Genomic DNA, 70,371 nt, shown 5'->3' with positions numbered 1-70,371 from the left:
GGTACTATTGTATCACTTGATTTCGTAAAATAGCATTGACAAGAAGCCAGTTTGGATTCTTTGTACCCTCCAACGCAGAAACGACATCGTGATAGGCCCGCATGGTGTGGCCATGTACTGAAGTTAATACGTGCTCTTATAAAATAGCCAAAAAGAATAGGAGCAGTTCCTTATGGTAAAATCATAAGGACTTGATTAGTGTATTACTTACCTTTCCTTGCATTATTGCTTCATCTTTCCTAGCATGACATAAAAGTGTAATCAATTGGAGTGCTTTTAAGTCCAAGTGGCAGCAATTTCATGCCGCATGGTTGCGTGCATGACATAGATATACTTAATATGGGACTGATGTATCATGTATGGCAAGTGCAACTATATATGCAAGCTAGCTAGCAGCCAATGACTCCTTTTATGCAAAACTAGGATGCGCATGTCATGACATACAATTCAATCTATATTCAGAACTATGTCATACAAAAAGACCAAAATAACAATGTTATGTTAGTACTTCAGTCACACTACATTCTTTATAGTAACAAACTGTCTTAACTTGGGAGAACAATGATGAAAAAACCACCTCTGAAAATTGAAATCTCATTTTGTATCTTTGTTATAATTTATTTTGCATCTTATGCAATGAATGCCAGTAGTTTCTAACTGATAGGAATTTAATGCAGCAACCATACGGCATGGGTGCAAGAAAATTCTCAATAGCACAATATAAGATAAAAATATTGACAATTTAGATGCCATTTTGGTTACTTTTACGTCGTCTGATGTAAATAACTATAACCGGTTGTAATGAAGAGTGTGTAAATAAAAGTACAAAAATACACGAGTGCAACACCAGTAACCTCTGTAAGAACCCTAGAAATTAATGTGTCGCATAGGAAACTGAACCATGGCTTTATTGAAACGTTGAATTAGGTTCTATTGCCATGAAATTCAAGTAACCAAATAACTTACATCTGTCTTTTTCTTAATTCTTTATCACCGAATGATCCTTCTGACATTAAAATTTTTGTGTTTCAAAATAGATTTTATTGCCACAAACTTGGGCTGCTGTGGAACTGGTTTTATAGAGATGGGACCATTGTGCAACTTTGCTGTTCCAGTTTGCCCATTTCCCGACAGAGTTATGTTTTGGGATTCCGTCCATCCATCACAGGCAACATACCAAGCTTTTGCCGACCAACTCATAAAAACCGTGATGCCAGAATTTCAGAAGTAAAGTTCGAACAAACCAAGTATAGGTATGCCTCTCCTGGAATAAGGTCTTCTTTTTTTCTTTACATGGAGAAAGATGCCCTCAGTCTGTTCCAACCGTGACCAAGATATTTCAGCCAGTTCTCTCAAAAGAAAGATATTTCGGCCGAACAAAAGTAAGAAGAAGTACCAAGAGAAGCAACTAACCGTTCATATTCAACTCTAATTTGACAATGATGCGCATATGGGTCATTTAATCATTGCTTATTATTTCTTTCCGAGGACAATTAGAATGATGGTATAATTAGACATTGGTTTATTATATTGGATATGGTCAACTCGTATTCCAGTCACGCCAAAAATATTTTACTCAATATAGCAATCATATTCCCATATAATTAGACTAATGTGGTGAAACCTTCAAAAGTTAATTACTTTGACTTGGATGGGCATAATCATTTAAGTGTATGCTAGCCTTTGAGATTCAATATACTAAGCCAAAGGTTGACATCACAATCTATGAAGTTTAAGAATAAATAAAAAGGCCAATTGAATTATACGCACTCAAACATGAAGACATACAATAGACTCTTTTGTGCCAGTAAACATATGTTTGAACTTGCATATGCATCATAAACATGCAAGTGCTTGAAATAGCTTGCAAAAAAATAAAAAATAAAAAAGAGAGATATCGACCAATTGAACTGCAGATGGAGCTAGTCTCCTACACATCCATTTAAAGCCATGTGCTGGCTGCTGTATGGGTCATATTTAGATAATAGGAACTAGATCTATTAAAACTTTAAGTTACCTGGCACAAAGATATTTGTATCAGTCTAAAAATTAGGGGACTTCTTGATCCCTTCAATTATTCCTTGCATGTAACTTTTAAGGTAAAACTATTGAGGAAAAGGAAAGGAAAACCCACGCAGAATTCATTTAACTGATTAGAAAAAGGTGTAAGGGGGTCTAAACCTGTTAGGAAACAAGGGTCAGACCTCACTTAATAGCAAAACTCATCAATTCAGTATTTACAAAGATAGCTAAAAGTACAGGTAATCAAGGAAATAGATCTTATTAAGGGCATAATGGCATGTTCAACACCTGGGAAATGCTTTAACATGTTGAGAATATTGAAATTTTGCTAAAAATTTGAAATCTATGCTAGATGTTCCGAATGGAAGACAAATCCTCTCCAAAAAAAAAAAGAAAGGAAAATAAGGATGTCTCGTAACAAAATAAAGATGTCAAACAGTTGATATATCTGCATGCAGTGTTTGCAAACACAGCAGGGATCCGTTTTGACCAAAAAAAAAAACACAGCAGGGATTGAAGTAGGCACAACTCAAAGATACTAACGGTAAATCAATCATTGATATGCATTCATTGTTGTTTCATGAATAAGAATGAATAAGACATGAATTGGATGTGAAAGATTTCTATCATTGGAGCGAGCAACTCAAGGCCTTGGGGACTAACTTAGAGAATGACCCGACCAATGGGGAAGAAAGGAGCTAGACTAAATGGAGACCCTTTTAGTCTTTTAAAAAGTGCTGGGAGGCAAAATAAGCTCTCTTGCAAAATCATGTATTTAGATTACTCAATCATGTAATCAAGTTCTTGACCAATGATTACCCAACTCCCAAGTAGTTAAAGTTGGCAATAGACATGCTTCCGCAACTACCGTATGTGAAAAATAACTAGCTAGGGTCCATTATTCTGGCCACAAACCCAACTAGAGAGTAAAATCTAAACCTTTTTTTTCCATACAAAAGCAAAGGAACAGGCTCTATAGGCCATATATGTCTTATAAAGACATTGAATCTAGAAAACATTATCATTTTTTAATTGCAGAAAATTCCATGCTTAACAAAATACTAGTTCAAATTAAATCATTTATGATTTGAATATGCAATAAAAGAAAAAGCATAATATACATATAAACATTAAAATGTCCTGTAAAGTAATAATTTCTTTTTAAAACGTGAGGAAATGAAATCACTCTTTCTGTAACTCACATAAGTTTCATGGACACGGTAGTTTGTTAGAAATCTAACCTTTACACCTTAATAGGAAGGACACGGTCGAACAAATTTATCGCCACAAGTTTTAATCTTCTATCTCCTTTACCATCCTCCATGCCCATCATTAAAAATATTTTGCCACTTTGGCGAAGAGGGGAAAATATACAATGTTAATGCTGAACTACATCTAGGAATCATTCACTAAAAACAACAAAATATTAAGCTTATTGATAACATAAAAAATGCTAAATAGAATTTCAAGTTTCAAGAATTATCTCGAAAGAGTACAAAAGTGGAACTCTAAGGATGTGGGGGTTGAACCACATGTTTATCCACTCCTAAAATGTACAAAGTCGGGTGTTCAATCACAATGGAAAAACATAAAATTCATGCTTATGGTGCAAGAAAAGAATGAAAGAGAGTTGTTCCTTCACATTTCTCTTTCTAAAACACTAAAATTTTTCTAGAAGAGTCTGGACATGAATGGTGTAAAAAACACATATGAGAGAGAGAGAGAGAAAGAGAGAACTACCGATAGTTTCTTCTTTTCTTCCATCTATTTTCTCTCTCATCTAAATGATCGATAATCTCGGTTGGGCTAGCTCATCATGGGCAGCCCAACCAAGCCCCATAACCAACTCATATAAAACCTATATCCACATGTTCCAAAAACAATGCGATGCAAATGATCAACCAATGCTTTGCTAGAAACGGTTAGGAATTATTATTTTTTTTAAAAAAGCCAAGACATAAATGCATGTCTGGAAAAATGGGAGGCTTAACAGGAAAAGGAACATATGTTGTCTCATGTGTGGTCCCTCGTGCACATGGAAATGTTTGATCAAAGCCTTGGAACAGTACGTACCGCTGGCTATTTTATCAACTCTTAAAGCTTAGCAGGCAAACCCAGGAGACCAAGGAGCAGTAATCCAGTCAATGATGCCTAACCTTTTCAACATTTATAATACATCATTCATTCACATGATAAAAAAGGTCATATCCAAGTTGCAGACTTGCAGTCAAACAAGCATGTGCATCCAGCCATTTTATTCTCCTAACCTTCTATGGGATTCTTGGGTTGGAAATTAGAAAGGTGTCAAGAAAGGCACATAAAATGTTTTTTTTTTTTTTAATGGATGGAACATAAAATGTCCTATAAGGTTCTAATGCCTCATAATGAGGACAAAATAGGAAGTGAAGGAGCAAGTATTGGCCATTACCTTACCCTTTTGACAAGTACCACAGGATCTCACCACATTGCACTCATATGGTCAGATCTAGAGTACTCGTCGCCCTTGCATTTTTCCCCTTACCAACTTCTTCCTCCCACCTGTTATGCTTCGAGGCCTTCTCGACATCCCCAGAACATCTCTCTATCCTTGAAGGAGAAAACAAGGAGAGTGATAAGCTGCTATCCACTTCTTCTTCTTCTTCTTCTTCTTCTTCCCCCCACGTTTGTTTCTTCTCCTGCCTTGGTCCAATGCTGAGTGAGAGATTCAGATCGGGCCCATGATCATCAGCCTTCCATCTCACAGAGCTCTGCCCTTGTGGATTTGTCGCCGGTCGTTCTTGTATTTGGGTTATGAAGTAGGTTTCCCTCTCTTGTGGTCTATAGTGTGTAGTTCCTAATCTATAATCATGGAGCCTGCTTGCTTCGTAGAGTTCATGGCTAGCTCGATGATCCAAAGATGAGCTGTTTGTGTGGAAATCCTGATTGCTCTTTCTGTCACTTCCTCTGAAGAACATCTCGGTTATGGAACCATAAGAACTTGGTCCCACTGTGGAACTCATGGCCCTGCTGAGGACTTGATTGTGCATCCAATTTCTATGGCTAGCCCAAGAAGTGCCATCAAATCTGATAAGATTTGCAAGAAGTTGCGGTTGGGTGGTTAGATAAATTATAAATCAGGATTAATGATCAGGTGTGTGCATGTATTTCAATTGGCTCATGTAGACCTTGAGTTGGGAATAGGCCATTGATGAAAACTATGTAGCATGGGAAGATGGCTAAGATTGTTTATATGCTGCTCCCTTCCTTGCATCGCACTCTTCGGATCCGCTATAACTGCAATTATAAGGGGAAAATATCCAGAAATAGGATAATTGATTTAACAAATCAAATTATAAAATCTTAATCGGGTTCTCCTGAAGATTCATGTTGAGAAGCTAGCATACCTTGGCCTGACTCATCGATCTTCTTGCTCCTGTACATCTGATGTCCATCAAACACCAAGCAACAAAAATTCAGTTTACAGGAAAAGAAATAGTTCCAAAATAAGCTTTAATAGTTCTCTTGTAAGAAGGGTGGATAGAATTACTTGTAGATGACTCTTGACGTGAGCTATGCTTAGGCCCTTAACATTCATCAATTGAAGGACCATCTTCGGTGTTGCTCCTGCACCTCGAAAGGGGGCAAACAAAAGAATTAATGTAAAGAGGGTGAACTGGAACAAGAAAAACTAATTGTTTTCCCCATCTAATATGTTGAAAGATGTCTGATGATCTACTCACGATCTTGGCCGCCGAGTCTCTCGACGGCATGAACAAAACAAAGGTGGAGTTCCGGTGTCCACCGAAGCCTTGGGTTCTTGGATCTGACATACTGCCTTACAGCCCCCGAGCTTGCCTTCCGCTCGCTCTCCTCCACGGTGCTATTGCTCGAGCTCCCTCCATATCTCAAGCTATTCCCGCCATCTTCTTCAACTTCATCAACTTTGGAAAGGCTCTTCCTCGAGCTCTCAGAACTCATACTTCCCATCACCACCACCACCACCACCACCACCTCCCTCTTAGAACTTATAGGCAAAGAAAACAACCATAGAACTACTCTAACCTTCTTGTTCAATTGTCTTCATCTTCCCCAAGAATAAACCTTGATTTGCCTGGAGAAGTTCCGCCGCATCGGCCCTGCTACCTCCTCAAGCATGCCAGATGGATTGAGTTTATCAACCCACTCTCATGTCATCCTCTCTGACTAACATAGGTGGTGGGAAAGAAACAAGATAGAAGCCACAAAAAAACCCTAACCACAGCACTAAAAGACAAGTCTCTCTCTCTCTCTCTCTCTCTCTCTCTCTCTCTCTCTCTCTCAGTGATGAGGTCTACTATATGTATTCATGCATGGAAGCATGCATGGGCATGTGGTGGCATAGGTTTTCCCATATATGCGTATGCATGCGTGGTTTTGGATGGCAGGGAGGGAAACATGCAAGAAAGAGAGGGAGGGGAGGTGGATCAGGGAGCAACAAAGGCAAACAGTTCTAGGGGATGCCCGTCTCCTTGCACCACCATTTCTCTGCCATGTGTCACAAAATAATTGATTCATACAGAAAAATTATTTAAAAGTTTAAATTACCAAGCTAGCATGAGCTTTTTTGTGTACGTTGCTGGCGCTTCAAAACGGTTTCCAACAAAGCGGTGGGTAACTCAGTGTGCGATAGCTCGCGGTACTCCTCGACTTATTTTAGACGCTAGCTGTCGGTGATACTGACCCAAACCTCACACCCCCATCTCACGGAATTGTTCTTCCTTGCCACCAATGATAATGAGGATATGCTTCCTTTTTGGCATATAACCCGTTGTCAGAAGTTAAATTTAGATTTAGATTTTTTTCCTTTTTGGAGGCTGATTTAGATTTAGGTTTAGATTTTATTTTCAGGAACACCGTGGGAGTGCTATGGACCATTTCTTAAATCATTCCTTCTCTAGACTGTGGAGTGCAACCGCAAGGTTGTAGTGTAGATTTTTATATTTCACTTCCAATTGCATGTATAGTCTTAAGTTCGAAGCTTAAGAATTTTGAACAAATCCGGTAAATATGAAATAAATTAAAAAAATAAAAATATTTTTTAAAAAAATTAAATATAAATATTTATAATGCACATGCTTAAGAATTTTTATTTTGTTAATTTCTATTATAATCAAGAAAAAATTTTGAAAACTTGCATAAGAGTTTCGGATTTTTTTTTCTGGTATTAAGAAAATATGCGGAACAAGTTGATCGGTATGAAAGTCACGAATAATTCATCATCTTTTTTGAATAATCCGGCCAAAATTGTGACTATGGTTGCTTTTTTTTACACAAACTATTTTGGGAAGACTTGTGAAATGTAACTAGTCTTCCAACACATGCCAACTCAAGCTTGACCAGAACCAGCCTCATGACCCAAACGGGTCTATGGGATAGATGGAGTCCAAAGTCCAAACCCAACTTTTTTTGTAAAGGGCCAAAGATAGGTTAAGAGAGACTTTATGACTTTGACTTGGCCTTGGAAAGAAGAGGGACAAAGAGAACCTGTGTTAATTAGCATTAGATAGACCTCGTCCGTTTAATTTTTCCTGCAGCTTAGCCGGTGTCATGGGATCCCTTCCATCTTTTTTCTTAGAAGAGCCTACATGAAAAGTTCATTGGATATTAGAATACTAATTATTAGTTGCAATAAAATCAACCAATCAGCAACAAAATCGCACAAGTTGCACCAATCCTCATGCACCACAAGGTAGGAGAACTGCTTTTCGGTGCATAGAAGGAGTGCCTCACGATCGATATTACTCTTTTTAAAATAATATAGAGGGGGAACATGATGTGAGACTCCATCATCATGCCCAAAATATGGTATCCTGATTTGGTGACCAACCCCATATCCTGATGTGAGACTCCAAGCTAGCTAGATTCCACATTCACTTTAAAGAGTAGGAGAACCGGGCCTTGAACCACTCTATGTAGCAGGGAGCGAGCCACTTTGTTGGACTACTAAATGGCTTGTTAAGACCATAATACGGCGTGAATGCATCCAAACTAGAGTTTCTTTAATGAGCTACGTACCTAGTGTGGCTCAGTGGTTCTCACAATTGGCCTGTTTTGGACTAGACCTCATTCAAATATTTTGGCTTAACGAGCCATGCTCGACTTATGATAAACTAGGTCCATACCTGGTGATTGTTCGCTCCTCTGTTTGGGTGGAGACTCAATATTTGAGTCGTTTCTTATTTCTAGTTTAAATAATGTTAACTAGTGATGCTCTCTTTGCCATTTCCATTCTCTCAAGAATTATGAAACTTGATGCATTATTTCACATTTTTTTTCATTTGAATAATTAAACTAGGGTCATAATCTTCAAACAGTCATTTATCACTCCGGGCTGATCAAATAGGGTGACACCATATATGCTGAGATAAATAGCACTACAAAAAAAGGAAGAAATCCCGACGCTTTTTTTTGTCTCTACCGACGCTTATAAGCGTCGGCGAATTCCCAGCCCACGCTTCACAAAGCGTGGGTCAAACGTCGGGCAGGTGGGCGTGGGTCCGGTTTTTGCCGACGCTAAGAGAAAGCGTCGGCAAAAACAGGACTTTCCCGACGCTAATGAAAGCGTCGGGAAAATACTCAACGCCGACGCTTATAAGCGTCGGCGTTAGCAACCTGTTTTTAAAAAAAAAATTAAAAAAGAAAGAGGGGAACCAGGGCATGGCCACCATGGACGACGGCGAAACCCTTCTCGCCAGAGGAAGAGAAGGAAGGGGTCTTGGAGGACATTGTAAGGCTCCGTAGCTTTGAGAACTTGAGGAACTTGGAGGTGAACAGGACGGGACGTCGAAAAATCCCGGTCTACGAGGTAATGAATGCGTCGCTGTTCAGGAAAGGGGAGGTGGGGGATTGCAGGAACCATATGAGTCCCGAGATGGCTCGGAGGATGGATGAAATCACCCAGGAGAAGCTGAAGGGATCTGGTCTCCCCACCCTCGATGGAGCCGTGTGGTGGCTGGGCTGGTTCAGACGGCCATGCTTCGAAGCCCAGGCGATCCGGAGGAGCTGGTCGACGACCGCCTTGGCGGCAGGCGAGGTGGGCTTGAAGGCGGAGTGGCGGAGGTCGAGGTTGTGCTCGGCGACGCGGGCCCGCCGCCTCCTCCTCCTCCTCCTCCTCGATCGTGTTCAGATCGATCCCCATCCTCTCCCTCCCAACACCCCACGCCAAAGGTGCAGTAGATAAAGAAATTAGGGGAGAACGGGTGGGGTCTCCGGTGTGGGATTAAAAGAAGAACGTTGGCGGATGGTGGGGTGGGCGGATGGAGCGGCAGAAAATGGAGGGATCGGGGGAGCGGCTGGGTGAAGAAGGAGGGACCTCCGACGACGCTTTAAAGCGTTGTCGTCTCTAAGATCGAGGCAGCGGCTGGGTAAGGGAGGGATCGGGGGAGTTGGAACCAGGCCTTCGACGACGCTTTAAAGCGTCGTCGTCTCCTCCACTATCTAGCGCTCGCCCAAGGCAAATCGGCGTCGTCTTGGAACCAGGCCTTCTCGCTCTGTTCCTTATCCGTTTCCTAATCCTTCCGCCTCTCACCCTCACCCTCACCCCGGCGCTTTCTCTCTCTCTCTCTCTCTCTCTCTCACGTCAACGAAGGAAAAAGCGGAGGAAGAAGAACGGAGGATGAAGTTTTGCAGAGCATCATTTTGTCTTCCTTTTCCTCGTATAATCTCCCGCAGTCAGTAAGGCGATCCGAAAAGGGAGAGAGAGAAAGGAGGAGGAGGAGAGAAGAGTCGGGGGGATGGCGTGCCTGGTGCCGCAGTTCAAGTGCCCCTCCATTTGGCCTCCGACGACGCTTTAAAGCGTCGTTGTATCTTTTGGCCTTCGACGACGCTTTAAAGCGTCGTCGTCTCTAAATTTCACCCGACCCTTTCAAAAAGCGTCGTCGAGTTTCGACCCCGTTCGAAATTCGCCGACGCTTTTTGATAGCGTCGGCGGGGAAGAGTCGGCAAAAACACAATTTTTTGTAGTGTAGAAGCCTTGCAAGCCCTAATCATTAAAAAAAGGTGGGAATTGAGCAAAACTGGGAAGAGTTTTGATATATGTACAGTTCTAAACCAATGCCGGACTATTTCTGGATACTGCACCAGTATTTTTCAAAAGAAAGGTTGGTGGATACGATGTGAACTGTATCTGAAACACGTATACCACCACTCTGCTGCCGTGGGTAAGAACTGGGCATAGCGAACTTGAACCAAACACCCACCTCCTTTTGCCAACCATCAATTTCAATCGCACCAGTCTCATGTGAAATCCAACTGTTCTTCTTATTAAAAAACAAAAAAAGATTGGGCAGAGCCCAGTCGGTTTCATTAAGATAATGAATCATGAGATTCTTTTCTTTAGCTTTAAGGTCATCTTTCTTCCGCTTCCAGTCCGAATGCATCTATGGCTGCTCATTTAATTAGTTTACACTGTAGGAAGGAAAATAAGATTAAAAGTGTTCATTTAGATTAGCTATGTTTCATGTTTAGTGAGACATATATATATATATATATATATATATATATATATATATATATATATATATATATATATATATATATATCTTCCTATTAAAAAACAAAAAAAGATTGGGCAGAGCCCAATCGGTTTCATTAAGATAATGAATCATGAGATTCTTTTCTTTAGCTTTAAAGTCATCTTTCTTCCGCTTCCAGTCCGAATGCATCTATGGCTGCTCATTTAGTTTATACTGTAGGAAGGAAAATAAGATTAAAAGTGTTCATTTAGATTAGCTATGTTTCATGTTTAGTGAGACATATATATATATACATATATACATATATATATATATATATATATATATATATATATATATATATACATCTATATATATACATATATACATATATATATACATATACATATATATATATATACATATATATATACATATACATATATATATATATATACACATATATATATATATATCTTCCTATTAAAAAACAAAAAAAGATTGGGCAGAGCCCAATCGGTTTCATTAAGATAATGAATCATGAGATTCTTTTCTTTAGCTTTAAAGTCATCTTTCTTCCGCTTCCAGTCCGAATGCATCTATGGCTGCTCATTTAGTTTACACTGTAGGAAGGAAAATAAGATTAAAACTGTTCATTTAGATTAGCTGTGTTTCATGTTTAGTGAGACATATATATATATGAGTCATCCTTTTAGAAATATGTTAATCATAGAATATCGAGCCAATGTGAACTGATCCTTAATTAAATAATCTCTCTCTCTCTCTCTCTCTCTCTCATTGTACGAATGGCTGGTCCGTAATGCTAACAAGGCATTGACTCCATCAACTAATGTTCGTCTTTTCTTATTATTATTTTAGCAACTAATATTCTCCAACGATGCTCCTCTCTAAATCAAATTCTGGTGGAGCCTTCCACCTTGTCATCTTTTAAGAAATCCCTTAAGAATACACTCTCTTTCCAGAACTAAAACCTAATCCGACATTTAAAAACTATCATAATAATATCTCATATCTTATGTTAATGTTACTATGAAGTGGGGTCCCTTGTTTTCTGCTGTGCACTGTTGGTGATAGCAATGTATCACTACATGTGGACAGACTGGTGAGTTTCTCCATCACGTCAGTGCATGCCCACCTGCAAAGAAGCTAAAGATTAATATCTAATCATCAATTGCGTATACTAATTTATATAACAATTATTCTTATTCCTATTACAAGGGTCCCAGACCCACGCCACCCGCACAAAGCCATGGGATGCCACTAGCTGCTACAGAAGTATGCCATGCGGCAACTCCCCCGTCATCACCTCACAGCCTCGAACCTAAGCCACTTGTCTTGGAGTGATCTTTTTCCACTAGGTAACTGGTTCTTCAACGCATTGGTTGTTTAGGGAGTCGGTCACGTTTGTTTCTATGCCTCCTCCACCGGCCCAAGTGGATCCAATTGATGAGAAAGGTCTCAGTTCCAGCAAAATTAGACGAACTGAAGTCTGAGGTGGGAACCACAAACTTCCAGGAGTTGGAATCAATGGCCTTTCGGACCGTCAAAAATAGCGGCTAACCGTACTTGGAAGAAGCTTTTTTTTTCTTTTTTCCATGGCACTCGATTCGGATGCTGTGATGGGGGGTTGTTCCAAGCTGTTGTGCAAAGAAAAGCACAAAGTCGATAGGATGGCACGGATCAAATTGTCAGCATTAGGCCATGGCTTTAGTAGTACTTGACCGTCTTTTCGGTTGGTGTGAGGTGTAGTGAGAGTGTTTGGCCTGATTCCCACTTACTTCAGTTTGAGGGGAAGATTCATGCATGCGCATCCGTCCCTCTAGTTGCAGTATGTTCCCTAAATTGTCTGAGAAGTTTTATCATCCAAGCGAAGTCATTTGATTGAGTTATTCCAAAATAATTGAGCTATGATATGCTTTACTTCATAAATTCATAACTTTATGATATTTAAATATATTTTTGAATGATCTATTGGATCATTGATGCTATGTTTTTGTTGTTTCTTTTTTTTCTTTTTTTTTTAAGAAAAGAATGGGGCATTATACATATAAGAGAGCTTCGGGTTCTATATATATTTTGTTGTCGCCAGTCTTGTGCTTATACAATTTATTTTTCCCCTCAATCATGTTTGATGGTATTTTGATAAGTCTGCAGTGTTTGAGAAGAAACTGCACGCGTGCAACTTGGGGACATGCTATTATTGGGCACGTGTCATGCATGTATATGATAGGCAGCCAGCCTGGACTTCGACATGAACATTCATTGCCATTCCAGCGGTGGCACCAGTGCTTGAGCAAAGCTGAGTTCTATGAGAGCTGAAAAATAGATACGCTTAATTAAACTAAAATCAATTATAACCTCTAAATTGTCTCCTAATTAAGGGGTACACGCGGTAGCCTCCATTTTAGTTCTTTCGGATATATGTTACATGTTGGTAACCATCTATATATATCCAACGTGGTCCAAACCCAACCTACCAATTGCGATCAGATATGTGGCACTAAAAAAAAAAAATTAGTTGGATCAATCTTTCTGAGCTGGAAAAACTAAAAGTTTGTTTTTTACTTGAATTACAGCTTAAGAGTCTAACACCAATGGGACATGACTTTGCGTTTATAAAAAAAAGATTTGATATACCATACAGCACTCAATACAATACTTTCTACTCTCTTTATTATAGCTTTTACTTTCCTCTGATGTTCCACAATTTTTTTGCAGGCTTAAGCATTATAGGATCCCAGGCTGACTCAGCTCCGACAACCTCCAATCTTCTTTGTGTGTGTGCCTGCGCTGATTGGCGTACAAATTATCTCATAGAAGCCCGTGATTATGTGTAGCACTGCTCATTTCTAGCCACATCCTCGAGTCATCTTCATCTCACTTCTTTTGGGAAAAGCCAATTATAGACAATGAATGTACAGCATCAACTAGGTTACCAACCTTTAAAAAATTTAGGGAGGAGAGAGAGAGTGATGAGGTTTAGTGAGAGAGAGAAAGATATCACGAGAAAAGTACATCTGTGTAGCTTCAGCTCAAGGAAACCCAAAAGGCAGTTCTAGTTAGCCTGTATTAAATACGTAAAGGTGCAGGGGTAGGAGAATAAAAAGTATTTCAACGGGAGGGAGGTGGATTTAAAACGCTCCGGTGGTTCAGGCCCTGTGAGAAACTTTAATAACCAGTTTGGTGAGAAAAGATTCACTCGCACACCCAATTAGGAAGGTCAACCCACCAATGTTTCATGCGATAATATATCATTCATGTACCGGATATGATCAACACCATCATGCCTTCATGTCATGGCCTCAACTCCTGTGAATGAGAAAGGACGTTTATGCCCATGCCATGGCCTCACCATCATCTATACATGCATGCATGTCGCCATATATGATCAAAGCTATCATGCCTTCATGTGGCACGTCCATGTTATGACGGATCCTTCAAACTAGTTTATAATTTTCTTTTCTTCTTTTTTTTGTATATAACTTGACACGAAACTACTACAAGCCTTACTAAAATCATGACTTGTAGGCTACTTCTTCTCTCCTAGATATTGATGGTTCAGTGAAAGCGTTGTGTGTGATTTCCCATTATTCGTTATCAGCCATCAGATGTGGAAGGGAAGACAAGTGAGCTTAGCATACATCGTTGAACATCCTCTTCTCTTGTTTATTGCTTTACGAGCATATGGAATTAAAAGGCTATGCCACCTCTGATGTCGAATTGTAGTTCAAATATCTATAAGAAATTATTCATGGAACCATGCACTGGTATGTTAATTTCCTTCAGCAACTACGATTACATGGCAGAACATCCTGCCTTCGCAGCCACCAGCTCGCAGACGTAAGGAAATTAATGGACCAAGATAGGTATGTTTTGCTTCAATGAAGCGAACAGGTATTCTGTTTGTTTCTGAAAAAAAACCATGGTGCCGATTACTGCTATTAATATTCAGTTTAAGCTTTGCATTCTGAGCATTATTGCAGAACAGTTTATCTGACCAGAATAAAATAAAGTTGCAGTAATCAAAGAACACAAAGTGTTAGTTATAAAATAAGATGCAGCAAGAAATAATAAATGCACGAACTAACAAGACTGAGAAGTTAGATAGCAATTAAAGAACCTAAATAGTTAAGCATAAAAATAAGTTGCAGCAAGAATTAATAATTGCAAAAAATAAGACTCGGAAATTAAAATGGAATTGCAGCCTGAGGGAAGAAAAATTGTATTATGCTCACCCTTCAGTCAGGGTAAATTCAGCTTTGAATCATAGTGCTGATTCCTCAACAACGAAGGCAAAATATGAAGCACAGAAAGTTTAAAGCATTGAGAATGGCTGAAGAAAATGAGAATAGCTGAAGAAAATGAGAATAGCCACCTTCGTCCCACCATACTTGGGTAAATTCCCTTTCAACTCATTTGTTTTCTTTATTCCCTCAAGAGGAAATCCGAAAGTTGTCAATAAAACAGTAAGTTTTCTGCACCGAGGAAAAGTGAATCTTTTCATTAAGAAAGCTTCTATCATGGGGAGGAGAAGTTGAACTGTACGCCGGTCTTTCCATGGTCATGCTCAAACTGTTTCAGTATATAGCAGTAGTTTATCTGCAAGTAAAACCCAAAATTCATTTGTTAGGAAACAGAAAATTCATTCTTCTTAGTTTGGTTAAAATCTGGATTGGTATGTTTAGTGGACTAACCTCCATGCGGAACAGTTTCGTGGGAAATATTATGCCGAAACCTGCAGAGCTCCTAAATGACTCCCCAAACTTCCGAAATGAGAAATCCTTGAATTTGTTCTCTGTTAATTTAGCAAGATTCCCAGCATTGATAAATACATGACCATGTATTCCAGATTCTCTGAACAGGCTTAAGGGTAGGTCGAATGAAACATCAGCAAATGCAGTGACAGCAAGGTCGCCTCCCAGGACATCCCTTCCAGGAAAGGCAGAGGAATCATCTATATCAGATTTGCTGGGGATAAACCTTCGTGAGTCAGTTGGGCCTAATCCTCTTGGTCTGAAACCTAACAATGAGGCAGGCCCACTCAAGTTGCAAACGGGAGAAGAATGACCACCCATGTAGAATCGCTCAGGCAATGGTGAGGGCAAGTCCATAAATCCCCTTCCCCATGGCAGAACGACACCTGCTGCAACTCCAACATTGAGAGCAGAATTATAAAATCCCAAAGGAAAGGCACATCGAAGATCGAACTCCTGTTTCAAAGTATGAAGAGAGCAGACAATGTTGAGACACAATTCTGTTTCATTGAGATTAAGTTTATCAACCTAATTCATGAAGAGCTATCATGACATATATAGCATTATTTACTCAATTGATGAATAAAATTTACCATAGAAAATGAAACGTATAATAACATTGGAGCCAGCAGACAGTCCACCCAGACAGGAAATGACTTAAGCCAATGATACCCTACCACCACAGGAGCAGGAAACACTTTCCAAGAGACCAAGACTAGTTCCCCCTTAATGCAACCCTCCACTATGACTCAAAAAGAACATCGCAAAATTTCTTATTAATCTATTCAAACTAGACAGATACTTCATTTCCGTAGTAGGTGTCTTTACATATATTCTTTTACTATATTATCCAATTCCTCCCATCATACGCTATGAGAAGGAGATGCTCATTTCAGCTAAGCCTTTTGAACAGCACCCTCCCCCTCCCCCTACTTTTCCTCCTAACACAAAATAATGCATTGAATATCAGTGCTTTGAACCAAAGGAACACAGGCCAAAACACTCAGGTGGGCTGGACACAGGTTCATGGTTTGGCCACAGGTCAACCATGGGTTAATCAGTGGCCAAATATACTAGTGCTGAAATTCCAAACAACTCTCCACCTCTAATGATTCACATCCCACAGCCTGCCCTCATATTTGCTGTCGAGCCCTTCCTCTGCTGCCACCTGCTGCTGACACAAACATGCCAATCATTCACCATTGCATCCAGCTATTCCTCCAATGCCAACTCGAGCACACCTCTGACTTGAGAAAACCCTACACTTTCCATCACTTCACCATCACTATCCTCCATTTCTGCACCACCTCCAAGTCAATCCTCCATAGCAGTCCCTCCCTCAACCGAGGCCCAATTGTCATCCCTCACCTCTTCCATTCTTGTCCTTTCCCTCACCCTCTACAATGTTGAAGCTCCACCATCAATCATCCTTTGTCCAATGCCCTGGTCACCATCGGAGACATGCTGCAACACCAAAAGCGGAACGAGAGCAAGGTAGACAGGGCTTGATATAGGGTTTTCAGGTTTTGAGATTAGGGACTGGTATGGTTTATCGGCCATCTGACCAGCTAATTTGAACAGCCAACCACCTTGATCGATGGTCTAAACAGTTTTCGCCATTTCCTGGTTATATATGGCCTAAGCCATATTTGGTTGCCGGGAACGGGTTGGCAGGTGACCCAGTATAGCACTATATACTTGTTCATTTATTATCTATATTTTATATTTTAGATATGAATTGGCATTCTGCTCTTTTCTAACTTTGTGACCAGAAATAATCTCATGCTCTATATGTGAAATGAAGCTTTTCTGTGTCCTTGTCCACAATGATGTCTTCAAATTGCTTCATCCACTTCATCATCTCAAATTATTCACTCGAATTATCTTCTACTAAACTTCTACTAATTTCTTCTGTGCTGGAATGTTTTGCACTGCTCTACCAACTCAAGTAGGCTAGGTTTTAAACTTGTTATAAGGTCTTCAAATAGTGCCATAGCCACTCTCTGGTCATGAATTTTCTTGCTTGTCTACCTCAAGTGGAGATGTAAAATGCAGGCTAACATGAAAACATGGTGAACTCTTTTGTCAACATGAATGTCGGATTACCCATGCCATCTTCAGCATTCTATCTCCCCCAACAACTAGAATTTTTACATGTTTTACACTCTTTTTGATGTATATGTTTCCTTCTAACTTTACCAGTACATCATTTGATTTCTTACTTCCTTAACTTTCATATTCTTTTAAGAATACATGTTGTAAATTATCAATATATTCTGAGGAAAAGGAGAACGAAGGATCAAAAAATATAACCAAGGCTAGAAAATGTCAATTTTGATTTTATAATACCCTGCATATGGCAGTTATCAAATACTTTTCTCATTGAGAGAAGATGGAAGACCCACCCACACTATAATTACCCAGGTCCATATTTTTTAGGATGCACCATGCCACTATCTAGGAATCGAACCCACAATCTCTGGATGCTAAGTAGAGGGGTTTGACCACTAGGGCAAGTACTAGTTCCAGAAGTTATGTAATCCTTAACTGCAGGAAAACAAAGTCTGAGGAAAGCACCTATTTAGCTTCGCACATTAGTGTATCAAAGAAGGTAGCGTGACAAAGGTGTAATGCTCATCTCAACTAGAGTTTACACAATTCACATGTCCATGTAAAATAGTAAGTAGATTCCTTGATAAAACCTAGACCACTCTTCATTGATAATAACAAAATCACAATAAGCCACTCAAGAGACTTGGGTACAAGAAAAAAATCAAGAGACATGGAAATTGTGAGCTACAAGATCACTATCATCTAGCTCAGATCCCAACTAGCATGACCATATACAGCAGTGACTTTCAAGAGAATAAACCGCAAATTAAGTACAATTGTTATACATATCTATATGAGCTTTGTGAAACTCAACCATCATAAAAAAGAAACTGTAAGGCAGTAGAATGCAAAGGAATTTCATCCTTGACTGAAGTCCAAAGCTAGTGACTAAAATTGTTTGCAAATTAACAGGTTCCAACCCACGTACACGAAGCACATGCACAATATCTGCAGTAGTATGGTATTGTTTCACAGTTGTAGACATCCAAAATAAAAAGCTAGAACATAATCAACCTCAGAAAATTGCAGTCTATGACCCACAATTAAACACTAGCATACCTTCGTGTGACAAATAAGTTATTTTTACAAGTTCAAACTTTGTCAATAGATTTGTAGAGAATGTAAGGCAATCAAATTTATCCAGGGAACTTCATTTTAAAAATAAAGAAAAGGTAGAGCATTGTACCTGCCGAATAAATCGTAAACTCTTACTATCTGGTCCAAGACCACCAACTTGAGTACTAGAGAGAAAAGCATATCCACGAGTTGGTCTCAAATGTGAATCTCTGCGATCAATCTTATACGTGTATTTTATTGAGGAGAGAAGACTATGCCCTAACAACCTCCTTACTGATTTGGATGCCATGCCAGTTGGATCGGTTAGGGTACGCCATGTAAGATTGTAAGCCAAGTTATGGCGTGTAGTGGAAAGCAGACCAAAAGATAGGCCCAAAAGACGTTCTTTATATGATGAGTACTTCAGCCAATCTTGAGAAAGTAATGAAACTCGAGCGACAAGAGGAGTCGACATTGCTTTGAGTCTGGGCAAGGACAATCCAGCACTTATCTCTGATGCTTGGTCCCAACCATAAGCCCCGGAAGCATCCCAAATATCACCATAGCCAAATAAATTTTTTGACTTAAGTGATCCTTCAAGGGACCAAGATCTGGCCTACAAAAGCATGCTAAAACAATCATGAAACATGTAAAAGGACAACCATTTTAACAACATCAAACATACATCAAGTGAATCTATGCTACAATTCACCACTGAAGTCTCCTGCTCATTAAGTAAATGCCTCCTGCTTCATTAAGTAAATGCAAACCCCAGAGTGAGAGGCACTGTCAACGTGCTAAACAGCATTCAGACAAAGCATATCAAAATTTCCATAAAGATCCTTCATGTAGATACTAGAAAAAATGTGAGAGAAAGATACAAATGACAACCAGTAAAAATGAGTTAACAATTACCGTTTCAGATAATGTGCTATATGGAGTAATTATAACTACCTAAAAGGGAACGTTCATGCATGCATCCATGTGCATGGAAGAGGGAAGTGTATCCAAAAGAAGAGAGTGCATTGGGCATTATCGTCTTCGGAAAGGAACTTGCTACATGCACTCCACAGTCCTCCTTATTAATGTACTCCTTGTGTTTGTCTCTTTTAAGTATTTGTTTTAGATCATAGTGCAACTGTAAAATAAGGATGGATTTATGATCTTTTTAACGCATAAATAGATTAAATTAGTAGATTATCCTCTGGCAGTAGGTGAACCATCATATGATGGTGTCGTTGCGGAGTTATGAAAAGTATTTTATGCAGAAATATATAAGTATTTGGTAGGACTGATGCATATGACCGGGTTTATGGATGACTTTGATTCTATCACATGCAACGCATCTAACTGAAGGCAATATCTATCGGACGATTGTGGTCACATGACTTACCCATTTTTTATTGATGTGAATGATGGGACACAAGATCCTGCAGAAGGTTTTGATCCCATTCGATAATATATGCATGGTGTTTTAATTTATGACGAATGTCATCCTAATCAAGATTTAATAAACAAATTGACATATATCATGAGGCAAACGTAATCTTAAAAAGAACAAGTGCATTTATAATCTTCCAAAAAGGGCAAACTGAAAAAGAAAGAAGTTTTTTTATCCCTTCTAAACTGTAGAAAAGGTGCATGACTCCTTGATGCAAGTTTTGTTGAACAATCAGGAAGTCACGTTGGAGAACCCTCAATATCATATTATGAGAATAAGACATACGCAATGCATATGAGAGACCATCACATGCTGGGACACCAGGCACTTTGGAAGAAATGTCAAGAATTGGAGGTTTTTTGAAACACGCACACACAAACACACATACACAGATAGAGATAGGGGGGTATATATATCACATATATATGCAGAATGTAGCACTCATTCTAATGAATGGAATAGTAAGATTTTCAAACCCTATGTGGCAATGCAAAATAGATAAATTCAGGATTTTATAATCATTTCTCATAGTTCTCAGCCATGATCTCATCTTGACAATACTTGAGCTAAAAGACAAAGCAAAACAGGATCCAGTTCACAATTATAGTTGCTATATTTAAAGTTGACCCTCGGTGAAAATGTTGCCCATGGCTGGTCGTATTTTAGATACAGCAACTTCCTTGGTGTTATTTATAATGGGTGCACCTTGTAAATGGCCATGATGGTTGCTTTCCTCAGCTCACTTGCCCGCATCTAAAGATTGAATATCTGGTTTCCAGTTTTAAAGAAGGAAACTCAGTTGCCCCTGGAGAACACATTCCCCACAGTTGTCATCTTCTGTATACCTAGTTTCACATGTAATGAGTGCATTTCTAAAATGGTGGTAACAAGTATCATGTCTGAATGCTGAATCATGTCAGTTTCCGACAGATGATCATTTTTCTGCATTACATGGCAGCAAATATCCTTGACTGTCATATCTCACAGATGCTCTATTAGAGGAAGGCAGATTTTGGAAAGAATCAATTTCAGAAAAGGTGTCAGCTGAAGAGTATAATTTGTAGTTGAGCATGGAACATGGAGAAAGCCTATGACCAAGTGGCACTTGTGGCTTAACTCAGCATCAAAATGCATTGATTTAAATCCTATTTTTGTTACTTCAAAAACTTTCACAGAATTATGTGTGTGTATATATGTATGCATGCATGAAGGTATAAAAAAAAATATACACAAATATATACATATACATATATACATATATATATATATGTAAGTATATGTATATATGCATATATGTATGCATGCCTGTATATATTTCTTGACATATCCTAGCTGTATTGTGCCCTACCTTTTGTTAAGATTTCCCATATTGGTGTATCCACATCGTGTCGTATCCATGTCCGTGCTTCATAGCAAGCAAATGATGACTTGATCCATAGATATTCATGAGATTTTCTTCCTTTCAACATATACAGCCTCTCTAATCAATCAAGTTAAGTAGCTATTCAGCTTCATGTGACTTGGATGAGATATTCATCAAAGTATGTCTATTCTATATGTTATTTGTGTCACGAAGGTGCCAAAGCTCTAGCCTGAAGTTGATGTGATAAAAGGGGTTGTGGGTTCATATTGGAGTTTGGCTTAAGATATTAGATGATGGATAGTCAATTTTTGCTAAAATGGATTGATATAAACAGACTAGTCTTTTTGCATTTAGAATTTAGAGCTTTCATGGCTAAAGAATCATTAGGCCTACGGCTTCTGGACATTCAAAAATTAGGATAAATCTGAATGATGCTTAAGATTACTTTAGAAGATGACACATGAGTGGGCCCCGAAGTCCAGAGACCTAAGACTAATTTTGGAAACAAGATCCAAAGGAAAAGAACAGAAGAAAGATTTAAAACCAGAACAGAGAATGCTAAATATGAAGAAGACAACTAAATTGTGCCATCACGTCCCATAGACAAGAACGGAGATCTTTGACTAGGGTTGACAGAGTTAATGTCTTTACTGTAGAACCACCCCATGGATAAAAAGAGAGAAATATGCTTAATAGTTTATTCCAAGTTTAAGCCAATATCATCACATCGATCACATGTTTATGCAAAGATTGCAGAAACCAATTATATTCTCAATACCTATCCAATGTTTATTTTTTTATGAACTCTATATATTAGAGAACTATAACTCATTTGGAGATTTCTTAGGATTCCTTATCCACTCAAATCCAAAAAGCCACCAAAAGTGTACTATAAACTCAGATGCCTCTTAACGAAAAAAATAAAGTCTAACTTCAAAAGTTAATTGGCTCGCTAAAAGTTGCATGGCTGATCCAACCCAAATATGAAAACTAAAATTAAACAAATATACCAAGAACTACCTTTAGAATGTTCAGAAGCTGTATGCTGAAATTAGTGGACAACAATGCATGTTTCCTTTAATTTGATAATCAGAACACAGTTTTAACGGTCAAACCAAGAATTCAATTCAGCATTCCCTTTTAATCACCTCCCTACAGTCCATTTTGGTCCATCTACTACTTAAATGCAAAAACCATTCAAACTGGACCATTAAATCTTTGATCCATCTTACGACCTTTAAGTTTAATTTGCTGATCTATACTTGCATCAGTGGAGGTAAGGAAAAATATACAAGTAACTAATTGAGCAATCACTGCTTGTCAACTGGTCACACAATTAGAGGCAGCATCAAACTTGACGTCTCAATTCTCAAATTCTTAGCAGTGGCACTGGTAGCAAAGGATTTCACCCTCTTTCAGACCTAGCCACCTTTCCTTTTAAACTTGTTGAAATTTACAAAGACTGGTTGTCCTCTTTGTAATGCATGAAATACATATCCACACTAAATATACATCATATGACCACAGGCCAGAAGGCCCAGAACTAGGGATTTTATATATGGACTGACTGGTGAAAAACAAGGATATGATAATCTAAGGATGCACAGAAGTACTTAAAAATTGTTTGAACACATTTTCCATTTCAGATGAACTGATCTATAACAGTGGCCAAGATTATCTGACTATGGAGATTACACACAGGCACTACACCAATTAGATTGTGATGCAACGACCGCTGGAAAATCAACCACAACTCTCAAAAGTCAAAATCATTCAGTTGATGAACTACTTTGCAGAATTTAATACTAAAAAACCACACTAGACCCACTAACCAGCTCAAAAGAGCAATACTTCCCAACGGTAAGTTCTACTAAGCTGCCAACTTCAACTACATGTTTGTTGTTTGCATCTTCCAGCATTCCTTCGTAACCATACTACACCATTTCTGATCATTTTCTAACAAAAGCACTAAAAGGAAGGAAAGTTGATGCTTTCTTGGCCCGTGCTGCAAGCAAACCTTAAAAAAACGTCCTTTTACTTGTTCTCGCACATGATTCAAAGGAACCAAGTCAAAGTAGAAGATATTTTGAAACTCCAAATTCATTCTAGGGTTTATCTATAAAAAACAAGCAAAAGTAGCAACAAACTGCACGAACCCCTTCACCATGTCTCAATCCCAAAGCCCATTTCTCACCCTATCTAGAGATGGGATGAAGAAATCAAACCTTTGGTATCCTCAAATATATCCTCAAATAATACACTTTTCATAATTTTCTTTAAAGGAAATCAAACCTTTGGTATCGAATAACTTCGCAATGCTTTCTTCTAGCAAAAGAAACCTCATTTCTCAAACGAACCCGCAACGAATAAAGACAAATGATCATAATCGCAAAGAAACTACTAAATCTACTCCTAATTAGCAACCAAAAATGATCTTGATTCGTACCTCCGGCTTGGTGAAGATGCCAATATCACCAGTGAGTGGTTTGGCCTCCACCACATCGATGATGACATTGGAGGTGCCGGGGAGCTCCGAGGGGCCGGCGTCGAGAGTGATGCTGACCGAATCGAAGACCTCCATCCGGCGGAGCCGCTCGTTGGCGACGCCGGCGGCCTGGAAGAGCTCCTGCATCGTGGACGCCGACCGGAAGGCGTCGAGCACCTCGGCCTCGATCACGGAGTCCTTGGTCTTGGCGTTCCCCTTGATCACCACGTCGTGGACCCGAAGCCTCACGGGGCCGCTCGATAGCCGGTGGAAGAGGCTCTCCACCTTCTCCCTCTCAGACGGAGGGCCGCCGCCGCCCTTCTTCTCACCTTCCTCTTCCTCCTCTTCTTCGTATTCTTCTTCCTCTCCATTCTCGTCATCGTTTTCTCCTTCTCCTCCTCCATTCCCGGTCCCTTGGGGTTCCTTTTCTTCTTTTTTTCCCTCGACGGTAGAGTTTTGATCATTCTCCGAGGGTTCTGCCATGAGAGCAGGGGGAAAACGAGAGGTTTTTATTTGAAGAAATGAAAAATAGGGTGCGGATTTTGGTGCTCTATTCGTGAGATTTATGTACGATAGTTAGGTTGGTGCTTGGATTTCTTTATACCTTCCTTGCTTTGTGGGTCAAGAAGCGGGCCGAGCGGCCCAACCTAGTTGGGATGATCGGTCATTTGAGTTGATCCCTGAAGCCCACCCATTTGAGGCATTATCGTGGGCCATACCAACAAAAATAAGAGAATGGCATGGTCTCGTTTCTATTTTTTTTTTGTTGGTACATCATAATAAGAAAAAACTAGTGTCTTTCATACTGTCCAGCTATCACATTGCAAGCAAAATTTGTCTGAAAACCGGTGGAATAGAGAGCTGATCCTGATAAGAAACTTCATGACTGTCAAATGTTTGGGTTGCAATCCAGTTAGCAGCTTTTTTAGCTTCTCCGTACACATGGAATGCTTGAAAAATGATTGTAGCTGACTTCCAATCAAAGATATCATTCAACCTATGATGCTTTGCAACTATGAATGGCTTTAGCAAGACCGGCCCATGCTGTTAGGAGTTCTACATAGGGAACTAAAACCTTTGATATTCGTTTACCTTCTGCTATAGTTGATTTTCAGAACACCAGGGGGAGGGGGTATCCAATGAACATAAGTAGAATTAGAATAAGATAGTGAAGAAGTAACACCCCGATGCCTCAACTGTGTTATAAAACCAACCTTAGAATAAATATCATCTTAATTGTCTTACCAATTGTTGTGGAGATGAAACAGCGGCCTGAAATAATCAATAATTTCTAGCCTTCCATAACATCCATGCCGCATATACTAGGGTGATATGAATTTTGTTCTCTACCATGGTATCAAACATTATGTCATCCCATACCGGAAAGAGCAAGGGCATAGTCCATTGAGTAATGCTGCCAAAAGATTTCAGTATTGCTAAGCATAGGGATATCAAAAAATATCACCAGGGCATAGGTTACAATATAACTGATCATCCCTTATCATGCCCTAGGTGTGTAATATCTGTTTACAGGTATTCTTTGCCACAATAATTTTCTGCGAAATATTTTGACTGTCATAGGAATAAAAAGCTTACAAATACAGCATAATGAAGAGAGTTTACCTGCAAAAGATATTGTGTGCTGTAGATTATTAAAATCTCTAGCTGAAACATTAGAAATCCTAGATGAATTTGTTGATCAGTCCACCTTCCATATGCTAATGGAATAGCAAGTATTTGAGGCATCATTTCAGCTGAAAATATTGTAGCTAATATGTTATTTTTCCAACTACGGTCAGAGTTTATGAAGTCTCCCAGTTTCTTATCCTACAAATCAACATTCATGTTATTATATGTGTGCCATGAATTAAGAGGAAGTGAAGAACGCCAAGGATCCTGTAAAAGATTGACTGATGTGTCATCTGTTAGATTCCAAATAAAATTGTATTGTATATGGGGTGCATATGCTACTATCCTGGCGCCTAATTGGAGAATATTTTGCCTATGGTAAGTAGTCCATGTGCCTTGGAATTTGTATTTAGATGTTATAATTTGTGCCCACAGTGAATTATCATTAAGTACTAGCTGAGAAACTACTTTGCTTAAGAAAGCTTGCTATCTTGATTGCAAAGTTTGAAATCCCAAACCTCCATATTGTTTGGGGGAGTAAACAATCTCCCATAATAATAAATGAATACCTCTGCAATTTGCTGAATGACCCCAAAGGAATACTCAGGAGCTCTTTCTCCAATTGCCTGCACACAGACGATGGAATATATAGAGAAGATATAGAATAACTAGGAATTGAGGATAGGACTAACTGAAGCAAGGTTGCTGATCCCCCCGCAAAGTAGAGATTCTTCCATTGCTAGCTGCTTATAGCCCCCACTTTATCTAGCAAATATGTGGAATCAACTGGTCTAAGTGCAGATCTAGAAAGTGGAACTCCTAAGTAGTGCCATACCCCCTCCTTTAGTGGTATTTGTAGAAGTTATTGTATCTGTCTCTTGATTGATGATGGAGTAGTAGGACTAAACTTAGGTGATTTTTGAAGATTGACAGCCTGACCTGATAGTGCACAATATATGTCGATTAATACGTTTAAACATATAGTATCCCTTGTTGTTGCTCGAACCACAAGCAAACTATCATCTGTAAGTGATAAAGTTGGGCCTCTTCACCTTGGTTGATTGGCACAAAGTACCTTATGCTTTTCAGCAATTTGTAACAATCTTGATAGCATATCAGAATACATAATAAATAAATAAGGGGATAATGGCAGCCTTGACGCAATCCCATGGTAGGTCTAAACCAAGAAGAAGGTGAACCATTTATGAGAAGAGCAAATGTAGGGTTTATATCACATGCTTTTATCCAAGTAATGAATGTAGGATGGACTTTAAAATGATTAAGAACTGTTTATGCAAAATTCCGATTAATCCTCTTAAAAGCTTTTTCCATATCCTCTTTTATAGTCATTAGGGATTTGGACCTTATGGCATGTTCTAATGAATGTATAATTTCTTGGGCTAGTAAAATAGTTTCAGTGAGTTGTCTGCCCAGGATAAATGCCCTTTGAGTAGAAGAGATTAGAGGGGTAATATTGGTTTGATACGGTTTACTAGAATTTTGGCTATTAATTTGTATATCGTATTACAAAGGCTTATAGGACAGTAATCTTTCACTTGCTTAGAGTTAGACTTTTTGGGTAAGAGGACAATAAAGGTTTCATTCCAGGAGAAAGCCATAGTAGTGCACCTGAAAAAATCCTTGTCAGCTTGGATAACATCTGGTTTAATAATGCACTAGAATTCTCTAAAGAAAAGAGGTGGAAAACCATCTAATCCTAGTGGTTTATCCGGCTGCATTTCTTTTAAAGCTTTCTATATCTCATCCTCTGTTATAGCTACACACATATGATTATTTTTCTATTTTGTTACAGTGGCAGGAATTGGTGGTAATTAGGATGAGATAGGTTCAGTTTATTGCAGCCATCTTTGCTGAAAGTAATGTAGTAAGATGGATCGAATTGTCTATAGTATAAGTTCGAACCTTGTTCATCCTAGGATTCAATTAGTCATTTTCAGGTTGTCTCAAATCAAAAATAATTTATGATGCACATGACAGGTTACGATGCAATGAATCTCAGATCATATATGGATGGCATGCTATGCAATGCACAAGATCTATTGCATCATGGACCATCATGAATCATAGATGGCCTGTGATCTGAAATTAGATATCTCCAGCTTAATTTAACCCTGAATTGAATAGGATTCTCACTCATACTTCTTCTATAGTCTACAAAAAAGGTACTGATGCAATGAAGAAGAGAGAAGATGGGTTGTGAGGTCAAAAGCAAGTGGGCTAAGACATGGATTTTGACATAAAATCTTTCTCTAAGAGACAAACGATTAAAAAAAAAGAACTTTTCTTTCTTCTCTTTCTTAGAAGTATAGGATAAATATAAGCAATGCTCCTAAGAGAGCATTTATTCATCCAAGGTGATTAGCTAATTCCAGGGAGAAAATATACCATCGTGCTATCACTTTATTTAAGTCTTTTAACTTTTATTGCTGCTACTTCAAACTAGCACGATTCACAGCATCTCTTTTATCTCAGTTTAATTATCAGTTAGAATACATAAGCTTAGAACTACTTAAGGATAAACTTCATTTTCACTAGGCAAAGTTTTAATTTCGATTAAAAAAGAACCAGCAAGGTTAACGCTTTGCTCGATCTTTGGAGAGCAGAGCGCTGACATCGGATCCTGAAATCCGAAGTTGGTGTCCATCAGATCTCCCAAAAATCCAATGGCAGCAGAGCTTCCAACTAGATTGCTGACGGATGGCATGCTCAAAGTCACGTATCCACTTATCAAGGGGAGCGTCTCTTTTTCATTAGCTTTTTCCCATATCTTTCAAGGCCTTCACGGGAACCTTGCATGCCTTGACCTCCCAACCACTGTCCTTGGTTCTACTTCAACCGATAACCACTCCACACGCTTCAACTCCCCTAACTTGAATTCGATCAGGTATATATTGCTCATGCTACTCTCTTACACCCATCTCAATTCAATGCCTTCTTCCTCCCCCATGTAGAGCTCTCTAAACCTGCAAGGAGTTCCCATGTTATGGAAACAAGAAACACAAGAGAGAGGCCTCTTGAGCAGCTGGATCTCCACGCACCTCTCAAATCGGCGAGGCGTTCATCCAGTTCAGCAGACACTATCAGTATGAGCTACTCCAATTCAATACGAGTTTATTCCACCGATGCAAGCCAGGGGGTCCCTTTTGTGTGGGAGAGCTCTCCCGGCGTGCCCAAGGAGGCAGGAAGGGCCGGGTTAAGCTCGAACGGAGACAACGGCCCTCTCCCCCCAAAGCCCCCACCTAGCCAATGGCGTCCCTCGGGAGAAGATAGTAATGCCAATGGAAAACACCAGGGTCATGGTCATGATGATGGCAACGATAGCGACGTCGATAATTGCAGTGATGGAACCGAGGATGGAGATGTTTTCTCGGACGCATTGGAGGAGATCTCTCTGTCCGAGTCATTGGCCATCGCACATAGACTGAGCTCCTGCCATATCGAAGCAACGGTCGATCGAGCACCCAGCTTCATCATGAACCGCTTTCTTCCAGCCGCCACTGCATTAGCCAATTCTTCTGCTACCACGACTCGTAAACATTGTTATCGGAGAGCTCCTCCTTCTTGCTCTCATCAATCACAGAGGGAGCCGACCAAGATGCGAACCAGGCACCGGGCGCATGATGCTAGGCTTCAGGTGCCGTATTTTCCGCATGCAGAGGCTCGAACCGACGTACCTTCGAAGGCTTGTGGGTTAATGTTCTTCTTTCCTTGGAGCCTGAAGCCCATGGTTTGCGGGTTCAAGAGCCTAGGCAGATGCCGAACCTCCAGAGCTAATCTTAGTGCTTCCCCCCGGAAAACAATGGAAGGCTTGAGTGATGGACTGAGTTCTGACGTAGAAGATGATGGTGGTGGATGTGACGACAAGCTAAGCATCAAGGCTTGCCATTCTCCAGGATGGGGACTGCCTTTTCTAGACATTAGTAGATTGAGAAAAGGAGGACGGGGTGTTGATAGGGGGAAAGCTAAGGAAATCTGCGTTCCAGAACAATTAGGAAGTAAGTGTGCCAGAAGCCAAAACAGAGCAGGTGGTGGTGGTGGTGCTTCAGAGCGCAAAAGAACGGTTTGGAGCCTTCCTCAGCTCCGATCCCCTACCGAGTCCTGGCTTTCTAATGTCCTGGACTCCAACAGCAGATGATACTTATATATATATATATATATATATATATATATATATATATATATATATATATATAAAATATTATTTTAAGTTCTTGTTAATTTATTGCTGCATTTGATGTTGAGTGTGACTAGGCGACGTTTAATCATGTAACAGTGGAAGAAAATTGTACGAAATTTATTTGCAAATGCAGATTGGAGGACCGTATGACACTAGTAATTACATGTATTTTTTTTCTTTTTCCAGTCGTCCCTTGATTTATGTATGGTTGGCACTCGGGATAAAAAAGGTGACTTTGTTTAGATTTGAGATTGTATGACGGGTGGCTAAACTGCCCGTTAGATGTGTGTGTGTGTGAGAGAGAGAGAGAGATTGATTTTAGATTTTATGGCTTCTGCAATGTAGCATATGTAGCTTGTTGGTGGTGTTTTTCTCTTTAAGCAAATTTGATCACCTTTGGTTGGACACCATGGCATTGCAATTTGCAAGTACTCTGGCAATGGATCCTCCGCCATCTTTAAATTATTAGACTATATGAGATAATAAATCTTACATGGAGACGAAGCTATTGATGTTTTGAACTCTGAAATCAACTTCACCGTAATCACGAGAAGAAGATTCAGATATGCTCCTTGCCGCCCACGGATAGCATCTTAATTCTTCAAATCCAACTCTGAGTGTTTCCAATTGGAAGAACCTCACAGGCACCATCGAATGAGTTGAAGACCAAGTCCAAAGGGTATTTTTTTATAACATGCCTTACCTATCAGAAACAATATCAGAATCAGTTATGAGACTAAAATGGGCTTTTTCTCCGCTCCAATTACATATAATTTAGCTTCATTGCAACTATCACAAGATATATCCCATCATTTTATCACAGGCTCATCTTGAATCGGAGTCCAGGTCAAATTTAAACAACTAAAATAAATCCCGAAGTATATTAGTATAGGCCACACCTGGATAGGCTCAATTGGATAAATTCAACGTATATGCCTAAAGGTTGTAGTTCGTAATATATAGAAAGATCAACCCTTTTTCAAAAAAACAAAATCAATAACATCAGCTGAATTGATCCCAGCAAGATCTTGTTCTCACAAATAATAGGCTGCTTACCTACGTGGCTTTAGAATTTCTACAATGTTTTATGTGATGCATCAACCAGCACTTGGCACGCATCCAATATGCTTGTACTTGTTGTAAATTCCACATTCTCAGTTCCACATTCAATGGATAATTACATTAATCTGTACTTTGTTAATGGTAAAGTTCTGCCCAACATCTTGGCTTTGCCACCCAAAAATTAAGCAACTCAAAAAAAAATAAATTATAGAAAAATATCATGTCGAAAAGATTCATACGGTGTATAATCAGTCATAGCATAGGTATAGAATATTTGGTTGCTAGGTAGAAGCATATGAACGCTAGAATAGCCCCTGATTCAAAAAAATAAATCAAAAGATCGAAATCATCATTAAAAGTCTAAGCCCAGAACCCAGGCCGAGAAACTTAAGAGTTAAGTCCCGAGGAGTCATTTTGGGGCCCACTTCCAGTCTCCAGATCAGCCCACGAGAGCCCTCCATCCACGAATCGATCGAACACACGAGTATCTGCACACATGCGACCACGCGATTCCACAAAAAAACTAGCGTTCCTTTGAGGCAGTCCACACGCGGACACCCTTATAAAGCCAATCCGCAATCTGCGAGTATTCCATCCCGCTCTCCCGACTCATTTAAAAAAACCCTTACAAACACCCCCAAACAAAACGCTACCCATCCGTCATCATCATTCCTCCGCTTTCCGATCGATCCGTAGAGAGACCGATCCAAGCCTCGCCTCGCCTCGCCTCTACTACTATTCCTCGATACTGTTCCTCGATTCGCTGAAGGGAACTCGGAGGAATCGCGAGATTCCGCTGGTCCGAAGCTGAGGTATTTCTCTCCGGTCTCTGATCTGGGGTTTGGTGTTCGATCTAGATCCGATGCGTCTTGTTCGGCTGGATTTTTTTCCCCTTGGATTGATTTGGCCACACTGTAGTAGCCACTAGCTCGGGGAGCGATTAGGAATTACGCTAGGGTTGCTTGGATCTCCTTTAGTCGCGATCTGGTCTATTATTCCGAGTTCTCTTTGTTTGGCTGGTTTAAATGAGTGCTTTTAGTTCTTTTTAGTAGTCGTTTCCTTTTTCCTTCTTGATTTTGCTCCGATTTATGGGTTCTATGGCATTAACCTAATTATGTTTGATCTGAATCTCAGACAATCGTTTTTCTCCTGCGATTTAGTTTTTTTGTGATGTCTGTTAGGGATTGGTTTGATTAATGTATTTTGCCTTGCATTGCTGAATTCTTTAGTTATATATATCGGCATTTATTGTGCTAACGAGATATTTCTTTTAAAGAAAATATGTGTTTTTTAATAAATTATCTTGCATGTCTCATTTATATATTGAACTTTGTTCTGCTCGATATGTGTTCGCATTTTCTTAAGCTTTTCGTATGTAGGAACTACTTGATAGTAAAACTGAAAATTTTGTCATTTTTTGATCTATTCGAATTAATTCAGTAACAAAATGTGTCAGAAACTGGACAGTTAACTTGTAAATCCATCCAAGATGTTTAAGATATAAATTAATCCAAACATTTTTTTTTCAAAATAAATGTTTTTGAAATTTATTTTATAGATAAAAACTTTCCTTTTGCTTTAATGAAACGGACAGTGCATAGTGAAGATTCATTGAAATGCCAACTTCAGTCAGAGCAGTGAAGTTGAAATTTCAAGTACCAAAGAAGTTTGGGTTGATATTTCAAATGTTAACTTCAATGTGAACTTAGGGGTAAAACTACTGATGCAGTATTTCATGCTTGCCTTCTTTTTTCAGGAAAAGGGAGAAGTCTTCTATCATGTGTTAATAAAATTAGCTTAGGAATAAATCCAAATCAATACAATAATGAAAATCTAAAAACATTAGACATTGTGATAGAAAACTTAATGAAAATCTAAAAAGAAATATTTGCAAAAATATTTTATAACAACTGCATAATGTAAGTGTATAAAGTATAAAAAAAATATAACACTTTCTACGAGGTAGTTTTTGACACTCAGCTGACTTTGATTCTTCACTGCTGAAAAACTCTGCCGAGATCACGAGTTGGATTTCTGAGTTGCTGAGTTGGATTGTGAACATTTAAGCTAGCCGTCCACCAACCGATCTGACCATGAAGTTGACTGACCTATCTTTGACTGAGTGATCATGAAGTTGTATTTGCAAGCTTAATAACAGTGGCAGAGGTGAAACTTTAGACCTTCAAGTCTGCTTACTTTTATACTTGTTAATTTCCATTTTCCTGTCTCTAGATATTTCATGTTGCTGTATTTGGGAAAGATAGGGTTCTATCCTCCTGTTGGGATTTAAGTAATGTTGATATGTGGCTGTTTTACACTGACACTGAATTTCTATGTCTTTCAACCACTACTGAAAATACAAAGTCGGTTGTATGATTCCATCTAGCAGTTAGACTGTCATTTGCCAACTACAAATTTAACCTCCTCAAGGAGCACGTCATCCTTAATTTATAGCAATATTCATTAATATTTGTCTGGAATTCCACAACTGATTGTTTTTCCATTTTGATTATTGGGATATTTGCATGTTTTATCTAGTGTCAAAGCAATGGCAATGGAGATCACCCAGATCCTATTATCAGCCCAATCTCCGGATGCTGATGTGAGGACTGTTGCAGAGAAGAACCTTAAGCAGTTTCAGGAGCAGAATCTCCCCATTTTTCTCCTCTCCTTATCTGCTGAGCTATCAAGTGAGAAAAAGCCTCGTGAATCCCGAAGACTTGCTGGCATTATCCTTAAGAATTCTTTGGATGCAAAGGACTTAATTAGGAAAGGAGAGCTGACACAACGGTGGGTAAATATTGATGCTTCAGTAAAAACCCAGATCAAGCAATCTCTATTCCGGACCCTTGGGTCATCTGTATCTGAGGCAGGGCACACCTCATCACAAGTCATTGGAAAGATTGCTTCCATTGAGATCCCTCGAAAGCAATGGCCAGAGCTCATTGGCCACTTGCTATCCAACATGACCCAGCTAGAGACACCGGCCTCATTGAAACAAGCAACCCTCCAGGCACTGGGTTATGTCTGTGAGGAGATATCTTCTCAGGATTTGGAGCAAGACCAAGTAAATGCAGTCCTTACTGCTGTTGTTCAGGGTATGTCTCAGACTGAACAGAGCTCTGAAGTCCGTCTTGCTGCTGTTAGAGCACTATATAATGCTCTTGATTTCGCTCAGCATAACTTTGACAATGAGATGGAGCGGAATTTCATTTTGAAGGTTGTATGTGAGACTGCTGTATCAAAAGAGCCGGAGATTAGGCAGGCGGCATTTGAGTGCCTTGTTTCTATATCTTCTACATACTATGAGGTGCTGGAGCAGTATATGCAGACATTATTCAATCTGACAGCAAATGCTGTGAAGACAGATGAAGAACCTGTTGCCCTTCAAGCTATTGAGTTCTGGAGTTCTGTTTGTGATGAAGAGATTGAGATTCAAGAAGTCTATGGGGGAGCCGATGGTGCAGGCTCGGAGCATCACCATTTTCATTTTATAGAGAAAACACTTCCTTTCCTTGTTCCATTGTTGCTAGAAACTCTTCTGAAGCAGGAGGAGGATCAAGATCAAGATGAAGGTATCTGGAATTTGTCCATGGCTGCTGGGACCTGCTTAGGACTTGTTGCAAGGACTGTTGGAGATGCGATAGTGCCCCTTGTTATGCCCTTCGTGGAGAATAACATAGTAAAACCTGATTGGCGAAGCCGAGAGGCAGCCACCTATGCTTTTGGGTCCATTCTTGAAGGCCCATCGATTGAAAAGCTTTCTCCACTGGTTCATGCTGGTCTAAACTTCTTTCTTAATTCAATGAAAGACCAGAATAGCCATGTGAAGGACACCACTTCATGGGCTTTGGCTAGGATCTTTGAATTCTTGCATTCTCCAAACAGTCCCTATCCAATTGTAACATCTTCAAATCTTCCTCATATCATGTCTGTATTGTTGGAAAGTATCAAAGATGCCCCTAACGTGGCTGAAAAGGTTTGTGGTGCCATTTACTTTCTTGCTCAGGGGTATGAGGATGAGGGGTCAGGGTCAAGTTCCTCTGTCCTTTCACCTTACCTTCCTGACATCATTGCGGCTCTCCTTTTCTCTGCTGATCGCACAGACTCTAACGGTTCCAGGCTTCGGGCTTCTGCATATGAAACCTTGAATGAGATAATAAGGTGCAGCAGTATACCTGAGACTTCAAATATGATTGCCCAGTTACTCCACACAATCATGACCAGACTAGGCCAGACTGTAGAGCTCCAAGTTGTTTCCTCGGGTGACAGGGAGAAGCAAATTGATATTCAAGCTTTGCTCTGTGGTGTCCTCCAAGTATTGATTCAGAAGCTGAGTGCCTCTGATGAGACAAAGTCAATCATTCTGCAGGCTGCTGATCAGATGATGATCCTGTTTCTCCAAGTGTTTGCTTGCCGTAGTTCTACTGTGCATGAAGAAGCAATGCTTGCCATTGGAGCACTAGCTTATGCTACTGGTCCAGAATTTGCTAAATACATGCCAGAGTTCTACAAGTATCTAGAGATGGGATTGCAAAATATTAAGGAGTATCAGGTCTGCTCTATCTCCGTTGGCGTCGTGGGGGACATCTGCCGAGCCTTGGATGACAAGATCCTTCCCTATTGTGATGGTATCATGACTCATCTTCTCAGGAACCTCTCAAATTCCTTGCTCAACCGGTCTGTCAAGCCTCCCATTTTCTCATGTTTGGGGGACATTGCCCTTGCCATCGGTGAGCATTTTGAGAAGTATCTGCCCTATACAATGCCAATGCTGCAAGGAGCTGCTGAACTGTGCTCTCAGATGGATGGTGGCGATGAGGATTTGCTTGATTACGGAAACCAGCTTAGACGCGGCATATTTGATGCTTACTCTGGTGTACTTCAGGGATTTAAAAACTCCAAGGCAGAGCTGATGGTTCCTTATGCAGGCCATCTTTTGCAATTTACAGAGGCAATCTTTAAAGACAAGGATAGGTATATATGCTCTCCTAATACATGTTATTACATGCATTTGTGCCTATCTGTGTTTTTATAAGTTTTATGAATTTTGAGTTTCTTTAATTTGTTTTCAGGGATGAGGGAGTGACTAAAGCTGCGGTTGCTGTCATGGGGGATCTTGCAGACACACTCGGTCCAAACACAAAGATCTTCTTCAGAGATTGTACTTTCCATAAGGATTTCTTAGGAGAGTGTTTTGCATCTGATGATGACCAACTGAAGCAGACAGCAACTTGGACTCAGGGAATGATTGGACGTGTTCTGGTTTCATGAGGTGAAGCCACTTCTTGGAGTGCAATGAAGTTTCCTCTTTACATCATACTGTTTTCTGTGATAGGAAAGCAGTTCAAAGTCTCAAGGTAGGTACAAGTATGTTAGGATGTTGTCATTTTTCATACCCCTTTCTGTTTACCCGGGTCCCTTTGTGCCAATGTGGCAGTGATTTGCCACTTGCAGACAAATGTTAATGGGTTTTGATATGGGAACTTTATTAGCTAATGTATCCACTCGTTCGTGGTCCTTAGTAGCTTGGATATGCGCTGAGATTGTTTACGGATATCATTTGCTGCAGAAGGATGGCCCTTATTTCTCTTTGCCAGTTAACTATGCGACCTTTATTTTTAGTTTTTGCTGATCCTGATGCTCCGCCTGTCAGAATTGTCATCTGATATATGGGTTATTATTAAATTTCTTTTCTTTCAATGGTAGTATTTTCAGAGTTCAAGCCCTTTGGAGCTGATGCTAGCATCTGCAAATTACTAGCCATGCTTCATTAATTCACGGGAATCCTTATGATAGCAAGAATATTAGAATGTTTTTAGCTTTTAGGTGCGGGCACCTGATTTGTGTCCAATTTAACTGTTTTCCAAACGTTAATGAAGTGAAGTTAGTCTAAATTCTCATATCTATTATACTTTCTCCAGGCCCTTTTTGGAAATGATGTGAAAGAAGTTGAGTTTATTCTCCATTGAAACATTCTAGTCACTGCCCTCACTATTTTTGAGATGCTGCAAATACATTTGGATGGAGAGTAGGGATGTTGAGCTAAATCTGAGCGAAGCAGGTACTTTGGATAGGCCTGACTTGATGACCCAGCCTGAACCAATGCCCAATGGGGGCCATGGTTTAGCAGGTTGACATCCTTAATGGAGAGGTTGCAACACAAACAGGTGCTTTAGGTGTGGAGGCTCTCTTTTGGTCCTTCTGCTGAGGCCATCAATCTACATTCCTGGATTGGAGATCAAATGGATGTCATGCATATGTGTCAGAGTGTATGGCATATCGTCCCCATGTAAATGTACTTGCTGTTCTTTGGATCAAATATAAAGAAAATTATTAGGATTGCAATGGCTGAATTAGACATGGAAGTAATTACGAAACCGAGAAGGAAGTGTTTGCCAGATGGTACTGAACAACTGCAGCTTGCAGAACCCTGTGGAATGGCTTCTGCGGAGCTTTCTCAGGCCAATTCTAAATTCTTGGCATATGCAATTACCTCACAATCTATGTGCTTGGATTCCAGTTAGTTGCCATTTTAATGTTGAAGGTTGGTGTGAGAGCATGACGATATCAGAATTGGATTTGTCTCATTTCTTGAAGTTCAGCAAAAAGTTATATTGTAAAGTCTCATTTCTTGTTCAGTGTATTTAATAGTTAGTGGTTTGATTACAGTTTCATAGCTTAATATGGAACTATACATAACCTATCTCTTATTTTGTTTGCACAATTTAATAATTACATTTGGTGTATGAATGGTTAAGGTAGGCATTAGGTGGGGACTTCTTTTATAATATTTGCTTGAAATTTGTAGATGCACATACTCTGTAAATTATAGGCACACCCTTTATGCAATTTATATCAGAGATGCGCGCATTTATGAGTTCCAATGAACATTTTGGCGAGCAGTGGAGACAATAACTTGGATGCCTTACCCTAGTACTAGAACTGTATAATAGGGCATATCTAAAGTACGTGTATAGTGAAAAGTGAAAACCTAGCTCCTGTCCCTTGATGGAAATATCACGATTTTCAGAAGGAACATCTTGGTTCTAATATTCAGGTTAGGGATGTGGGGCTATGAAGCTTAAAGCAAGATGGAAAAATTTCTTGCGTCTCACGCGGCTCGCACATGAGATGGAAGAAGCAGTCTCCTCCCCAATTCCGGTGGAAGGAGGGATTTAGGTCTCCATTCTTTTCTCTTTAAACACCAGATTTTGACTATAAAAATGATCTTTACCCACTCTCTAGTATTCATCTTCGAAGAGCCCTTGAATTAGAGCTGCAATTTCGAGATCTTCCGCAGGCTTTTTTTTTTTATGATCCGGTAACTAAGCCTTACTCTTCCTCTCTTTGCCAGCCTTTTGATCGTCGGCCTCGCCTTGTTTAGCCTCAACCGATCACAGGATTTCAAGGAACAAGACCCTCTTGCTTTTTTTTTTTTATTCTTCCGTGATATGATGCAACACTTATCCTTGAATCCACATTAAGATATGCACGGGACATAGACTGCAAGTCCAAGAACATGGACTGTGTTAGATTATCAAGTGATATGAGGGTAGTTCTATATACACCCCCCCTATTGCTCAGGACACCCCCCAAAAACCAAAAAAAAAAATACCCAAACTAACCTTTAGTGTAATTACCATATTGCCCTTGAAATTTTCTCATACACCCCCCTTCCTCCTCCTCCGTTTCGTTTTGAAAAGAAAAAAAAAAAAACACCCCTCAAACCCCCCTTAAACTCCTCGATCCATTTACATCGTTTAGGCGATCTTTGAAGGAGATTTAAGCCCCATTCGAAGCATGGACAAGCAACTAGTGATTTGGGACGAAGAATCGGCCGCAAAGGTACGTGTTCCACCTTGTTTCGAAATTTTTTTTTTTCCACGGTTCGTGCTCCGTTCGGCACTGGATCGCCGAACAAAAGGCTTCTGTTCGGCTGAACAGTGCCGAACAGAAGCCTTCTGTTCGGCAACCCTCAACCGAACAGATCTGTTCGGCTGCACAGTGCCGAACAGAAGGCTTCTGTCCGGCACTGTTCAGCCGAACAGAAGCCTTTTGTTCGGCGATCCAGTGCCGAACGGAGCACGAACCGTGAAAAAAAAAATTTCGGGAGAAGCCGGCGAGGTGGTTCCGGGAGAAGCCGGCGAGGTGGTCGGAGATCGGGAGAATGCCGGCGACGAGAGGGAGAAGGGGGAACGGGGGGATTTTGGGCGTTGGCGAGGTGTTTTGGAGGGGAAGAGCGGGGTGGGGGGGGGGGGGTTTGGGGGGTGTAGAGAGCAATTTAGGTGAGGGGGTGGGGAGGGTGGGGGGTAATTTAGGAATTTTTAATTTTTTAGGGGTGTCTTTAGCAAATGGGGGGGTGTAGAGAGTATTTAATTTTTTTTTAATTTTTGGGGGGTGTCCTGAGCAATAGGGGGGGTGTATATAGAACCACCCGTGATATGACGAGCATTGGACTTGGCCTTTTTCTCTTATGCCCTCGAGAGTGAACTAAAATTCTCAGATGCACGCATACTTAAAAAGAAAATCCAAAAATCAAATGGGACAGAATTTCTCCTGTTAACAAAGTTCGTTATTTTCATGACTTAAAAAAATATAAGGCAGCCAGATAAAATATAGTACACAGTACATGGCCAGATGATATGCACCTAACAAAATAGTTATCCAGTATCCCAATACACACCTACATGTAAATCGATATGTAGTTTTTAGACCATAATATTCATCAATACACACTATATGACTAGGTGATACATACCTAGCAAAATAATTATTCAGTATTCCAATATATACCTTTGAGTAAATTGATATACTATTTTCAAAACATAGTATTTACCAATAATACTATATGGTCAAATGATACACATCTAGCAAAATAGTCATCCAGCATCCTAATATGCATATCTAGATAAATTAATACATAATTTTCAGAATATGGTGTTCACCAATGTACACTACATGGCCATGTGATATACAGTCATCGGCTTTCAAATACATATTGTAAGCTTCTCTGATACACACCCAGTAGCGACTTGATGCATGCTTTTAAATAAATTAATACGCAGTTTGCAGAACGTACTGTTCACTAATCATAATACATGGTCAAATGATACATACCCATCAAAACAATCATTCAGTATCTCAATTTACACATCTAGGTAAATCGATATGCAGTTTTCAGAACATGGTATTTATTAGTACACACTATATTGTCAGATGATACTGACCTAATAAAATAATCATCTAATATCTTAATACACACTTTTAAATAAATTGATACATAATTTTCAAAATATGGTATTTATCAATGCACAATACATAACTAGTTGATACATACTCCTTCATTTTTTGATACATACTTTAAGTTTTTTTGACCTTGTAAAAGAGAGAGGGATTTAGAGAAGGAAAAAGAGACTTGGGCAGGAAAAGGAAGGCACAGAGGGGAGAGATGGCTTGATGAGAAAGAGGGCGAATGGAGAGGGCTTGATAAGGAAGAAGAGATAATACAGGTAGACAACCTCTCTTCATGCACGTGATTTCTTTTCTTTTGTTATTTTTTTTAAAAAAAAATTAAAGAATTGACGGACTCCATTGGTAGTAAGAGTCCGGTCCTAATGTATGCGATTTCTCTGGTTAGTGCATAAGAGGATTTTTATTCCCTGAGTGGCATGGTGCAGTGCAAATGGCTCATGAGTCATTTGCCGCACTAGGCGATTTCAACTTTCGAAATTATAGAAGCCCGGCCTTAGGCACAAAACCAGTCAAATTATACAAGCCCGGCCTGAAGCCCGCCCGCTTAAAGATTGACTGTGAGTTTAGGCCCGAGGCCCGGCCCAGGATTAGCTCGCTCCTCAGATTGCCACTCCGGGACGCCAAGACTGGGTCTTGTACCCTTGTTTCGGTCCCTCAACCGAGTTACGAAGAACCGGGCGGTTGCCACCAAGGTAGTAGCCTGGTGGTAAGGGGGCGATAATTCCGCCCAAGTTGCCCGGGTTCGAAACGCACGGGCGTCGATTAAATTAGGGGACCGGATGCCCCACGTTCGGCTGGCTTATTGGCGGTTATGCTTTCCTTCCACTTGTACCAAGATGGCACTGGGGTGACGTACCCACACGTGAGGCGGTGAACCCAGTGGGGTGAGCCCACGGGTCGGGGAAGGCACGCGAAACCTGCGACCTGTATCGAACATTTCCTAGTGGAAGGGGGGCTCAGTAATGGGGCTGCTACGCGGGTGGGCTGGTCCCTTCCTCTCCCCTCCTATTTTTTCACCAAAAAAAAAAAAAGAACCGGGCGGTTCTCATTTGAAATTTAAGCGGCCATCTCTCTCTCTCTGCTCGGAATCCATGGCGGCCGATTTCCAGAAGGAGCTTCTCTCTTCGCTGGTCTCCGACATCAAAAACTACAGTGGCTCAGATCCCCTTCGGCCATGGCTTCAGTATGGAAGTAGAAAAGAGGAAAAAAATGGAATTTTTATTCGATTTTTAACCTCTATTTTTTCCCCTTTCTATTGATTCTTTTACTCCACCTTTGATCGCTTTGCCCCGATGTCGAATGCAGCGGCGTTCGGAGGATGAAAGAATCGCTGCCTTCTCATATCCTCAAGGAGAAGCTCCCTCGATTCCTCCAGAAATGCGCCCAGACCTTCGAATCCGACCGGAAATACCGCAACGATTCTCGGTACCTTCGCGTTTGGATCGAACTGGTAATGGAGTATCAAGCTTATGACCGTTGTACGGCGGCAAAAAAAAAAAAGAAAAAAGAAATCTCATTTAGGTCTTCTTTTCTTTGTGCTTTCCAAGATTTGACCTAATGGGCAGTTTCCCACTTTAATTCTTTTCCAAAGTTATTTGGCTTTCTATTTACAGGTTATGTAGTTGTTGATAATGGATTTGGAAGTGGATTGCTTGAATCTTGTTTTCGTGATTTTTTTTGTGTTTGTTATTTTCCTTGAGCTACAATTCATGAAATTAATTTTTTTTTACTATGCTTGATTTAGATGGATTACGTGGATGATGCAAAAGTGATTTTGAGAAGGATGGAGAGGAATCAGATCGGATTGAAGCGATCGATGTTTTATTCGGCCTATGCTCTATACTACGAGAAGCAGAAGAAGTTTGAAGAGGCGGAGAAGATGTACCATTTGGGGGTTCAAAAGTAAGAAATCGTTTCTTTTATTCTTGCTGGACCGCTCCTGATAAAATTATATGCTAATTTTCTATAATTATTAATCTCGTTTAGAAGAGTGAACTCAGATTTTATCTGATATCGTTCCTTTTTGATTAAGGAGGGCAACAGCCCGCCCATAGAAGTTAATATGTACAACAAGATAAGTTAGGAGGAGAAAGAAAGGAAAACAGCTAGTTAGCAGAAGGAAATAATGAGTTTAGAGAGTTCCATAACAGGTGATAGCTTTTCTGGACTCTGGGAGCCAACTGCAGTCCTTGAAGGGATGCAGATCCGCTACAGTGGTAGCCTCAACACAATTTTTTTCCTTCAAGAAATCTCGATTGTTGCATTCCTTCCAAATTGTCCAGCAGATTGCCAATACCAGCTTACCCAAGCAGTTCTTTTTCTATTGCTAATTCTTTTTTTTTTTTTACCTCGGTAGAGTCCGCAGAGGCAGTAATGCAGGCGGGTGTCCTTTGAATTCGATCTTACTTTTTACCTTTTTTCAGATCTGCTTCAAGTTAGGGCACTGAAGGAATAAATGGTTGACTGTTTATTCTCAGCAGTTGCAGAAACTACATCCTCCACTAATGTTCCACCTCTTCTTTGCTAGTACCTCGGCAATGTGTATCATGTCCTACCACATAAAAATTCTAACTTTATCTGGGGCTGTGGTTTTCCAAAGGGAAGAGTGGATAGGAGATCTGATTACTCTCCATATTGAGAAAGGATTAAAAGGAATATCACTGTGAAAGATCGGTTTTTACTAGATCTCCAGAGTGGGACATCTGGTCCAGTACTAGGCCTGATAATGTTTAGAATATTACTAGGTTCCATCCATTCTGAGTTTCAGTCAGAGTTAAAGGTCCCCTCAGATAAATTTTCCATTCATTTTTCCTTCTGTTCCACAGCTCTGATACTGCTTTGAACAACAGCGAAATTATATAATCCTTCCCAGTTAAGGTCAAACAAAAATCTACCTAGTTTTTCCAAAGTGGGTGATTCTCTCATATTGCTCCCAGTGTGCTTTCTTCCTTTAATATCCGTTTCCAAAAGATCATTTATCCTGATAAAATAATTAAATTGAAGGGTATCTTAATGATTCTGTGAATTACCATTCTTGTCTGATAATAGCCTTCTAACATTGAAGTCTCCTCCTTAACACCCAAGGTCCCAGAAAAGAATATCGTATATAACCAAGTTCATTCCAGAAGATAGTTATGAAGGATCTTTGATTTGAGCCATAAACTGCTATGAAGGTCCAAGATTTTTCCGAGATTACTTCAGCGAAGGAAAGTGCGAGAGAATTGATTTTTAAGTAATTAGTATAGATAGGGACCTCGTACTCCATCTTACTGAAGACCTCCAGAAGCTCCAATTGCATCTAGACTTTGACATGAGTCCAATCTTGGGTAACCAATTGAATTAAGGAAGTTTAGGAAGGTGCAGATATTTTGGTTTCTTGTGAAGCCAATAATTCACAGTTTGAACTCATCACAAGGTTTCTTGAAGCTCTCGTTTTGAAGGCTGAGCACTTGAATATTCCACGAAATGATTAACGTAAGGACCAGAGAAGATAAACAGGACCAAATTGAGAACTATTCATGTTGGCATCAGAGAACCCAAATCCTTCATCACATCCCACACTATCGAAGATAATGTTGAAGATTTTTTACAATCTTGACACTGGCTTTCTGAAGCCTTAAGTTGTAGATGCCGAGCCATTCTTGATAGGTCTTAGAGCTTTTCTATCAATAGGGACCAATACATTGTCCAGGCTATAGTCAAAGTAGCTGGTTTAGAGTTACTAAGATATGTTTGCATTGACATCTTGAACTCATCGTACACAGGGATACTTCTAGGAAAGTAAGATTGAATTAGATGAAGCGGAAGGCTTCTTTTGCATGTCGTGTCATCACCAAATTTGTGTTTGAGGCTCACAAGAGTTTCATAGGGCAGCAATAAAACTTGAATTCTGTCTGAATTTCATAGAATAAGAATCACAGATATGAGAGTCTTGACCTTAAAGTGCTGAAGGATATCGCTAGATATTACACCATTCATAGTGTGGAACTCTAGACTAGTTAAAGCAAAAGTTGGAGAACTGGTTGGGATGGAATATGCATGTGCACTGGTAGTCTGAGGAAGCTTTAAGAAGGTGACATTGTTAGCTATCTGTTGAAGGGCTGGGGAAGGGGAAAAGACATAATTTAATCTTAGATGCAATTTGAAATGATAGATATTAACCAAAATGACGATTTAAGAAATGGTTGCTAGGACGATGATCATGCAAGATGCTTAATTATTTGAGACAAGAAGAGAGATCAGTTGCTCAGGTGTAGGTGTTATCAAGTTAGGATTTGGTAAGAATAACCAAACTAGCAACAAGATGGTGGTGGAGATTACTTTGGAATTGCCTTGCCTTAAGCCATAAGTGTTGCTTAATAAATGTAGGTAGAAATTTAAGTGATTATCAAAGGTGCATGTGATTTTGATAAGCAATATACCTTTGTTGAGAAAGAAGGCAGACTGGACACAACAAAGAGATCTTGTAACTAGCAAAATCTATCACAAGTAGCTCAAAGGTGCTCTCTTTTTTAATGTAAGTTGGTTAATCCCCTTGAATATCATGTGTTCCATGGAATATATGATATTTTAGTCTTTTTTTTAAGGGAGTTGGGGTGGGGGTGGGGGGGGGGGGTGCGGTGGATGGACTTAATTAGCATGCTTGAATGAACCTCTCAAACTGGTTAAGAGGCCCGCATTAGTTTATAGATATACCAATGATGAGAAATGTTTCAGATAGGGCAAGAAAAGATGGATGTGGCTTCATATGCTGCGGAGAAATGCATACTTCATTTCAGTTTTATATAGCATGCAATTTTGGTCAATGAAGGCAACAGTTAAAAACAAACAATAGACATTTTTAGCAAATCCAACCATTGAATCAAGTAAAACCATAAGCCACTGGTGGTGATTTTTAGCACTTTGTTGAGCTGTTTGAGTGAGTCTTAATATTGTAGATGGATCTACAAACAACAAGGCCTAGTGATATCCAATCTTTGCTCTCAAGAATCAAATCCAATAGTAGATATGAGGTGTAAGAAAAGGAGGGGACCAATGACACAATGAAAGGGAGACTCCTTATGCTAAAACTAGTCAAAGAGCTAAAGAAATATGAATTTATCATGGAACGAGGCATACTTTATCAATTCTCAGCCTATAGCTCCAATTTTAGATATAGAAACTACATAGGACTTTTATTTTCTTTTCCTGCTTTCCTGACATGTTGCAATTACTTACTATAAATAATCTAATACAGAGTTTTATTGATGTGAGTTCATCACTCAAGACCAACTCAAAATTGAAGTCTTCAGTGGTTGGTTGCTTAAATGTAATTTAGTTGAAAAAATAGCCTGAGATCCAGGGGAGGATTTATCAAGAAACATCCCAAATACATTTTGAGCTCTGGTAGATGAGCCAGTGGTCCCTTGAAATTCTATTTCTGTTGGTCATGATGTTCAGACCCAGAGGCTTTAGAAGAAAGAGTAGAAGGTGCTGCAGAAATAATAATTTAGCAAGGCAAGCCATTGATAATCTGATTTCTGGTTCATCTTGTTAAGCTCTAACTGGGCAATTCTAAGGTTTTGATGATACATGAGGAAACTCATGGGGTTCAATTGTTAGCAAGCTGCGAATATGCAACTGTCTGGCAAACAGTTTGAAAGATTTTAACCATGGATTGTGTAATTTGTGTGTCATTATCATATAAAGTCCATTCAAGATGTCAAACATCTACTTTCTGCCAAGGACTTGTCTAGCTGAAGAAGAATCAAGTGAATAAAGCACTCATGTCATGACATCCAGACATTACCTACAAGCTACTTTTCGATCATCTCCTGCAAGAACTTTAGGTCCTTTAATTGATGTATCAAACATGTACCCCAAAACCAATGATTTGCTTCAGTTTGTAATGTTCATATTGGATGATGAACGCTCACTTATTGGCTTCACTGGCTGGATCTTTTTCCCTTTACAATGTGTTTGGTTTTCACTGTTTTATTGGCTTTTTCAAAAAAGAAATGAAACGTATGGAAAAACTTACCTGAGTTAAACTCCAAAGAAGGAAAACTAAAGAAACACATAAGAGTAGTAAATTGGAGGAGTCAGCCCAGGGGCTGGACTCAGCCGGGTGGTGGGCCGATATCAAGATCAGCCCAAGAAAGTTATTCCTATGGTGTTCGCTTTATTGAGCACCATGTTCATTTATTTTGATAGTTCTATCGGACTGAAGAGTTATATCTATGATACTGTTATATTTTATATTCACTCTGTGATACTGTTAGATTTTATGTTCACACTAAACTATTGAATAGCCTTGCAGAGCCAGTTGGTGAGTTACAGAAATCTTATGAAAAATTTCTTCATCGCTTGATGCTGTACAAGAAACGGAAAGCTAAAGTATTACTCCTTTTGCATCATGGGTTTTAGTTTACTTTTGCTTTTATTAGCTACTTACAAATGTATTGCAGCTGCAGGAAGCTGTCACCAACAAAGGGAGACCAACTTCTAAATATATTCATCAAGGTAGTAATATTAGTGAACAAAAAGGTTCGTGTAATATGCCATGTCAGTCCAGCAATTGTGTCTTCATGAGTTTAAGCATTCCGATTTTACTCGTTTCATGCACTATGAATGTCACTTATAATGGAGAAGTTTGTCACTGAGACTGAGGATTGCTCATTTATAGGGACTGAAGAAATTAGGGATTTGACTCCAAGCAACTATCACATGGTTATTCCAGACAGAACATCTCAGCAGTCTCTTTCCAACACTAACCCTGCAGATCATCACGAATTAGTTGAGAACATTAATCTGATGGAAGGAAGCTCCAATTGTACAGGTTTTACAAATTTTAAAGATGAATTCCCAGTGTCAACAAATGTCAAAAGTATCCCTGAGTACCAAGGAAATACTGCAGATTCGGATCGGCAAACTCCATTTTGTAGTGATGAAACAGTTGTGGTGAAGTTTGTAGATTCGGCTATTGTTGGCAAGTCTTATGCAGAAGATGCCTGTCATCATGGTTTAGTGGATCCCACAATCAACATGAAGGAAGCTATGAATGCCATAAGCAGTATGTTTCGGGAGCCCCTGGAACCAGAGCCAGTTGTTAAGAGATCACATCGAAGTACACCAAAAGTAAACCAGCAAAGCAGTGAATTTGAGGTGTACATTGATGAAAGCTCCGAAGATGGGCCAGACCTATGTCATCAGAACCCAAAACGTGACCAGAATTGTGCTAAGAAACCACCCAACCTGCAGACTCGTAAGCATCACAAACCCTTTAGTTCAGATACATCAAAAAAATCAATGAAGGCAGAGCTACAGAAACCATTCTTTGGAGCATTCAAAATATTGGCTGATGATGATGATGATGATGATGATGAATGTGATGATAAAAATGATGAAGGGAACAATAGGTATTTGGAAGAGTCAGAGCAACCTGCTCTATCTCTAAATGCATCGGTCTTCTTAAATCCAGATCGTCTAAATTTTGGCAGTTGTGATAATCTCAATATGATCAGCTCAGGACTAAAAGAAGACACGGTGATTAGAAGATTTGTTGGATCAACTGTTCTTGGTGAACCTGAAGTAGAAAATGCATGCCACCATGGTCTGGTTGATCCCACTATCAACCTGAAGGAGGCTATGGACGAGATTAACAGCATGTTTGGAAAGCCAATAAATTTTGTCAGGGGTGAGAAACCGAAAAAGAAGCAAGGTAATGTGTCATTAAATCAGAAACCAGCCAATCATGGCTTCTCTATATTGGCAGATGATGATTTAGAAGAGTCAAAAGGAAAAGGTTCGACAAGCATTTCCTCTAACTTTGGTAAGGAGTGTGATTTATTTGAGCCAACCATTTTTACCAAGGAGGCTATGGATGAGATAAATGAAATGTTCGGAAAACCATTGGACTTCTAAGATCATAGATGAAGAACAAGTAATCTTATCCTGTAAAAGATTGCTGTGTGATTGGTGGAGTTGCATCAGTCTTTTTCCCCGCGACAATCTTGTGTGATGAAGATTTCATGATAGTAGTTCCCATATTTGATGAAAACTATAATGGTATTCGAACATCTTGATGTTGTCATGTCTGGTGCATGGCCTTATTGGAGGTCACCCAAGAAACCGATGAAGCATTAGATATTGAAGATCTGAAAGAGAGAAGTGATCATTTAAGTGGCATGCAGACCTCAGTCATTGCAGACGCAAGAAAGATGAATGTCAGACATGTTCAAATTGGCCCCTTTGAAAGGACCATAGACCCAGACTTCTGTTGAAATTTTGATAGTCTTTTTCTCTAATCTGCTGCAAAACAATTTTTTTGAGAAAAGTTGTAAAACTTTTTTACTTAAGCTTGCATTGCATCTTTAGTATGACTGGAATACTAGTGACTTGTTTGGATGGATTTGGAGTTCCTAAGTTCGTTCTTGACTAAATTACTCAAAACTTTCTTTCACTGAAGCAATCGGCATTATATTATCGCATCTCTTTAAAATATTAAAATGAATTAGTCCAGAACTTTTAGATTGATAAAAAGCCATGAGGAGGCCGATTTATTTAAACAAAATGAGCAACAGGCCTAATAAGTTTTTCCCCTTTTCAGAAGCAGGTCACTCATGACCTGATTTTGTCTGACATTCTAAATTTTGACATGCATCATTTGAGTTGTAGAAATTTGTGTTATGTATAGGAATACTATTCGACTCCACAATATCAGAAGTTCAGCATCTAAAAACATTGATGGTATAGCACTCAGGACTTGTTAAGCTTCCTGTGTTGTGCCTCTTCAGAGAGAGATGGGGAAAGATTGCACCTCTCAGAAGATAGGGGAAAGATAGGGAGAGATTGTTCAAGCGAAGGTAGCGTAGAGTCATATGAAGTTGTATATATGCAGCGTTCGGCTCAATTGTGCCTCTGGAGTTCCAAAGTTGGCTGTCCACGAAGACATTAGCCAGTCTTTTTTTGGGTACGAAAAGCCAACTTTATTTTGTTGAACAACATCCTGTCCTTCACCCATTGGATAGTTTGATAGTTTAAACTGGGATTTTTTGGTAGAAGCTCTTCAAGCAAGAGGTTTTCCGAAGACCTTCACCCATTGGTTTCGTTGCTTACTATCTTCAGCTGTAGTAGCTCTCCTTATGAATGGTAAACTAGAAAATTGGATCAAATGTCGCAAAGGTCTTCGACAAGGTGACCCCTTATCTCCTTTCCTGTTTTTCTTGGCTGCTGATGTTTTGGCGAGGCTTCTTAAGCAGGGAGGATCGATAGGGCTAGTTAAAGGAATTAGAGAAATTGATGTCTTTCACAACATTAAAAACCTTGAATTTGCTGATGATACTCTACTGCTCTGTGCCGCAAAAAAGAAAGTATTGTAGCAACGAAAGCCATTCTCCTAGCCTTTGAAGGGGCATCACAGTTGAAAATAAATTTCCATAAAAGCTCCATTGTTGGCCTTAATATGCATGAAGAGAAATCTGATGTAATGGCTACTTTGATGAATTGCAAAAAAGGTGCCCTACCTTTTACTTTTTTGGGCCTGTCACTATTTGATAAGAGACTTACAAGACAAAGTTGGCTTCCATTGTTAGAGAAAATCAATAGGAGATTGGCTACTTGGAAAGAAAGATTTCTCTCGTTGGGGGGTAGGCTTACCCTTATTAATAGTGTGATGTCAGCTCTAGCTTCTTACTATATGTCGGTGTTTAGATTATCAAAATGGGTTCTTAACAGGATTGACCAGATGTGTCGTGCATTCCTTTGGAAAGGAATGGACAAAGTTAGTGGGTTCCATTACTTGGTGAATTAGGATTTCGTGTGTAGGTCTAAGTTACAAGAAGGGCTGGGGATAAAAAATATGGAACAAATGAACCAAGCATTTCTTGCAAAATTGGCCTAGAAGTTCTTGCAGGGCAATGACTCTTCTTGGTGGAAGCTTATTCAAAGAGCTTACTATCAGATAAAGAAATTTGGGATGAGGATTAGAAAAACCCTCATAAGCCTATCCCTTATTTAGAAAGACATCAGCAAATATCTTGAAGCCTTTTGGATCTGTCTATCATTTAAATTGAAAAATGGCACGTACATTTGCTTTTGGGAGGATAGCTGGCTGGGGTCCTTGAAGCTCTTCTCTTTGTTTACTGAGCTCTATGCTAATATAGTAAAACAGGACTGCATAGTTGCCTCGCAGTGGTCGTAGAGAGCACTCTCTTGGAAAGTTAAAGTAAGTGGACGCCTTACAAGACAACAGATAGATCAACTATATACCCTCAAAAAAGCTCTCTCTAATGTAAGACCATCTCGAATTGGCGATGTCCCCATGTGGAAACTCTCACAAAGAGGTTATTTTACAGCAAACTCTTACTACAAATTTTTTAATAATGGTGGCCTTCGTTGTCCTTTTTATAAGAGCCTGTGGAAGGCGGCTTTACCAGAAAAAGTGAGAATTTTTATATGGTTTGCGCTCAGAAATCGATTGCATATAGGAGATATTATTGCTAAGAAAGGATGGCACGCTAGTGATAGATGTGTGCTATATGGAAAAAAAATGAAACGATCTTCCATCTACTAATTAGGCGCCCATTTGTTTGTAGTTTATGGACAGCAATTAAAGTACAACTAAATCCGAGAGGAAGGCCTACCAGCATTAATGATCTATAGACCAAATGGAGAAATGAAAAATTTCAACAACCAATGAGAAAGCTGTGGATCAGTCGATTGCCGTTGTCTGTTGGAAAATATGGAAAGAGCAAAATGTTCAGATTTTTTTTAAAAAAAATCAAGTTCTATCTATTGTGTTTTGCTGAAAATTTTATCAACCTTCTTCAGTTAGAAGCATCTGTGTTCAGAGAAGCTGATTGACCCTCATCTCAAACTTAGGAATAATCTTAGAGAATTGGCGTCGCACGTTGAGAGACGATTTATTTTTTTAGAAAAAGGCTGACTGACATTAGGATACAGAGCTTCTATAGTTGCACATTGAAGATAAAGAGATCCTTCAAAATACTTATCAAATTGTTAAGCTTGTTGAATAGTTTAATAGGTTTACTTATAGGTTACTACCTTTTGTAAAAACTTTTTATTTTATTTTTTTTGTATTTTTTTTATAAATAATTTATGTAAACTTTATTTTTTTAATAAAAATGAGGTGGCTTCACCTCCCTCTTCATCAAATGAAAAAAAAGAACAACATCCTGTCCTTTATTTGCCTGCCATTTTACATCTAGCTCTTATGTCTGGTCCCCACCCATAGAGGCCAGTTCCTATGCACAATTGTGTATGTCTTACATATGCTTAAATGGGTTCAGCTTTTGTTACTTTTTCTTTTTCTCGGCATGGTAAGCCAAAACTTTTTTTTTTTTTTTTTTGCTGAAAAAAAAGGAGAAGGGGGGAGGAAGGGACAAGCCCACCCCCGCGTAGCAGCCCCGACCACTGGGCCCCCACCCCGCCAGGAGAATGTTCGATGCGGGTAGACCGAGTCGTGTGTTGGGCACCCCGACCTATTTTACTCATACCCTCCCCATCCGTGGGCCGGCTCAGTTACCCGACCCGACCCTCCGTGTGAGTACGTCACACCTGGCACCACCCAGGCTACCAGCCGACCAGTAGCGCTTCCAGACCCCGTGTCTAGGCATGGAGCATCCGGTCCCCGAATTTAATCGACGCCCACGCATTTCGAACCTGGAACCACTTGGTTGGAAGCAAACGCTCCGTTCCAACTGGGCTACTACCTTGGTGGTTTAAGCCAAAACTTTTGCGCTCTGCTAGGGACAATACGTATGCAAATATTTGAGGAAATTCCTTTTAAGAGCTTCCTTTTTTGATATACATGAAGGGTTTCCCTTTTACCATCTATTCCTAAATAGCCTTTCATAGCCTTTAAATCTGAAAAGCCTTTCTTTTTGCCCTTTCTCTTCTTCCCCCCTTCCCTTTCTTCCCTTTTTTTTTGATTTTCATTTTTTGGCTTTTCTTCTACCCTTCTTTCTTTACTTTCTTCTTTTCACTTATCCCTTTCTTTCTTTCTTCTTTCCTTTTTCTCTTTTTTTTCCTTTATTTTCTCCTTTTTTTTAATCTTCCTTTTTTCCCTTCCTTCCTATCTTTCCTCTTCCTCTTCTTTCCTTTCTTTTCTTATTTTCTTTATTTACTCTTTCCTCTTCTTCCCATGCCTCATAGATTTGGGAGAATCCCACCCCCGTTCTAGTTGAACGGGAACGGACGGCCAAAACAGCCGGCGTCCCGCCGGAATTATTACGGAGATACAGAGTAGGTGCGAACGTCCCCTGTGGCTGCATTCACCTGCTCCAGAATCTCATGCGGAGAAACATGGTAGATTTCGATGCCATAACTATTCATGCTGATCCTCGAACGACCGTGAGGTTGGGAACGGATAAATCTCCCAAATCCACCAACCATACAAGCAGCAGCGTCAAATCTATGAGGCTGGCGAGATCCCCGCAGAAGTAGGGCTCCAATCTCTCCCAGGCTTGCTCTTGGAACAAGGCAGATATCGTATCTCCTCGCAGGAACACTAGAGTTTGTTACTTCATGCCTGCATCCGTGTGTTCTCTTGTGCTCTCTTCCTTACCATCAATAAAATTAACAAGAAATATATTTCTCCACTGTCTTACAACTGCATGTCGTATGCATTTCGAACATGCACCACGATGATTGATGTGATGCTGGATGAGTTCCTTCCACTATTTTCTGGGAAAGAAGGTGGCGTTTTTTGGATTGTTTTCGGATTCGATGGAGTGGTTGATAAGACATTGCATATAAAATTTTGATGAGTTCCTTCCACGATGATTTATGAGTTCCTTCCACGGATTGGATTGATGTGTTTTCGGATTGGATGAGTTCCTTCCACGATGATTGATGCAAGGAACCTGAACGTATGGATAAGACATTGCATATAAAATTCTGATGGTTTTGGTAGTGTAAGCATGCCGCTCATGAACACAACAACAGAGAGAGGCTTGGTGACGCAGAGACCCAGTTAATTTGTATTCACCTTGGTTGAGCTGATGTTACGACCTATTCCATGACCGTCCACATTCGGATGATGATTTATGTTTGCAATCAACTAAAATAACTGCAAATAAGGAGTTATGCGACAAAGGTGAAACTGATCAAAAACTCCAGTATGAAATGAACGGACAGAAGCTAAACACATACCAATGCTTCATATATTTTTATAATTTCTTCATAGAAGGTCTCCATATATTATACGATTTCTGAGCTTTCTGCATATCTCATAAAGCAGAACAAACCAAAGCTGATTGCTATCTCGACTGTACATCTTTAATCAAATCCAAGGATTATATACAAGCAGCTGATGCCGAGGTATAAAAAACTAAGATGATATAATAAGAAAACAAAAAGGAAATTCTGATTAACTATCATCTACTTCTTCTCTAGCTAGCCTATGAACGTACAACTTCGAGCGCAGCCCACCACAATGGGGATAGTTTTGGAGTTGCTTCATCTGGTGGCATTGCTGTAATTAGTCTCATCCGGCTGGCAACCTCCGCCATTGTTGGTCTCTCCTTCGGCTCTGGATTTATGCAGGACCGTATCACCTCACACAGTGCACCGATATCTTCCTCATGGACTGATCGAAGGGTTGGATCAACCATGTCCTTAAGGGGTCTTTTCCCAGTAAGATAACCTGAAGCCCAGAGCACAAGCAAGCCATCATCCTTGGAGAATGGAAGCCTCCCAGAAATTATTTCCAGCAGTATTATCCCAAACTTATAAACAATGCTTTCTTGATCTGAGCCAACAGATACTGACTCATGTTCTTTTTCCTGATCAGAGAACCCGAGTTCCGAAATCTTGGCCGCATAATCTTCAGTCAGATATATAGATGATGAGTTCAAATTTCTAAGAACTACAGGAGGGTTAAGCTGGTGCATGTACTCTAAACAGTACACTATTCCCATGGCTATCCTCAGACGTGGTGCCCAATCCAGTTGCTCGGCTTCTTTAACTGCAAATACCGCCAAATTTGACACAAATCAGAATCTAAAATCCATGCAATCAGGTAAAATTAACAGAGAAACTGAATTACAGAGAAGCCTTACATTTTGGATAATGGAAGATATTTGGACTATTCAAATTTTTTTCTCTCTAGGAAAAACTTTCGGGCATTTACAGGTTCAGTTAATAAATTTCTCACAAATTCTTGGAACATGCACATTTAAAAGGCTACTTGCCAGGCTGTAATTTGAAATTCCTGGTAATTTTAAAATTTTAACAAGACATCTGCTTATGGTCCCAGTCTCTCAAATAGTTTCCATTCAAAAGACCTGGAAATTTTGTTTCAGTATCTCACAGACAAAAATTGTAGCATTTTGAGTTTCTCATTGCTTCACTTATTTGAATCGTTTCACAAACTTGCTATTTGGACAGTTCACATAAGATGGACTGGCACAATGTATAAGAGGAAATGTTTAACTCTCAGAATGTCTTATGGCCTTATTAAGATATATGAACCACTCTAGAAATGCAGTGTCCTTAATATAAACATATGTTCCTGTTTTAACTATTGATTTTTTTTTTCCTTTTAGATGTTATACTTGCAATATAACATTGCAGAAGGATTGCTAGAGCCATTGTGTTGCCCCTCCAGGCCTGTCCAACATAATGACAGTAGTCACCGACCTGTGTCAGATAGCATGCGATAGTTTGCCCATACAACAAAATAGAGAGGATAGTCAAGTGAGATACTCACTGTGCAAATGCTCAAAAAGCGTTCCATTTGGAGCATATTCGAACACCAACATCCTGGTGAAAGGCTCTTCTTCCTCACAATAGCCAAGAAGGTTCATAAAATTCTTATGGTTTATTTTGGACAGCAATGACATCTGAAAACAAAGCCAAAACTTGATACTTAATCTTTGCATACAAGTAACGAAAATATCTGCAAGGAAATGATAGTAGATTGTTAAATCACCTTCTTTCTGAAGTGAGCTTCATATTGTAACCAATCCTTGGCTGATGTAACCATTGTAGATGTCACTGCTATTTCGATCCCACTGGACAGTTTTCCCTTGTACAATGTGCAATCTGACCAAGAGCCAACGATATTGCTGAAATCTTCACAAGCTATTTCAAGTTCCGAGCGTCTGAGTGAAGGTACGCCTGCATGTGTACTCAAAATCGTGAATGTGGATACAAATTTACAAGAAGTCTTAAAATCCTTCAGAAGGAAAAGCAACCTGTCACAAATGCTTTCTGCAATTGCCCACTTAGACCTGTTCTCCAGGGCATGACAGTGACAACCTTGTTGGCTCGGTAACAAAGCAAGCATACGGCAGATAAAACCAGCAGAAAAGATGCTCCTCCAATTGACCCAAGTATTATCCAAGTCACATGCTTTCCACGGGTTGTTGCTAATTTCAAGGATGAAGGCTGGGTAGGAGAGGAATCTGGAGCAGGGGAAGGAGCTTTATGTGGTGGTGGTGGGGATGGTGGAACTACTGTTGCTCGTGGATATGGTCCCAGTGATCGTGGTTGTCGTGATGCAGTATCTCGTATATGGTCTGTTTTATTAGGCTTTTTATGACTACCATAATCTTCTCGCAGAAGTCTCCGTATGGTTGCATTTTCAACATTCCTATTACAGATTAAATCAAATTTAGGAAGCAAGCAAGGAAAGCCTTTTTTGAGAGCGAGAGGCAGAGGGAGAGGGAGAGAGGGAAGGAGGGAGGGAAGTAAACCCACTGACACAATAATTACTTGGGTCCAGATTTTTGGGGATGTACCACCAAAGAATCCAGCCAAGAATATCTAGTTGCTAAACAGAGGGTCCACTAGGGCAAGCCCCAGTTCACCATTACAAACTGTTTATCACTACTTATCATCATATTACAAAGTTGTATTTCAGTTAAAGACAGTATGCCAAAAATTGTGCTTTGTGTTGATGCCAATGCAATCCTCCCATGCATATCTACCAAAGAGGGAGAGTTATGTGGTTGCACGTCAAAAAAAAAGGTTGACCACTAGCAGAACATGATTAGCGTCATAAACAATAAAAACCAGTAAAGACAAATCATAGAATCCGACTACTTAGTACTATCCACATTCATTGACAAGCATAACTTCCAACCACTTTTGTCCACACCCGCCCTCTATCAGGGACTATCACCAGAGGACAGGCTACTATATATTAGATTCTTCTCACAACATGATGCAACTTAATTTGTTTTATTTTCCCATGGGGTCTTTCTCTCTCCTCTCTCTCTCTCTCTAGCTAAAGTATTCACATAGAGTTGACATGGTTGAGTTGTGTATATAATTTTAATATGATAAAATGCTTAAGGCACCAGTTCAATTTATAACATACCCTTACAGAGCAAGACAAGTTTGTTCTTTCTTTTCTAATCATGCTATGCCCCAATGACTCATTGACCCTTGTCAAAATTGTTAATGATTTTGCAGCTTCACAAACCTTGATATGAATGTTATGTGCACTAGTCAAATACTACATTAAAGAATAAAGAGGGTATTGCCACTTACCTTATTATTATACCAATTGCTGATTTAGAAAATCCCCACCAGATCTTGTCTTTGCCATCAAAATATGTGTCTTTCATTTTCTTAAAGTTCAATTTGAATGGCTGGTTGCTGTATATATAGTCATAAAGGTGTAATTGTCCCAGGTATGTGTGTGTGTATCCCTAATCCTAATCCTAATCCTATAAAAGCTGCAAGTTCTTACAAACTCAAATTTTAGTGCAGATATATCCAATTGATAAAGTGGTGAAATGACCTACCTTGTAACCTGTTTGTGGCTTGATGATAACAGTTCTTCATCAACCTGAATCCCAGAGATAATGTTCAGCTGATGCATTTCAGGCAATGTGTCACCAACAAATTTGTTGTTTCTGAGTACGCTGCAATGTTAACAACAAAATTGGCAATCATATTATTATTGGGAACAAAAAAACTTCAGTAGAAAATCAACTTGCACCATGGTCTCCACTCACAGGATCTGTAACGATGATATGCTTCCAAGCTCAGGTGGAAGTGGTTCACCAAGATCATTGTGTCCCAAGTTCAATATCTCCAGCTTCTGCAATTCACCAATTTCTCTAGGGATGATTCCAGAAAAGGAATTGTTGTATAAATTGCTGCATGAAGGGGGTTAAGTTGGAAAAATACCATAAGAAGTAAGAACATAACCATCATTATCCGGAATCACAAATTATAAAAAGAATCATGCATGATAGCTACATATGAAATATAGATGGGAAATGACCTCATATGGTAACTAGCTAAAAGATTATTGAAAATCAATTTAAACAATATGGGGTGCTAGACATACATATTGCTGTAACCGACCCACACCATATGTTGCTCGCATCCCACCCATTCTGCGGCCTCCACTCAATGCATGACATGGCCCACAAAGAAAGTCAAGATATGTGCAGTACATGGCACATATATTCAGTTTCCATATTAGTCCAAGAATGCTTTATATTTTCATAAGTGAAAACAAATCATGGCCTACATGTTTATGTCCCTATGGTATTCAAAGACTTCTATTATGAATACTAAGAAATAATTTTAAGTGAATAAAAGTTTGTGACCTTCACGAGGAAACCCCAGTAATATTCCATCTCATTTTGTCTATGTTCTATAACGCTGATGCACAGAAGCAGCCAGAAGAACAAAGAATATGGACTTGCATATAATCAAGCCATATTAATAATAATAACAACTAAGGTCGGCCGAACCAGACCGAACAGCCCCGATCAGGGATCGGGTCAGTTTGCCTAATAAAATGGGGACCAATCCCAAACCGTTCGGAACGGTCCGGTTCCGTTCGAACTCGGTGCGGACGGTTCGCAGCGAGTCGGCCCAATTCGGAACCGGGCCCCCTCCCCCTTTCCTTCTCTTCCCAACATTTTTTCTCTGTAACGTTTAGACTCTAATGGCTTCCCCTTCCCCACAATTTGCAAAATCATACCGATTCAGCGGGATTGAAGAAAAATCCAAACCTAAATAAGGTGTGCTTCCTCTTTCTTATCTTATTTTCTCTTATTTTTTTTGGCTCCAAAAAATAGCTTGAAATTTGCAAAATAAGGAGAGATCATGCCAAAATTTTTGATTTGGACTTGATTTTATGATATGTCATAAATCTATAGATGATCTACACAATGACATATAAATTTTTAATTTTTAAATTATATAAAATTTTAAATAAATTAAAAAATAAAAAAAATAAAATTCAAAAAAATTGTAAAATCAGAAGCGTATTCAGGGGCATACAAGCTACTCTGTAACAAAATTTGGTGTCCATTTATTCAAGTTTTGATGCGATCATGCGCATAGCGGCCTATGCTTAAATTTGGAGAGATAAGTAACCTTCGATGCATGCCCGCGAGCCTAAAAAAATATATGTAGCATCTATTGTTGGGTTCCACATGAATCTGAGCTGAAATTAATACGTATCAGGTTCATAGACATATCAGATGACATCGCACGTGTAAAATCCATAGATGTGTCAGATTTCAAGTCGTATATTGGATCCAAAGGCAGCCTATAACCCATACGGATAATGATATGGATATGGTGCGCCCGATTCATTCTTCAGTGGTTACTATCCTATGCAGCTCGAAACATCTTACGGATTGAATTTTGCTGCCGGCTTATTCGGATGGGCCCCTTCACAACCGTTTTATCAACCAGAGGACACCTCTCAGAGCCAGAGCTTCAGCAAAAGATCCGAAAGTGCTTATAACCCAGAGTGCATTCCTTATGGGATGAACATCCAAGACTACAACGCCGTTTGGTTAGAGGGGTGGGTTGATGTGCCTCCTGACTATGCTAATAATCCGGATATTTCATGTTGCTTCTTGTAGCATGCAACATCTCACTAATCATTTTATGTTTTGTAGTACCTTAAAACAACAAGATGCATCATTTAGATTAAACCAAAATAAAAAAATAAAAAAATATTAAATTAGACTTAAAATCATTAAAAAAGTTAAAAAAGATTAACTACCAATTAATTAAACTTAAAAAGCTCAAAAAAAAATTGAGCATGCTAGTCCGAACCGGCACGCCCAAGTGTATCATGTGTCGGTACGGTACCGGTTCGGCGGACTTTGATAACAACCATATCAAAACTACCCTAGTCCCAGCAATTCTGGTGTTACTTTATGATTTGTCTTTAACATTCTTTTCCAACCACGACCATAAACTCCATTGCAGAACTCTATTTGAGAAACTTCCATTTTTTTTATAATCCTTCATATATCTCCTACTAGTTTCAGATCTTCAACCGAATTAACCACCTTAACTTCATGCCTTGCCAGCCTATAGCTAATGAATAATAAAAACATCTCACTATGCATTTGGTCAACGTAACCCTTTTAGTGCTGAATCTATTTTATGCAGGTCCCTCCTAGCTGGGCATGTTTTAAGCATGCGCTACATATGACCAAACAACAGAACTGGTTTTGTATCCCCATCACTGGACCTATTTGCTGCTACTCAGCTCTAGAGAATGGATGCTGGCAAATCTTATAAGTAGTTTATCAAACATAGGTAACTAACTAAGGACATATTCAAAACCAGCAGCTTCTTAAACAAATCCAGCTCATTAAGCTTCTTTAAGTTTGCTAAAAATTTATGCACATTTTTGTTTGAAGAAATGCTACAATGGTCACACCTGAGAAAATTATAGCTGCTCAAAAAAACACATGACCAAATAATTTGGCACTCTGAAATGCTATAAAATCTTGAAAACCAATGCACATTTATTTAATCTATCATCAGCTTAAAGGAAAGTTTGGGACATGCTATGAAATATTATGCAGAAGCGAATCACTTGAATGGCAAATTGGTCCATTTTAATGAAATTTGCTATTTTGTTTATCTAAACCCAAAAGATTATGCATTGTCACGAAGGATATGCCCCATAGCTAACCCTTAACAGTTTAAGTCAATATTTGAAATACAGTTCGGACATTCTCTCAAACTTTGCTTGCATACTAATATTTCTGGGAAACACGAGAAATCATCTGCAGGGTCCGGATGTTACATAAAATGCTTATATTACAAATTGACCATGTCAGAGTACCGAAATTGTTCATTTTCCACAAGCTAAGAAACAAGTACACATTCATAAGGGGGATCAGCAGCAACACCATAACTGCAAGTTAAATCTAAGACAAGTTTGTGCAACCAAAACACTTGATGTCACATTTTGCTTAGAACAAAAATGAAACTAAAAAAGAATGAAAGAAAAGGATGTTAATGGCAAACAAACAACCTGAAGTATAGACTCTAGTAGACCACAAGAACAGGTTAAAGAATATGAACTCTATATGATCAAGAAACAAGCTTCGAAATGCTTACAGCGACTTCATGTGGATAAACTTCCCAAGCACAGGCCCAAGTTTCCCCTTAAGACAAAGATCTTTCAGGTTCCTACAAGAAGATTACAAATTTCAGAAAAAGATAGCTAATATAAACATTTATTCTAACAACTTTTATTTGCACTAGATTCGAAATATGAAAGACAACATGGTGATGAGGAACCAGTGGAAAATAGCTTTTAGTCATTCAGTTCAAAAGCAAAATGCATAATGGAAGAATACAAACATATCCAAGCATGAGAGTCAATTTAAAAATCACTCCAAATGGTTAGCACAGGATACCCGTATCCAGAACATAAAACTATATGCATTTCATAAAGCATGAAATGAAGCCACTACCTGCAACCGCAATATGATATGCAATTTAACTACTGAAACTAAATTTTTGACAATGGAATGCCATAATATCTTAATGAATGAAGGAAAGAAAAAAAGAATAAGAAATGAAACTTAATATAAAGATTACATAAGTAATCTATGAATCTCCTAAGGGTCAATGGGATGCTTGTCTACCATATCCGTGCAATATCTCCACATGCAAGGGAACCTGGTGGATCTAGGAGAAATAGAGAGAGAAGTAGAAGAAATCAGACACCCCATTGATATCAAGATTTACGAACCAGAAAATGCCTTTTAGATGGACTTGATAAGCCACAATCTGGCATAACCTCCACAATTTCTCATCTTCCTTGCACCACCTCATCTCCTCAAAAACTTACAGTTGTGGGAGTTATCAGACACACGTGGTGGCCATGCTTCCTTATTGCCTCTAATGCTAATGCACAATCATATTAAACTGGGGAATAGAAGGCCATTGGTACAAGCCATCCATAACCAAAGGCATTTAGCAAGAAAAGTCTAATGGAGACCTAAGAGGGCCCAAGAAATGTCTCAAAAGCTGAGAGTAAATGTATATTGAGGTAAGCAAACATGTACATCTTTAAACCACAGGAATGTCAATTGAAAATTTATTGATTTACTTTTAGAAATTAACTAAGAGGGCTTTTTAATATATTTTATAGTCAATTTTGTCCTGAGGCCTAGAAACACATAAGTCATCCATAAGTTTCTCATTTCCACATCTTTTCATGTATATGCTGGAAGTGTATCATTAATTGTTTAATTTTTTCTGGTATTCTTCAATTTTCACTAACTCTGGTTCAAATCTACTAAACCTAGGTCTTCTAATTCCCTCATGGTATATTATCCGTGTAAGATATATAAGTGGGACCCTGATTTTTGCCAGAAGCCCATTCATCATAGTTGAGCTATACCAAAGATTGGAAATCCTCCAATCTAGAGTTAGGTGTAGGATATTTAAAAAACCTGCTCTACACTTTCTTTCTTTTTTTTGATATACGAATCATATTTATGTTAGTGACTACAGTGGCTGTGATAAAATGCTTGATGACTATCAGATGTCCTTGCTTCACTAAAGAAATGGCGTCCCATCATTTTCCTTCCACATGGTTTATGGTCATATGTTATATAGTTGATGGTTGTAAATTATACTACATCTTTTTATGTATGTTTTACCACTTCATTTTTCCTCCCTACAGACAAGTTCACAACTTCTGCAAGATAGATCCAATCAAGGTTGGCATCAACAAGAAAATAATACCTACCAAGACAAGGAAGACAATCATCCCATGTGAGTGGGTTATTGCAGGGCTAGTTAGTATAACATCTAATTATCTACTTTGGAAGAAGACAAGAAACAAGTATCTACTAGCTAGAGATTAGTGCAATCCACATCTTCTAAGTTCTGAAGAAGAGTAGCATCACAAGCATAAAACTAACTAACAAAAACAATATGTTGCAAAACTTATATACCACTGACAAAGGTGAAATTATCAAAAGTATGACTAAATAAATAGAAAAAAAGAGCACAGAGAAGAAATTGCTAAGCAAAGGTATATCCCCCTTGAAGTCTCAGATAGCTTTAGAACAAATTTATCAAACGCATCCATCATCAAAATTCTTCAGGAATAATGGTTTGCGGTTAACAAATGTTGTCATGACAGAGACTCAAAAACAGAATTCAAGTAGCAGAACAGTATTTCCAGTGAGAGAGCTACCTTGTGGAACATTGCTCAAAAGTTCCCTGTTTTTTACACATTAGATCAAAGGATTTATACAAATCAGGAAACACTAGTTTTTTTTTTTTTTTTAAGGCTTATCAGTCTCTCAGGAAGCCATCCGATTAAGTTCTTTATCAGACCAGTAATAACCTGAGAGAAGGCTCGATATTTCATTAAAGCCACACGCAAAGAAATAGCCAGTAAGCCACCATGTGCAACAGAAGAAAAAACACCAATTGTAACAATCCTGAGCTTCGCTTGAGTGTTTTGGTTATTGATTATTAGCTCATGGGTTTTGGACCTATGCACTTGCATGGTTGCACTCTTTATGTATCACTGTGATTCAACCACTCGCCCTATTTTTTTCCCCTGATGCAAGCGATTCAACCACTCCTGATCCCAAAGTTGGAGATTTTCAGGTGTTGAGATTGAAAAGTCCTTGGTAGCTCTTGTTAAATAAAGCCCTTCTGGCCTCAGAACCAAGGAAAGGATCATCGCCATGGCCCTCCATGGTGACACATGTAATTGTATAGCTAGGCAGTCCAAAATCTATATATCTTGTACCTAAAAAAATAAGGTTAGGGCTACAAAAAGAAACCTAATTTGCTTGAGAGAAAAAAAAAAGGTGGATATTGCCTGTTTGACTATCTAATTATCTACTCCAGCAAACTAGAAAAAATCTTGACTGCTAAATTCGGAACAAAATAATGCAAAAACCATCTAGAAGTAGTAACAAAAAGGCACAGGAATGTCACTCACAGAGCCACGACTCTTCCATCATCCGAGCAGACGACCCCGAACCAAGAGCACGGATCAACATCGCCTTCTTTCCAATTCGAAAGAGCGCCGTAGGGATCGACCTCTACCCTCTCTTTAAACCTCAAAAGATCCCTTCCTACATATATGAAACAACCAGAAAAAAAAATTGTAACAAAAAAAAAAAACTCGATCAAATTGCTTTCCGGCAAACCAACCCTAACAACTCTTTAAGCATCAAAGATCCTACCCTCAGGATTGATGGAAACGGAAATCTCCAATCTTTGATGCAACAGAGCGAGCCACAGCAAGAAGGACTCCGTTCGAAGCCTCCAGCACTCCATTTTTCAGTCCAAGAACTCTTTTTTCTTCCGCTGTGATCTCTCCTCTCAAAGAACCCTGAGTCTTCGCTTCGGCCACGGCTAAAAGAAAGAAAAATAGGCAAAAGGAAAGACTTGTGGAATTATGGAGCTGGTATTGTGCTGGCACGCGGAATTGGGACCCTGGAATTTATCATTGATACGGTTCAAAGGGTGGTCTCGATAATTCTGTGGGAATTTCCAAAGGTGATTGATATCTCCATCAATGCCTTGTCTTTGGTTTCTGGTTCTCCTCTATTTGTACGAATGAGACGGAGAGGGGGCCCCAGGGTAAGTTTCCGGGAAGGTGGTGACGGACGGCGGTTGTATCTTTCGCACAAAAGAAGGATTCCCCTTCCTTCGCTCGAATCCACCGTTAGATCGCGCAATGATCGGTTGAGAGCCGTGCGTCTATAATCCAACGGTTTACATCGCGAAAAAAGATCAATCGTCCTTTCGCACAAAAGATACAACCCGAACCCCATGGTGGACTTGGGTACGTTGACACGTTGACCGCCACTTCTCTTTTTTAATTTACTTTAATACACGGAATGATGCATGCGAACAAGTACTGTCACGTGAGACGTGTCATGCACGTGACAGGGCTGAGATCCTCTGCACCGGTAGTAATATAATATTTTAACATTAGGATATAAGGTAATTTATTATTGAAGGTGTATTTTTAGGATAGTGATGAACGAATATGAATTTAATTGATTAACCAACCAAAACTTGTCACGTAGGTCAAAATTGTACCTTCATGATCAAGAAATTGTCGTCACATGACTCATATAATTTAAATTTTTATTAGTTAAATGCGAATGAAAGTAGTATTTGATGGATATGATCTAATTTGATTTTTATTTTTTTTGTTTACGTAAAAAAATTATTTTCGTACGGTTTTTTTTGTGGACTTGTACATACATACACCAAAATATGTGGCATCTAGATGGTTGATGAAGCCAGTGATGCTTCTCAAATTTCAAAATATCATGGTAGTAAATAAAAAGAGAGATAATACAAGATGTTTACAATAGTTGTTTTTTTCCGTCATGGAGCTTTATTTTTTTAAAAAAAAGAAAAGAATGGCAAGTTATATATAGAGTCATCTTTCTAATTATTTGCTCGTTCACATATTTATTATCCATGGCCATGCAATTTTAAGTCAAAGGAGCAAATAATTACAAAAGAGCAGATGGCATTATAATTATTCATATATTCTTTTCAAATATCACCTTTGATTTAGTATCAACACATTCAATTATGTTCTGTTTGACTTTAAATGAGATATAATGAGAGATAGACACGACTGCTCTTGTAACATTTTGGATGGTGTTTGTCTTCTGGAAGCATCTATTTTTGAGTTTTTTCGAAGTTAACTTCCATCAATGTGTGATGGATGGTGGTGGAAGAATTGTGATGAAAGGTCTGAGTTCTAGAATTGTGGCAGCTGGCGGGTCCAATACGGCACGTTCTTTTATTTTTATCATCTGTAGTCGGCCGTAGGTCAGATTTCTCGTACTCGACGGCAAACTGCGCATGCTGTGACGTGTGCTGTTGTTGTTGGTGCGTAAGGTGGGTCCCAGAGGTTTGCCATCTCGGGTGCACAAAAATAGCAGACACGTGTTTAAAGAATGCTGGCTGTGAAGCGAAACGAGGCTGTAAAAAGAATGCTGGCTGTGAGCCTGTGAAGCGAAACGAGGCCGTCCCCAAAGATAATTAGTGAGTTAATAAATGAGTTTAGAAAAGGAATGCATGAGATACAAAGACTATGCAGCTGATTGTCATCTCTTAAATCTCATAGATCATACAGCTAGCATTATTTTCTGGAGAGAAAGTTCATGTAGTATTATTATAAAGAGAAAAAGATGGGGGGAAAAATAGAGCTCTATATATTTGTAATGGCCATTTGTCCTCATCAGCTCTCCTCTTTGTAATTAGAACTGCACAAACTTCTTTCTAATTAATCTACTCATGGCGGCAGATTTTCTTGATTTATAGATACTAATTGGTGGAAAATCATTAACTGCAAGGACTAGCTAATCTATTTCCTCCAAGAAACCATTAAACAATAATCTTTGGGGACAGCTAGCAAAGCATGATTAGGCCCTCAAGCTCCACAAGTGCATCAGATTGGGGTGTCTAATTGCGTGATTAAGGCCTAACCTGGTTAACAAAGAGCTTTTAGATTTGGGCTTAAGCTTAACCCTTGAGGAAAATAAAAGAGATGCCAAATGGCTCCTGAGTCTTACGTTCATATCTGGCACAAAAACATCAAGCCTATTTTTAGAACAATCAGGTCATTTGATGATTCAGGTTACTCGAAGGTCACTAGTAATACTAATTCCAGTTCAAGCCACAACAAATGGAAGGTGATATCGACTTGCATGGAAGATGAATTGCCCGCAACCAGTGACTGACCCTAGATGAACCCATGGGGGACCAAAGGAATTGAGTAATTGACACTCCTTTTGTGAATAAACCTGTAGCCCTTGTTTCTTTGGTCTGTTGTTTCTATTTCAAACAGGATCTGAGAGATAAGCATAATGACATCATCCATCAAGATAGTTTGGTCTCATAATAATCTAAAACTCACAGGTCAATTTACCAATACCTCTTTTTTCTTCTTCTTCTTCTTCTTTGTTTTTTTTTTTTTTCCTGAAAAAAAGGGGTAGGGGGAGGAAGGAACAAGCCCATCCCCGCGTAGCAGCCCCCACTGGGCTCCCACCCCGTCAGGAGAATGTTCGATGTGGGTAGACACTGTTTTACTCATTCCCTTCCTATCCGAAGATGAGTACGTTATATATGTCACAGCCAAAGCTACTAGTGGACTAATAAGCGCTCCTAAACCCCAAGTCCAAGTAGTGTCACCACATTTTAATCGACGCGCGGAGCGATTCGAATTTGGAACCCTGTGGTTAGAAGACTACGCCCAGTTTCACTGAGCTACCACCTTGGTGGCTCTTCTTCTTTTTTTTCAGTCTAAACGTAGTGTGGACTGCACATTAGGGTAGCACTCCCTTAACAAATTAAATAGATTGCATGAAAACTAGCCAATAAGCCCGATCTGAATAGACCAATTCAGGTGTTCATCAAGCTACTTGGACTCATATCCTTCCACAATGTGGTTAAGGACCCGAATCATCTAGGATCGGCGGACATTGCCATACAAATCAGTGAGTCAACACATAAGCAAATATCAACTTGGAACTGCAATGCACAAGATTTTTTCCTTAAGGAAAGATTAGATTGAGCTTAATCACTTACATCAAAAGAACGAAAAAAAAAAACACAGTGCTATAAGAAGGGAAAAAAATGAAAGAAAATCAGTGGGGAAACATGTTTGAAAAAAGCATCTCTCTCTCTTCCACCACATACATCTCCATAAAAATGCTCGACTGGTTTCCAGGTGAGAAGCATTACCACTTGTTAATTAGGCTTAGAAAGCAAGATATCAAACAGGGATGGAACCACCCACCGACCTGCGCTTGTGAGGAGCCTTTGTGGGCTCCACAATGTTTCATGATGAAACCCCTCCACCCACCTTATGGGCCTGCACAAATAAAAGATAAATAAAGAGCATAGGTCCCGCCATGTGACAGTGAATCGGCCCATCATTAACCGTTGGATCCATCCTAGATTACTTTCTCCCGACGGATCGCCATGGGAGCATGCGGAGAAAGACCAAAAGGTTACGAAGTTTTGATAAGGAGGGAACATCAGTGGTACAAAGTCATGTGGCCCATCTAACGGGGACCATTCGCCTGTAGAAGCACAATGACATTGATATTTGAAATAGACTTATTATTTCAAATAGACCAGGCGCAACGGCTTAGAATCTAGGACAAATACTAAGAAATAATAATACAAAAAAGTCCTAAAAAAATTAAAAAAATAAAAAATATTTTATTAATAAAATTGAGCCACACAAAAAGCTCTTCCCACGCCTCACCAAAGATAATACCTCTTACTCTCTTTTTTCTCACACCACACTTATGGAGATGCTTCATTAATTTAAATAGAGTATCAACACTTATTAAAAGATAAACTTTGATAACTACTAAAGGACAAAAATAACTATTCTTAAAAAAATAATTAAGTAGAATAAAAAATATTTATTCTGAGTAAGATAACTAAATAGAATAAAATTAGAAACAGAGTCCTACTTGCAAGAGAACTTTTATTATTTAGGTCACACACTCCACCTGCACTGTTATTGTTTAGGTCTTGATTTTTAAGATTGAACCACTTAAAGCATCGAACCCAGAACTTTTTGCTGCTAAGCAAAGAAGACTTACCATCAAGACAAGCCCCAATTTACATTCTTAAGACTTAATTACACGGAGAAGAAGAAAAAAATGGAAATCCAAAGGACTAGATGATGTCTATGTAAAGCAAGGTTATATCATTTTTGGAATAGCAAGAAGTATATCATATGAATGTTTGATGTTGTCTATGTAAAGCAAGGTTATATCATTTTTGGACTAGCAAAAAGTCTATCATATGAATGTTGGCAATCTCAAAGATGGCAAATCAAGAAGCCCGCGTAACAGCGCAACTCTTTTCATTTATAGCTTGGAATAAGAATAATTCTGAGATACGAAAAATTGTGGGTTCTCACAATATTCACAAATTTTGCACCACTTTCCATCCTCTCTCTTCTTCCTAGATTCTCTCTCTTTCCTTTTCCTTTCTTTTTCAGTGAGAAACCTACCTAGAGTTCTTTAACAACAATTCATATTATGCCTAGTATGTGAAACCATTTCATATATTATGTTTACTGCATAAAATTACATAATTTGGATTCCTTCCAAGTCTAAATAGTTAGAAAGAGAAGATAAATAGTTTAAAACGTTATATTTCAATTGCAAAATTTAAAACTGTGCAGCCATCAAGAAATACTTTATATCTGTCAACTGATATTTAGGGCTTCATGCAAAAAATCTGTCTTGAAGATACTGTCTTTTGCTAAAAATTTTCCACCGACTGGGATTTAGACCAGCAGCATTGGCCAAAGACATAGCAGAAGACTTTCACAGAAGGTGAAATGACAAACAAGGGATTTATCTTAGACTACTTCTAAGTTTGTTATGCATTGCAAGTTTACCATTCCTTCAATAAACTTCTGAAATCCATCCTTAAGTGCTTGACCATTATTATCCCCAAACATAAACTTGAATAGACTCAGAATTATACAAACTTAATGCCTCTCTCCAAATACTCAAAAGGATACAGAACCATGAAGAACTTGGTTAGTTACCAAAGAAATAGAAAGGGGAGATATAATTAAATGATTAGTTCACCATTAATCTTGATATAGTATCTTCCTCTTAAGTGTTTGCCCATTCCCAAAGTTTCTTATTCCTCTCTCCCGAGTCTACATTATACCAGGAGAAAATAAAAGGAAAAAAGATTGCCAAATCTCCCATTATTAACACTTCACACAAACACAAGAGGAGGAGGAACCGAGTACTCCATAATAACTAAACTTCCCAAATTAAAACCCAAAGCCAGTAATATTACCCCAACAGTAAGCCAAATTAAGAGTAGTTTCCCTTTGAACTACAACTTCCTATTTCCTCCTCTCTCTCGCGCGCTCTCCAGAAAAAAAGGAAATCAGAACGGCAATCGGAGCCCTCCGATCTGGATCAGAGGGACGGGAGGCAGCAATCGGGGCACCGGACGAGCCCATTCTCGTTGCAGGCGGTGCAGCTCCGGAACCCACTCTTCTCGGTGTACCGCTTGTGGCTGCCGCTGCAGCTCCCGCAGAGCACGAACGCCAACCCACCGCACCGCTCGCAGCCCGCCGGCGCCGCTGGCGCCACCCCCTCCACGAACCGCCGGAGCTCGCCGGACTCGTGGAGCTGCCGGATCTCCTCCTCCCCGCCGACGTACCGCCCCCCGATGAACACCTGGGGGAGCCCCAGCCGCTGCCCCCGGTGCCGCCCCAGGAGCACCTTCAGCTCCGCCAGGAATCCGGAGTCCATGGCCACATCCCGCTCGTCGACGGCCACGCGGAACCCCCGGAGGATGGACCGCACGGCGCGGCAGTCCTCGAACGTCTTGCGGATCACGCGGAGGCTGGTGTAGTAGAGCACGATACGTTTCTCCTGGCCGGCCGGCACGGGGCTCGGGTCCGGGAGGGTGCGCCAGGTGCGGAGGGCGGCGGCGGAGATCCGGACGCGGTGGAAGACGGAGGGCCTCCGGGGGGAGTTACCGGCAGCCGAGGAGATCTCCTCCTCGTCTCGGAGGAGCGAGTGGACGTCCTTCAGAGTGGGGAAGGAGAAGGAGGAGTGGATCGGGGGGGCAGCTGGTTCCTCGTGCAGCGAGCCCTTGCGCCACCGCGGCCACATCGGAGAGGCGGCGACCGGGACGGCGACCGCGACCGCGACCGCGACGGCGGAGGAGTAAGCGAGCTAGAGCGAGCGGCGGCGGAGAGAGAAAAAGAGACGGAGGCGAGAAAGGCGAGTTTTTCTATTTATTTTTTCCGGCATTGGTTGAGAGGGTGATGGGAGTGGATGAAAAGGGGAGGCGTCGCAGGGTGGGGTTTTTCTATTCCTCCGCGTTCCGCCCGCCCTTTTATTTTCCAATCTTTCATAAATTTTGGTATATATTTTTTTAATGTATTTATTGCAGGGTTGCTTTTTTTAGCAGGCTCGAGCAAGATCCTTTTGCGGCGGTTTCGTTTGTTAAGTTCGGCAAATGGAGAGATCTGAGAATCTTGTAGGCTAGCGAGAGAGCAAAACTATTGAGAGCCAATTAGTTCTGGTGTCGTGGTGGAAAAGCATAATGCCACAAGGACAGTTCTCCGAATTATCGGAAACAAGTTATTTTGTTGCATGATTCCATTTGTCAGATAATAATTCATTTGATTAACTTGGCTCAGCAAGAATTAATAGAATTGAATCATTATAGGGGGTAATGGGTTTCCAATAATTTC

The 70,371-nt window shown here is 39.5% G+C and overlaps 7 protein-coding genes across 16 annotated transcripts; 3 read left to right on the top strand and 4 right to left on the bottom strand.

Annotated features, from left to right (window-relative positions):
* Positions 1-4,243: 4,243 nt before the first annotated feature.
* Positions 4,244-6,274, bottom strand: LOC103718836 (two-component response regulator ARR10-like). Of its 2 annotated transcripts, none has more exons than XM_026808215.2 (5): positions 5,742-6,274; positions 5,549-5,631; positions 5,406-5,442; positions 5,187-5,295; positions 4,244-5,085 (listed from the first exon to the last, which is right to left on the bottom strand). In XM_026808215.2, exons 1-5 carry the CDS (start codon positions 5,986-5,988, stop codon positions 4,494-4,496), a joined length of 1,068 nt encoding a protein of 355 aa, XP_026664016.2. In that variant the 5' UTR covers positions 5,989-6,274; the 3' UTR covers positions 4,244-4,493. The 2 variants fall into 2 exon arrangements, with proteins under 2 accessions (XP_026664016.2, XP_008806053.3); XM_008807831.4 differs by having other exon boundaries at positions 5,549-5,625.
* Positions 6,275-14,688: 8,414 nt separating this feature from the next.
* LOC103718104 (SAM50-like protein SPAC17C9.06) lies at positions 14,689-24,293 on the bottom strand. Its single transcript, XM_008806774.4, has 4 exons — positions 23,687-24,293; positions 18,567-19,052; positions 15,209-15,724; positions 14,689-15,113 (listed from the first exon to the last, which is right to left on the bottom strand). The coding sequence occupies exons 1-4, from the start codon at positions 24,206-24,208 to the stop codon at positions 15,033-15,035; spliced, it is 1,605 nt and encodes a 534-aa protein (XP_008804996.2). The 5' UTR covers positions 24,209-24,293; the 3' UTR covers positions 14,689-15,032.
* A 4,065-nt stretch (positions 24,294-28,358) lies between these two features.
* On the top strand, positions 28,359-29,510 carry LOC103718826. The gene has a single exon (XM_008807819.2). It carries the CDS (start codon positions 28,359-28,361, stop codon positions 29,508-29,510), a length of 1,152 nt encoding a protein of 383 aa, XP_008806041.1.
* A 1,688-nt stretch (positions 29,511-31,198) lies between these two features.
* On the top strand, positions 31,199-37,325 carry LOC103718095 (importin subunit beta-1-like). Of its 2 annotated transcripts, XR_005511214.1 has the most exons (4): positions 31,199-31,426; positions 33,153-35,591; positions 35,690-35,974; positions 36,539-37,325. XR_005511214.1 is itself a non-coding variant. In XM_008806761.4 (3 exons), the coding sequence occupies exons 2-3, from the start codon at positions 33,163-33,165 to the stop codon at positions 35,886-35,888; spliced, it is 2,628 nt and encodes an 875-aa protein (XP_008804983.2). In that variant the 5' UTR covers positions 31,199-31,426; positions 33,153-33,162; the 3' UTR covers positions 35,889-36,218. The 2 variants fall into 2 exon arrangements, 1 of the variants encoding a protein (XP_008804983.2); XM_008806761.4 differs by lacking the exon at positions 36,539-37,325 and having other exon boundaries at positions 35,690-36,218.
* Positions 37,326-40,904: 3,579 nt separating this feature from the next.
* Positions 40,905-48,272, top strand: LOC103718818. 7 transcript variants are annotated; one of them, XM_026809138.2, is made up of 6 exons: positions 40,905-41,052; positions 41,175-41,319; positions 41,614-41,771; positions 46,160-46,244; positions 46,322-46,370; positions 46,534-48,272. In XM_026809138.2, the coding sequence occupies exons 1-6, from the start codon at positions 40,961-40,963 to the stop codon at positions 47,769-47,771; spliced, it is 1,767 nt and encodes a 588-aa protein (XP_026664939.2). In that variant the 5' UTR covers positions 40,905-40,960; the 3' UTR covers positions 47,772-48,272. The 7 variants fall into 7 exon arrangements, with proteins under 7 accessions (XP_026664939.2, XP_026664936.2, XP_026664937.2 ...); XM_026809135.2 differs by having other exon boundaries at positions 46,322-46,394; positions 46,534-48,258; XM_026809136.2 differs by having other exon boundaries at positions 46,316-46,370; positions 46,534-48,258.
* A 4,733-nt stretch (positions 48,273-53,005) lies between these two features.
* On the bottom strand, positions 53,006-63,659 carry LOC103718087 (inactive receptor-like serine/threonine-protein kinase At2g40270). 2 transcript variants are annotated; one of them, XM_008806741.4, is made up of 9 exons: positions 63,323-63,657; positions 63,076-63,211; positions 60,216-60,287; positions 56,837-56,980; positions 56,624-56,743; positions 55,067-55,464; positions 54,802-54,989; positions 54,580-54,712; positions 53,006-53,835 (listed from the first exon to the last, which is right to left on the bottom strand). In XM_008806741.4, exons 1-9 carry the CDS (start codon positions 63,414-63,416, stop codon positions 53,270-53,272), a joined length of 1,851 nt encoding a protein of 616 aa, XP_008804963.2. In that variant the 5' UTR covers positions 63,417-63,657; the 3' UTR covers positions 53,006-53,269. The 2 variants fall into 2 exon arrangements, with proteins under 2 accessions (XP_008804963.2, XP_026664924.2); XM_026809123.2 differs by lacking the exon at positions 53,006-53,835 and adding an exon at positions 54,182-54,479 and having other exon boundaries at positions 63,323-63,659.
* Positions 63,660-68,714: 5,055 nt separating this feature from the next.
* Positions 68,715-70,002, bottom strand: LOC103718077 (uncharacterized protein At5g39865-like). The gene has a single exon (XM_008806728.4). It carries the CDS (start codon positions 69,782-69,784, stop codon positions 69,080-69,082), a length of 705 nt encoding a protein of 234 aa, XP_008804950.1. The 5' UTR covers positions 69,785-70,002; the 3' UTR covers positions 68,715-69,079.
* Between the last annotated feature and the right edge of the window lie 369 nt (positions 70,003-70,371).

Source organism: Phoenix dactylifera, chromosome 3, assembly GCF_009389715.1.
Source record: "Phoenix dactylifera cultivar Barhee BC4 chromosome 3, palm_55x_up_171113_PBpolish2nd_filt_p, whole genome shotgun sequence".
NCBI lineage: Eukaryota > Viridiplantae > Streptophyta > Magnoliopsida > Arecales > Arecaceae > Phoenix > Phoenix dactylifera.
This window is presented reverse-complemented; position numbering and strand designations above follow the sequence as displayed.

Coding starts and splice junctions, on each gene's coding strand:
- LOC103718836 (XM_026808215.2), bottom strand. CDS start 5,988: ATGGGAAGTATGAGTTCTGAGAGCTCGAGGAAGAGCCTTTCCAAAGTT. Junction 5,443..5,548: donor ACGTCAAGAGTCATCTACAA/GTAATTCTATCC, acceptor GATGGACATCAG/ATGTACAGGAGCAAGAAGAT. Junction 5,296..5,405: donor GATCGATGAGTCAGGCCAAG/GTATGCTAGCTT, acceptor TTATAATTGCAG/TTATAGCGGATCCGAAGAGT.
- LOC103718104 (XM_008806774.4), bottom strand. CDS start 24,208: ATGGCAGAACCCTCGGAGAATGATCAAAACTCTACCGTCGAGGGAAAA. Junction 19,053..23,686: donor GCATCTTCACCAAGCCGGAG/GTACGAATCAAG, acceptor ATGCTTTTGTAG/GCCAGATCTTGGTCCCTTGA. Junction 15,114..15,208: donor CGAAACTGTTCCGCATGGAG/GTTAGTCCACTA, acceptor TTTTACTTGCAG/ATAAACTACTGCTATATACT.
- LOC103718826 (XM_008807819.2), top strand. CDS start 28,359: ATGGAAACAAGAAACACAAGAGAGAGGCCTCTTGAGCAGCTGGATCTC.
- LOC103718095 (XM_008806761.4), top strand. CDS start 33,163: ATGGCAATGGAGATCACCCAGATCCTATTATCAGCCCAATCTCCGGAT. Junction 35,592..35,689: donor ATCTTTAAAGACAAGGATAG/GTATATATGCTC, acceptor ATTTGTTTTCAG/GGATGAGGGAGTGACTAAAG.
- LOC103718818 (XM_008807810.3), top strand. CDS start 40,961: ATGGCGGCCGATTTCCAGAAGGAGCTTCTCTCTTCGCTGGTCTCCGAC. Junction 41,053..41,174: donor CCCCTTCGGCCATGGCTTCA/GTATGGAAGTAG, acceptor TGTCGAATGCAG/CGGCGTTCGGAGGATGAAAG. Junction 46,395..46,533: donor TAATATTAGTGAACAAAAAG/GTTCGTGTAATA, acceptor GCTCATTTATAG/GGACTGAAGAAATTAGGGAT.
- LOC103718087 (XM_008806741.4), bottom strand. CDS start 63,416: ATGGAGTGCTGGAGGCTTCGAACGGAGTCCTTCTTGCTGTGGCTCGCT. Junction 63,212..63,322: donor CGTTTCCATCAATCCTGAGG/GTAGGATCTTTG, acceptor TCATATATGTAG/GAAGGGATCTTTTGAGGTTT. Junction 56,981..60,215: donor TTTATCCACATGAAGTCGCT/GTAAGCATTTCG, acceptor CCCTTCATGCAG/CAATTTATACAACAATTCCT.
- LOC103718077 (XM_008806728.4), bottom strand. CDS start 69,784: ATGTGGCCGCGGTGGCGCAAGGGCTCGCTGCACGAGGAACCAGCTGCC.